The sequence below is a fragment of the Phodopus roborovskii genome, unplaced genomic scaffold (assembly GCF_943737965.1).
Source record: "Phodopus roborovskii unplaced genomic scaffold, PHOROB, whole genome shotgun sequence".
NCBI classification, from domain to species: domain Eukaryota; kingdom Metazoa; phylum Chordata; class Mammalia; order Rodentia; family Cricetidae; genus Phodopus; species Phodopus roborovskii.
In genome coordinates this window covers 25708286-25775705 of record NW_026126563.1, presented here as the reverse complement: position 1 = coordinate 25775705, position 67420 = coordinate 25708286, and the positions used below count along the sequence as shown (strand labels likewise).

Here is a 67420-nt window from a genome sequence, read left to right as displayed (position 1 = left end):
GGGCTCTTTACTGCTCCTACTCATTTCACGCACATGTTGTTTTATTTCTGCCCTAGTCCTGTACAGTGCTCAAGCACCTAAACAGCTAACACAGGACTTGATGTGAGGGACCCAGGACTAGCCTGCTAGCCCCATCAAAATTTTGCTGCTGTTTTCAAAACACTAACTCTTTAAAGAGAATTATATTAAAGTGCATGGCATATGGCCTCTGTGTGTGTGCATGTAGGCGGAGGGGTGTATCCTGGGGTCTTTCTATTTTATAGTGTTCGCCCTTAAGGCAAACATGCCTCGAGAAAGTACTTTAAGCAAAGATATTCTTATTGTATCTCAATGTTCCAATAATTCAAAGACTTATAGGCTCTTGGAACTCAGACCAGTTGTTTGGGTATCTCTTCAGGAAGTAGTCAATATGTCATAATTTCACTCCTTTAGAATGGTCATTCCTGTCTGCCTTGTCCAAGGTAAGAGAAAAGTCAGTATCAGGCTAAGATTTGCTATCCCTGTTCTCTCTGACCTCTGTGGATAAGTCCTAGGAATCAGTGACCATTCTGGTCTTCCTAAGACATTTTTTTACAAAGAACAGGAGTCATGGGTTAAAGTGACTGAAGGAGAACAAAGAGGAAGTGATTGCAGCAGAGTGAAAATTTTGTGATATCTAGTCTCTGTTATAGGCAGAATTGCATCCGAATTGGTGGTAATCTTGAATCAGTCATGAGATAAACTCTATATATTCTTCAGCATGCCACAATATGTTCTTGTCATTCGGATTCTGCTCTGAGGAGTGGGGGTTCACAAGTCACTGTGAGACTGTCCTTAAAGGCAGATGACACAGAACAGCAAGCATGTTAGCATGTATATCATCTCTCTGCAGGGTATGCAGAACAGCACAGAGCCAGTTGCTTACCTTCTCCGGGGAACTCATTCTATTCTTCACAATAGCTTGCCACTCATTTGTAGGCAGAGTACATTGCTAAGCTGAATGCTGAAGTTTGGGGGAAATGTCAGCTCAATTGTTGACATACTCCAGCTCTTCATGGGTGAGACTTTGAAGTCAGAACTCTCAGAGCTAATACACTTCTATGTGGGTGGGATGTTGATGAAGAGAATATTAGAGAAAGGGGTGAACATTGTGAATTAGGAGGTACTGGGGAGCCATATTTCTTACAATCTAATTGCTCTGTTTTATAGAACCTGATCATTAGGGATCCCAGGCATGATTCCTCAGAGATGTTCTTGGGAAATAAAGCAAGAGGAGGCTATTAAACAGGAAGTTTAAATATAGCTACAGGGAGGCATACTTCTGACAACTTGACAGATGTCTTGGAGTGACGACTCCTTCCTTCATTGCTAATTACAAAATCATTTGTCTTAAGGAAAGGACAAAAGAGAAGTAATTACGGAAAACACGCATTCTTATGATAAAAAGATAACATCACTCTAAAACATGGAAGCAATCATAACCAGTTAGAATCCTTATTAGTTTGGTGGAACCAATGACAGCTTGCTTTTTATAAAACCAGAGGGAACAGAGCTCCTGAAGTCGAGGAAGGAAAACATTCAGTTTCTTGTTATGCTAAACTTATCCCAGACTCCGGAGACTTCTTTGATGAACAGTTCATTAAAATTTCCGACCGCAGATGAATTTGAGCTAAATACACAAATGTTTTAATTATACATTCCTTTTTAATTGCTAATTAATGACTTGTAATGTGTTTATGTTAGTTTAGAGTTTAATTTCTTGCTTTAGATTAGGTAGTTGACTTAAGGACTGTGCTTTTCAGTAAAATAGCATGATTCATCAGTGTTTGATTATAAATTAATGCTCATATGTAAAGAGTTACTGACCTTGAGGAGAAGTATTTGCCCATAAACCACTGGCTTTCTGTTGGTGCCAGGACACAGATCATGCTCTCTTACAGGCTTTCGGTGAGACAGAATTTTGTAGGGAAAAAGCTGTTAATAGTTTACCAGAGCAAACAGTACTGAGGAAGGCATAGGGTGAATAGTTAGAATAGAGAAGACAATCTCCCCTACATTGTAAGATTTTTCCATCTGCTAAAGAGCATGTACCTGTTGATAATAATAAGAACCATAACTAGAACAGAGTCAGACTTACAAGGAGAGAGATAAAAAGTGAAATTTCTCACATAGGCCTGTATGTGCTTGAACATTGGGTACCCAGGACTTTGGGAAATTGGCACCAGGTCCTCTGCCATACAGTATGGCTTCCCCAGTTTATGTATTTAGGGAAATTCTGAGTATGTAAAGGAAGGAGTCACTAATTCTGGTGCTTTCTTTTGGTGATCTTTTCCTATCAAGTTGGTTGTCTTATCTAACATTCACGTGATAGCTTTTTGTCTTATATTTTATTTTGTTATAGTTTAGTATTAATTATTAGAAGCATCTTCTTTACTAATGAAGTGTAAGAAGAGTGATCCAGTTGGGATGGGAGGCAGGGAAACTGGAAGGAGTAGAGGGAGGAATCCATAATCATAATATATTATATAAAAAGTAATCGTTTAATAAAAAGAAATTGAAAAAAATATGCCACTCCACCTTTCCATTGTAATAAATATAGCTTTAGGAAAATTTTTAAAAATTATAAAAATATATTTTTAAAAAATACTCACTAAAGCCGACTTCAAATTTTTAAAATTACACTGTTGTGTTACAAATTGTAGTACTTTGCTATACCCAGGCTTAAATTGCTTGTATTTTACTTGACTCTGTGATGATCCATGCTTGATATGTGGGTGTTTTTCACAAAAAGGAGTTGAATACTGGGCCAATACACCCATTGCTGTCCATTTGCAGAAGCAGCATATATAGGTTCCTTACTTCTTTTATTATAGCTTGCTGTGATCTTATTAGGAGAAACTCCATTCTTCTCTCTTACACACACCGCACAATGTCTTTCATAATAGGAATGTATCACAAAGTTAATTCTTGCCTTCATTTGGTGCTGGCTTATGGATTCAAGTTAGTCATTATTCAAGATACAGAGGCTGCCTGATGGAAGGTACAGAATCAGAAACAAAGTTACTAAGATGAACAAAATAAGGGAAATATTTCCTTTGTGTATTTCTTGGTGTTTTCTTACTCCAGCAACAGACGAGAAAGAGAGCAAAAATAAAGGATGAAAACTTATTTTGACTTTTTGTTTTAAAGATTTCATGGGAAACTGTCTTCCTTGCTGTGGAGTCAACACTCATAAAACAAATATTTAAGGGTATTGTACATACAAATCACACTACAGTAGGTACCTTGTGTAATAGCATGGACTTGTAATAATTGAAAAATTAGCAGTCTTAACATGTTTGAGAAGTGCATTAATTCATGGTTATAAAGTTAAGTACTTATGTAGCAGCATAGTCACCTGTCCATTTGTAAGAAGAACTGTAGGCTCTTCCATGGGGCCCGTGTGCTTCATTTTGCAGAAGACAGTGATTAATACAGAGACTCAAAGCTGGCCAATACACAGAGAATAAAAGACTCTTCAGCATCCATCCCCAAATAGCACACCTGTGTCATATTTCCTCCTCCTCAAGACTCAAGGGTGTTCTCAAATCAGGGCAGAAAGGCAGTAAGAGCTTGAGGTAGTGAATGTGTACAGTGAAACAGCATTTTCCAGATAGGATAGGAACTTTTCCTATATGAATTAATAGAGGCTATGACTATATAACACAAGACATGCAGAGGATCAAGCAAGGCAAATTTCTACCATGGATGATGGGGAAGGGGTTCACAAAATCTTACACTTAGCTGATGAGCTATCAATAATTGATGATTGCTTAAGGAGGGATTCTTTTAAGATTGCTACTTTGCAGTGACTATTCTATGCTACAGTAGTACAGTAGCTACATATAAGTGCCAAGCAGGCTAAAGGTGAATAAAAAAGCAGGAAAACACATTAAGTTGGGGTAAGGTAATGGAAGACATTAGAGGAAGTTAATAGAAAGATTTGTATTATTATAAATTAATTTTATGAGGCACGCTACTAAAGCGTACACTTTGGTAAAGACATATCTTAGATGGGAAATGGAGCTGTATGTTCTGGAATTGACCATGTTTCTGCCATCCATCACACAGGAAGAAGTTGTGCAAGCACTGGAAGGAGAAAGGAACTCAGAAAGTGCTGTGGGAATGGCTAGTGGGATATTCAACCCATTGTCTTCACTCTGAGAAGCACTTAATCTTAAACACCTTTGTCCAGGACATGATGAAGCAGTTTCTTATTTGAAACTGAGTTGTTTTGGTTAGTATATGCAGCTTTTCCCCTTCCAAGTAAAATATGAATGATAAACTGATTTTTCACTTTGACCAGTCTGTAGCACTGTGGATATTTGCATTATTTTCATTGCCATTGCTCCCTTATTAAAATTTTCCTTCATCTGTAGGATGAAATTTGGGTACCATGCTCCCATATTCTCTCTGTCCCCTATTGCAAGAAAACCCCCTGAGCAGAGTAGCGGCCAATATAGATGTCAGCATTTAAGGATGGACAATCTGCAGTCTTATATTTTCTGTTCATTGACCAGCTGTGACTCTCTGTATTAACAACCATCTCCTGATGAATGACGTGCCTCACATGGTTTTAGAAAGAACTTTACTGTAGTTAGTCTGATAAATGCACAAAGTATAAAGCTACCATATAAGTGTTTAGTTTTATAACTATAGATGAATGCATCCACAGCATAGTTAATATCAATATGGGGTAATTAATTTGAATATGGTTACCTCTGCCTGAAATTCTCAGATACTGACCTAGCACAGTTGTGACATCCCCTTCTCTTAGTACATATGTGACCTCACTTCTACTGGTGATGTTTGACATGTTTAAGCAGTTGATAGTAGATGTGTAATAGAGAGTCAAACTGAAAATCAAACATAGTAACTTCCAAGTATGAATGAGTGTACCTCAAGCAACTGCTGTTCCACTGAGCAGAGAGCACAATCAAATAATAAGTGACTCTGCTCTGATGTGGGTTAGTTAGTGAGGGTAAAGAAGTCATGCACTAAATACATCCAGGTGATGCTGTGCCAATTTCTGAAAAAGGTGAAGCGATATGGCACACTGAACACAGTTGGGTGATGCTGTACACTGGACACAGTGGGGTGATGCTGTGTACTTGGCACAATAAGGTGATGCTATACATTAGACACAGCAATGTGATGCTGTATAATAGATGCAGCAGGGTGAAAGTGTACAATTGACACAACCAAGTGATTCTGCACACCAGACACAGCCAAGTGATGCTGTACTCTAGACACAGAAAGATTATGTGATATGCTAGACACAGTGAGGTGATATTGTACACTGTACACAGAGAGGTGATGCTACACACTGGACACAGGGGGTGATGCTACTCATTGGACATAGCCAGGTGATCCTGTACACTGGCAAGTCAGTTGATGCTGTACACTGGATATACTTAGGTAATACTTCACACTGGACATAGCTGCAGGTGACTGTTCTTAAGATTGCCCAGTAGACTAAGACTTCCTTCAAAGTCTGAAAAATATTAGGGCTGCATCCAGAGTCTGATTCACAAGCCTTCATAACCCCTGTTTGGCTATCAGCCTGGGATGGCAGAGCAAATGGAGCAAGAGAGATGCAATGTCATAGCAAAGGCTGGAAGATTAAGCTCCCAGACAGGAATCCAGAGTCCCCCTGATGTCCCAAAACAGGTGGGAGAAAACCTGGTGGGGACTTGCTTCACAAACCACAATGGTTCTTTGAATAGTCCCACATCTTCCAAATGGACTGCCATCCATCTAGTACATGTGTAACTATGTACTGTTCTGGATTTGTGTCTAATTGAAGAACTCCTCTGGCATATGGATAACCATGTCTTCTTTAGCATGCATTTAGTTACGGCTATTCCTGTGGAACAGATAAATGATTTTAAAGATTATTTATTTAAGTGGCTGTCCACTAGCTGTTTTTATAATCCAGGGTATTGCTACAGACAATGGAGAGATAACTACCCTCTAACCATGAGCTGTGTAGTGCAGTATTGTCTTTTAAAAGGTTAAAGATAACTGCTTTTGTATTTCTGATTCTGCTCAATACAGAACCCCCCCGCAATCAATTTTTCTTCCCTACCATACTTTTCCTACAGCTTTCCATAATCCCATACAGATCTCCAGCAGCACAAATGCCAAGTGGTGATTTTGTTCATGGCAATTTGTTTCATTGGTAATCTCAAAAGATGGTGCAAAGGCAACAATCAGGAATTGAATCTGCAGTTTTCCTGATTCTTAGCTCAACGTTCTCTCATGACCATCAGTCTGTGTAAACAAAAATATATCCAGCTAATAATACAGCATGTAAACTTCAGAACACACTGGCATTTCTCCAAAGTCAGCTGTGCATGATTCAAATACATTGGCATCATGTGCCACACCATCTGAGGACTTGGCTTTAACTCACACTTCAAGCTTTTTCTTTATCACACAGGAAGCTTACATATCAGTGCCTCTTCAAAGTAAACATATTTCTCCTACAATTCACCCTCTGCATATGTCTTCTATTAAATATACTGTTCCATCTACAATGCTTCAAATGAGTGGCTTCTTAGACTTATTCTACCTTTCCAAACCTTGCCAGCCAGGAATGTTCTCTAGACACGTTTTTGAAGTTGTAGACACTACTGAAATGGCTCTGTAACATTCCAGGTGCATTGTCAGTGTCTTATCTCATCCATTAGGAGGCAGAGATTCTAACACAGTTGGATCTTGCAACATTCAGCACATCAAAACCAGGTCATCATAAATATCTGATTGATGGTTGAATGTAGGGAATTGAATTCTGGTCACTGGAGTAGAAAGGGAGCAATGAAGTCAAAGCAAAGTAATTACAAAACTCAGGATATCTGAGGTGGCTAGTGAGAACAGAGAGGGTAGTCCAAAACGAGCCTTCAGGGAGAGCATTTAAGAGACTTGTATGGTTATCCTGGTGTAAGCAGATAAACACTCTCAGTCTAGTCAAACTGGGGCAGGAAGGAAGAAACATATTGAAAACCATTTCTACTCATGGCACAGTGCAAGCAGGAGATAAGAAGCAGAGTTCCATGTGGAGTCTGAACATGGTGGCACTATAGACAAAATGGGCAGTCTATCAGCTTGCTAGAGACTGCTCTTCATGTTCCTATAAAGTCTGACCGTTTTATGATAACTGCATATTTTCATTAATTTGCTGAAAGTGTTTGGGCTTCCCAAGCAGGGATATCCAAATATCTAATCTGTATTCCCAAGAACTTATGTTGTCTCTGGTTGCCTCAGAGCTCTCCAAGACTATAGAGAAAGCAAAGTCAGCAAATCCCTAGTACACCCAGAAACTGAACTGCTCAGCCACCCATCTGGACTTATTTTAAATGTGCTTGTTTAGCATTAACATGTCTATCACATGGGCGAGTTTTCTATGCAGTGTATAAGATAGAGTGTCGGGTCTGAGATGCAAACCCATACTGTCATACTGTGACTAAACACCTCAACACACACACACACACACACACACACACACACACACACACAAAACAACAACAATAACAACAACAACAACTTTAAGAGAGAAAAAGTTTCCTTTGGCATTGATTGGAGCCATCTCAGTCAATGGGAATTTGCCCGATTCCTTTCAGGGCCGTTAGGGAAAATTCAAGGGAAGGGGAGGTATAGTGCAGTTCAAGGGGCTATAAATATGACATGCCCTTCATAGGCACACCCTTCTCTTGAGCAACTTTTTCCAGCATCTCTCAAAATGGTGCCAACATCTGGAACCATGATTATCTCATATTCAAACCAAAAATTCAAACCTTGCCATATATGTGTAGTTGTGTTACTATAGTGTAAATATTTTTGTGTTTGCAAGGAACATGTGGTATGTATGTGTGAATGCTTGAAGAAGCTTGTTTACTACCCTTTCTGTTCCTCTGCCTCCTTACTCTTTTGAAATAATGTTTCTCACTGAAGCTAGAGCAGGGATATCCAAAACCTAATCTGTATTCCCAAGGACTGCTAGTATGTAAGGACCTCAAGTTCTTCTGTTTCTACCCGCCTACAGTACTGGTGTCTAGAGGATGGAGGTCACATTCTGGTTTTTAGATAAGTGTAAAGATCAGTATTTCAGGTCCTTGTGCTTGTGCAACAATGACTCTTAGCCAGTGAGTCATCTCCCAAGTCCCATCAACGAATTCTTTTAAGTGAATAAATGAGTAAGTAAAAAGAGAAGCATGTGCAACAAAGGCCTTACTGTTCTGCATTACCCATACCATTTACAATATGCTTTGTAATTGTTGGCTTTATTTTTTGAGTTTATACTACAATATATCATGTCTCCCTTCCTTTCCCCCATCCAAACACTCCCATGTACCTTCCTTGCTCTCTTTCAAATTCATATCCTACTTTTAAATTAATTGTTGTTATATACATATATGCATATGTGCACATATTCCCTAAATACACACTCAGTGTGTAAAATGCTACATATATACATTCACCATGGCTGATCACTTTGTGAGGGATAGCAAACCAATGTGTTCTTCTCCTGGGGAAAGATTACAATTTACCCACTCTTAGCATTCCTTAGCTGCCCATGGTTCTTTGTATAAAGTTCATATCTCCTGAGCTATCTCTGGTGCCTACTATTAGCATATCTGTAGTTGTCCTTGTCCAGTTCATATTTAGGCAATCATGTAGTAAGTATTTATTAGTATCAAGTCTGAAAGACTAGAAGACACATACTCATACTAAACTTACTGATCCTTACACTCTATGTGACCCTTCTGCAATGCTCCATGAGCCTTAGATGTATGAGTGTTTTATAAATGTATTCATTAAGACTGGACACTACAACACTGCATTTTGTTTGGTTGTGGTTTTCTATAATGGCTCTGTCTGGTTACAAAGAGAAGTTTCCTTGGTAAGGGGTGATGACTTCAGTTAACTGTGAATGTAAGGAGAAATGTTGAAAATGTAGTTTGTGGGACTTTGCTGGTTTGGTTTAGTAAGACAGTTGTAGGTTATTCTCCAAGATCTAAACCTACATTATCCATGGATGGTTGACTACTTTCTCTCTTGCTGAGTGGGTCTTTTTTCTAACTAGAAAGGTATTGGTTATAACCAAGATATGTGTGTTGCTATTGCCCCCTTAGGGATACTATGCCATGCTGATCATTGTTGGGGTTTATAGGTGTCATAGCTGAGGAGGACTCTTTGGTTACTTCCCTTCTTTAGAAGCTACCATGACAGCATATGGTTCCATGAATGACAATTCCCTGGGATGAGGTTCTCATGTCAGTGTCAGTTTGGGGGCCTCTGGGGCCTGTATCTGAATTGCATGGTGGCTCCATAAACAGAGAGGAGCTTACCTTGTGCCTCTGTGAGGCAACTGATGGCAATAACAATAGACTGTAATGTTTGGGGAGTCTCTCAGAAAATTCCCACCAACAACTCAAAAGAGGGCTTCTAATTCCTTGTGTTGTGATTTGTTAGACCATTTGATCATTGTGGGGAGCATTGCTAGCACAGGTAAGAAAATTTCACTTAAAATGCATATGCATATTTATACCTAGACTTAGATGTATTATGGTTTCCTTTACGGGTAATTGAGAGAGGAATAGAAGTGCATACAGGTGATCTTGTCAGGGAAATAGAAGGGCACAGCTTTATTTGGAACTGGAAGGGAGATTAAATATAGAAGAGAGAAGGTAAATGGCAGGATAGGTACCTGAAAAAGTCATAGGAATCATGCTATTAAAGATCTACAATATTGTTTTAAAAACAACTTTTCCTAATGAGTACTCAGGCCATGTAACATTGGACAACATGTTAATCCGATCTCCTATATGTTTCTCATTAGCAAGGACTCTTTTCTTACAACAGCCAACAAACACCGAGGCTTGTGTTCGGAGCAGTAGCCAGACCCTCTTCTCCTGCAGTGTTTATAAAATACTTCAGCATTCTAGGCAGGTCTCTTGAAAATATTTATGCAATGAACAACTAATTTTTCAAGATAGTTATGGTTATACATATTGGTCAGGGATATCCTAAACCCAAATAAATCTGTCTTATTTTAGAGATGTGGTATGACTTTCCAATCACTGCAGCCACCTTCTTACTGAGGTACATCAAGATAAATAGAGCAATATCCATATTTTACAGTCTATAAAATTCAAATCCTGCTTAAAAAAGAGAGTTTACACACATTTCATATACCAGCTACCAAGTTTATTTATCAAAATATATTTATACAATATGTGCATTGTAAACTTTGGAAATAAGTGTTAGGGTCTGACAAATATTTATTATCAATATTCAAGCAGGAGTGAGCACCTATCAAAATATTTTGTGACAGCAATTTTAGTTCATGGGACAGTGCCACATAGTGCAACCCCTGCCCAACTTTAAGAAGGTGTTGTATCCTTGGGAGTCAAGCTTTCATTTCCTTCTTCTGAGTGATTTTTCTGAGCTCTATCCAAGAGTTACATCTCATTCTTTTAGCCTTAACACCCCAAACTTTGAGATGTACTTTAAAATAATGTCTAAATGTGAATTTTTCACTTATAAAGAAGTATGCATATTTGATATCACATGAAATTTACAGTTTTGAAGGTTGTGTTCACTATAAAATCAACCAGAACCTTCAGTCAAGGCACAAGGGAGGAACATAAAAACAAAGCTTTAGGAATATAGTCGGTGAGGGGCTAGAGGAATGGCTTAGTGGCTGAGAGTGGCTGCTTTTCCTGAAGAGAACTGGGTTATTGTTCCCAGCATTGCTTGGGATTCCAGCAGAGGACTGGAATTTTGTTCCTAGCATTCCCATAATACAATTCAGAGCCATCTGTAACTCCAGCTCCAGGGCACCCAAGAGTCATGTAAACATTCTAATATTTAAAAACAAAACCACAAATACAATAAATTGGTTTAAAGTATTACTTATTTTGAGATAAAGTCATATGATTGTGTTAAGATTTTCCCAACATTCGTTGGTCCTTTGTGAGGTTCTTAGCATGTGGCTGGAGTTTGAAACCACTTCTAGTATCTAAGACTGGGAGTAAGCTACATGACAGGAAAACAGGTGATATCCACATCTGCCCCATATCAAGAAGTGCAGAATAGTACTCAGTTCAAAAACTGGAGCAAGGAAGTAGAGTCTAGATACAAAGAATATGTGTGGAGATTGGGGCTGCTGTAGAGGGAAGCAAGTTAGCAAGTGTGAGGAATGGATGAGTCCTGATGCATGAAGTGTGCAGTCGTAGTTCATCTCAGTCTCCTCAGGACCTGTTGGTGAAGAAAGCGTTGTCCAAGTAAAACCCCCCAGTGCTTTCCTCTATGATTTCATCTCCACAAGACAGAGTTAGGGTTCTCCACTTTCACCGAACCACCTGAGGCAGGTTGGAAGAGAATAGCAAGCTCCAGGCACTTGGTCACTAGCTATTTGCTTCTTGATATACTTCTTGTGAGCCATAAAAATAATTTAAGCATGGAAATAGCAATAGCCTAGTCTGTCATATGATGCCAGGCATGTACAAATCTCAGACATGACCACAACCAGACAATGACAGAAGTCACATCAGGATAAATGAGAGTAACACTCCAGCTAAGAAGCAGATGTTGGACGCATTATGCAATTCTTTGAGATGCAAATAAATCCATTCACATTTTTATTTTTTTTAGTGTTTGTTAATGTTATGTTGTTTAATCTAGAAGAATGTTATCAAGGTAATCAAAGCAAAAATATTAAAATAATATAATCACACAATAAATGAGATTAATCCCAAGTTATTTGACAACTTAATAGACAAAGGTTTTTCTGGAATAGAGCTGCCATTAGCATTGTATGGATTTTACCCATGAGCCTGGAATTCCACTCCTGGGCTCCTTACCATCTATTTTCTAGAACTTGTCAAGGGATGCTAATACTATAACAGACAGTTTAAAACAGCCAAGCTGGAGGATCATAGCAAGTTAGATAAAAGGATGAAAATAGGAAGTGTCCAGAGTGAGCTCACCTGTCTTATGTGGTACCATTATTAATATGCTCAGGACTGCATGGAAGTGCTCCTCTTAGACCACAGGAAAAAGTGAGGTTATGGGTCATATGATTTAGTCTCATGACTGTGTCATATTTGGTTCAGAAAGCTGGTTTACTTCTGGGAACCCTCAGGCTTAGCCAAACCTGAGGATACCTTGACACCAGTAGAGAAGGTAGTATGTATCAGCTGGGGCTCCATGCTGTTGTATTGTATTCTGGACCATTGCAGATATGAAACAATTAGACCCATATAGAAAGATCTTAATTTTAATGAATACCAATAAGACTATAAACGATGTACATTTTATTATATACACCATGATTTATTTCATTTAATAATCATGTTCATCAATGAAGTATGACATATAAATACTATTTTTAAATAAGAAAGCTGAGACTCCAGTAACTACTTTTTTTAATTGATCATCAAACCAAAAATAAAGAGTAAGAGTTGAGATGTGGCTCAGTTTGAAGTATGAAGATTTGTGTTAAGATCCCTAGCACTATGTAAAAGCTAGGCACACCTAAAATGCCAGTGCTACTGGTGTGGAGATAGATATTCTAGGGGCTAGACTGCTAACCAGTCTAGCCAACATGTTTTATTCTAGGTTCAGCAAGATACACTGTCTCTAAAAGTAAGGTTGAGATAAAAAGAATAATATCTCTGGCCTCTACATGGAAACAGAGAGATGGACATGCAAGCACAATACCCCCCACACACACACACAATCACACATAATAGACACAGGGAACGACAGATAGATGGGCAGATGGGAAAGAAGGAAGAAAGGAAAGGAAGGAAAGGAAAGAGGAAGGGAAGAAATAATGAAGGAAGAAAGCAGAAAGCAACGCAGGCCAGAGGAAAGTGCCCATCAACCAGCAAGAAAGTGCACAGCGATTCTCTGTAGTAGTGATCCCTAATTTTTAATGAACTAGAAGAAGATCCACCATAGACCTATAATATCTCTTTAGGACAATCAGCTTGATCCCAATTTTATTTCATTCTTATAAATAAACTTATAGCCATGGCAGGCTCAGGCCTACCCTGTTTGTAAATTGCTTAAACATCCAAAGTTGGTGATTACCAAACTGGCTTTCTATGTTTCATTTGACTGATAATATACTTCCTTGCTTACACATTTTCTTTGTTAGAATGAAGAACCCTGACATATCCACTGTTTTTGCTGCACTATTTGACTGGACTCCCTAAAACAAAGTGGATACATATTGCTCCTTTTAATTTTCTGTTAGGAGCTGCCAATCAGCTGCTGTTTAGGGTGAACAGTCATTAGGTAGAAAGATACTAGCTTCATAAAGCTATATGAGAAAGACATATTATTTCAACTGAGAGGTTGGCTTAATAGTGTCAGAACCATCAAAGTTACCTTTATTTCTTCATGGTTTTGTTGCTGCTATTGTGTACAAATAAAGTTCAAACTAGAATTTCCAAAACTGACTCAGCCTCTGGATAAAACCTATGACTAGCCTTAATCCTCAACAGTCCTCCAAGCCTCCAAAGTGGAAATACCTTCAGAAAGTAGATGTTTAGAAATATTTAGGCAAAAGTGTAATATCCATTTGGCTATAGAGCTACGATAGTTTTTCCACTTCTTCATTTGATCTGCTTTACATAAAATAGACAGCTCTGAAACATTATTTTCTGCACAATGCATTTTTCTAAATCGACCAATATTACATCAGAATTTTTTTTGACATTTGTCTAGCTGTCTCAGTGCAACAACAGTGATAGCTTGTGTTCTACTTAAATGCTATGAGAACACTTCTCAGTGCAATATACCCATGCAGGTACTTAGAGTAAGATGTGCTGTTGGCACTGGTTGGGCAGATGATTTTCCATGGAAAGAGATGTTATTTGCAATATGCTAAATATTTCCAAATTATATCACTTCAAGCTGTAGCATGCTTTGTGGTCCTTGCAATCAGTCTTCATGTTGAACTCATAGCTCAGCAACTGAGAATAACTGAAATAGAAGTCTTTCGTGAATGGAAGTTCTAAAATACATGGAAGGACTTCCCTAGTAACTCAGAATGACAGTTCATAAACTTCTTTTCTGCACTGTAAATAGAAGCAAAATTATTACTAAAGATAAATATTACTTAGAAAACAGAAATATAGAAGAGCTATGAAAGTCAAGGTAAAATTTACCCTAGCACGGAGGGATTCAGAGGAAAAAGATAAAATAGGCAGCTTTCTCAGGTGCCACACCCTTCTTCTCTTCTCCCATTCTTGTAGTAGTTCTTCAACCTCTCTCTCACTACTCACCTATTTGTCTCTTTATCTCTTCTCTCTCTTGCTTTGCTCATTCTATCTCTTTCTTATCTCGCTCCCTGCTCTCATCACATTCTTCTCTTGTCTCTCTTCTTGCCCACCCACTTTCTGTTGATCTGCTTACTTTCCTCTCTGTATTTTTAAGGCTCTTCTATTCTCTGTGTGTCACTCACATATTTGAAGAGTATGTGGGGGTGTTTCATTTGTTGATCAATAGACGTACTGCATAAATGGAAGTCACATATTCTTCCTATTCTTTTAATTTTTCTGTTATTTTGTTTTATGTTGTGAATATTTTGCTTACATGTGAGTCTTGTGGATCATTTGTGTGCCTGTTGCCCACTTAAATCAGAAATGTTCATCAACTCCCCTGTATCGGGAGTCATGAACACAGTTGTGATCCACTATTCAGATGACAAGAATTGAATCAGAGTCCTCTGCCATAACAAGTGGTCATAATCCCTGAGCAGTCCCTACAGCTTTTTTTTTTTAATTTAATAAGTAGAACCACAAATCTCCATTATCAACACCACTTGGCGAGTAAGTGCCAGATCTACTTATTCACTTGCCTATGCATTTACTCAAGCAATTATTTTGCTCATGTAAGACAATATACACCTGTTTTCTTAGCTGGAGCTACATAGGGGAGACCCTGAATCAAGAAACCAACAATAAAACACAATAACAACAAGAAAGCAAAATTCTTTTGTATACTTACAAGGAGATCGTGTTGAACACAATGCCACAAATCCTGCCCCTGGGGAGATGACATGTGTCAGGGAGAAGTGAGACAGCAAACACATAGTACATCACAGGGTGTGTTGAATAATAGGGTAGACAGAGTGGAAGGGGACACAGATGATCACTAAAGCTATGCAAGTCCTTCCTATGGAAGTGGCAGCAAAGACCAGAGAAAAAGGAGAAATGGGACTGGAAACAAGAAGACCTAATTCTGAGGAGACACCCACCGCGCCACAATTGCCTTCAATCCCTTCACTCTGTTTATGAACAGAATGCTTGTTTGCTCTTTTTCTTTCTTTTTATGATTTTCTTTTTCCCTTAAGAAATCCCGTGCCTCTTGAAATGTGAAATAGGTGAAGGAAAATACAGTTCGGGACCATTAATTGTGCTTTCTTATTGAGTATATAAATTTGATGTCAAACGGGCCTGGTGGAATGGTATATATTTATTTCAAAAAATATCATTTCTTTTGAGGCATTGCCGCATCATCCTATTGATTTAGGGATTGGGGTGATTGTGCCTCATGCTTTATGAAAGGCAGGCTATTAACAAACTAAATTGAAAAACTAGTGAGTCTGACTTTCGGGGCCCAATCCAGCATGCTGCCTGTGCAAGGCTTAAATGGGAAAATACTGTAAAAAGACTTATTTTAATGCTGCAGACTATTCATTGCAATCCATAAACCCTTATTTAGCTACGGAGAGGGAAATTCTACAAGATAGAATTCTCATGCTTGGGCAACAGTCTCCCCTTTGCTTTCTCTTCCATCCATTGCAACATTAATCTTCTGAGTTTAGAAGCTGACCCTCTTTGACCTTGTTGGACAGTAGGATTAAAATCCTGGGTAAGCCAGAATAGCTTGAGATACCCAAAGGAACCAGGTTGCTGATGTAGACAGGTCCTAGAATGATCCAGAATTGAAGTTCTTGATGTGAAACTAAAAGATTAAACATAGATTGTGGAGGTTGAATATCCTTAGACGTTTTAACAAGTTCAAACTCTTGTTTCACAGAAAAAAACCAAGGCACAGACAAGGGATGACAAGGTGACATTTGCCCTCTATCATTGTGCCTACTGAGGTCCCAGAGCTATTTTCCATCTACCTTGTTAACTCCTTTCAACCCTGACTCCCCTATGACCCAAGCACCATGGAGGATGGCCCAGGTGAACACTTGAGACAAATCTGGAAACTTTAGTACAGCAAAATAGCTCAATGCAATGAACTCACAAGGAATGTACCAGGCTTTTCATCAGAAAGGAAGGAATTCTAACTGTTTCTCCTACCTGCTGTGCTGGTGGAGCTCATTTGATGACTTTGTTCCTCTAGTAGCAAGTGCCTTGATACCATCTATGGTACCCATATACCTGAAAGCAGGTATTCCCAAGGCAGGTATTCGCATGAAAGGCTCTTTGACACAGGGTACTTTTCAATTGTGCAAAGGATTCAACAGTGTAATGTTTCTTCTGATGACAGAGTAAAACCTTAGCTACTGCATTATGCTTTAAACTCTGTATTGTTACAAATAGGCATTGAAACCAGTTCTATGCTCATACAGATCTTGTTACCAAGCATGTGGAAGGCAGACAACAGTGGCCAGGATCCTGATTTCCAGTCCTTGTTTTCTACTGAGAGCAGCCCTGATGAGGGAGAACAGGTGAGGCCAGCTATGGGCTTTAGAAACTAGGAGCTAGAAGAAAGGAAGCAAGGCTGAAAAGCCAATATACTGGTTGAGCTTATGTAACATTTTGTGTAGGTACTATTTCCAGGCCTTCTTATAACTTAAAAGATAAGCAGCAGGTCCAGTAGAGCCGCTTGAGCCAAAATTACTCCTTCCAAAGAGCTTGATTAGAAGAGAGTCTTCAACCCATGTGGCTGTGATTGGGTCTGTAAGCAGTAGGACACTGGAAGAAACAGAGCCTCATGTGATAAATAGTATAATGGGATCTTGAAAGGAAGAGAAAGCCTTCCCATTAAATACCCAGAACAAAGACATTTTCTGACTCTTACAGGATTTTAGAGGCCTGCATCAGCCTGATTCCTTGTGATCTCAACTTGCCTGGCTTACATACTAAGGGATAGAGAAACTGGCTTTAAGTAGGGACTCCTATGTACTTTGTAATAGAGCATGAGGGCCGGCAAGCCCACATACCACATCAGATTTTCTTGGCAGCTTTCTGTCTCAGAGACATAGTCGCAGCAGCAGGGTGTGCCCTGACTTCTTCAACAGAATGAGAGACACCTAAAGGGCTTGAGGTAAGAATCAAAGTAAGATTACCAGGTGTTAAAACATATGGGTCAATATCATTAAAACATTAAAACACCTCTCCCTTCACTTTCTCCATTCCCCCTTCCATTTCTTTACTTCCTTATCTCCAGTTCCTTTAGCATTTTCTCTGTTTTTCCTATATTGACTGACACATTACCTAGTCACTCAGGAAACAGGCCTCTGTGAAAAGAGCTCCCAAGGCAGCCAGGACACTTCTGCATTCTATAAGGAGAATGTCATTCCTAAGAAGGGTACAGAGATGGCAGAGTCTTCCTTCCTTAAGGAAACTCACTCTGAGGGTGCCCCTCTCTGCTTCCCTACTCCCTGGACCATGGTTGACTTTGGGCTTTGATGCTGTATGAGACATGAGTCCCTTCTGTACTTCTCGTGTTCTGTCATTAAAAAAAAAAAAAAAAAAGCAGGTTATCCCATTACCCTGCTTTTTCAGTCACATCCTCTTAAGGGAGAAAGCCCTTTCAATTCCTCATTTTCCCACATGGAATTTTTATCTTATTGCTTCACCCCTCTTCCTGTCTGTTCTACGTTTTCCTTTCTTCCTGCTAAAACTCACACTCCTTTTCTCATTGCTGGAATTTAAAATGACTGTTCCAACTAGACAAAAAGAAATCCAGTTTCTATGCACAGACAGCCTTCAGACTGATGGTCCCATTACATTAGCATACAATAAAAGCCAGCAGGGGGTGCATTGGCACGCTGTTATCCTGGGTCTCTGTGCCCCAGGGATGCTGAGAAGGTTCCCAGTGCACAGCTCTTCTCTCTGGTAATGAGGCAATTGTACATGCTGGTGACAGCTTCTTGGCCTCAATGAGAGCTGCAGCTTTTGTGGCAGGGGAATGCAGTGAAGGTAGGTGTCACATGATCCCAGGCAGGGTTGTTGGTTTCCTTAGTTGCATTTTTATTCTCCAATTGGCCTAAAGGGTTCATGAAACTCCTCAGCCTTTGCTCTTTGTCTAAAGTGGAATATGTTGTGCTAGAAGGAATGGTTTCCAGACCTGTCTTATTAAAATGTGGAAGCAGTTCTTCAGACATATGCAGAACCCCACCTGTTGGTCGATCATGTATGAGGAAATGGAGTGCAGTTTCTCTAGGAGGGCATTTCCTCTTCTTGTAGTAAGAACATACAGTACCAGATCTTCATGGCTTACATACCAACTGTTGAGGGTCATAACATGATCTCCTCCTCCCCAGTGGAATCACCAGGGCCTATAGCCTGAACTCTGCCATCACCTCCAAAATGTATCATGTTTAATCTTTCATGCTAGCCCTGTATGTCACTAGAGTCTCCAGACTGTAAGTTTGTTTTCTTGGTAGCGATGGTAGTAGATTAGTAATGGTTTTTTTTTTTTTTTTTTTTAGTTTGCTTTTATTTATTTATTTATTTTTGTCAAATATGTGATAAAAGAATGAAGGAGTTCTAATTCCTGAAACACACAATCATGCACAAACACACACACACACACACACACACACACACACACAGAGGGACACACATACATGCATGCATGCATGCAAACATATGCAATACAGAGACAACTCCTGTACCTGGGCCTTGAGTTCTTGCTCCATTTACACAGCTGAAGCCTCGAGAAGAGAGAGCAAAGGGCCTGGATATGGGATATCATGGTCCCTTTTAGTATGGAATGTCCTCACTCTCATAAGAGGGAATGAACAGGAGTAAGTAGATTAGGAGTTTATGAAAACAGAATGAGGCTGTAACCCTCATATCTTGAGGACAGTTGATAAGTGGGTACCCCTGTGACACAGTGACCCAGCTGGAGAGTACTCCTCATTTGGCACTGTTCTCTCCCCCTTCCTCCTTATTCTGCTGGACCCTCCCCCCCAACACACAGAAGCAAGTTCCCTGAAAAGCAAATAGTGTCTCACAGCCTCTTCTTCCCAAGAGCTTTCTGGAAGCTAGATTACCAAACACTACCTAATGTGGTCTTAAAACTCCCCAGTGGGTCAGCTCTTAACAAATAGAAAGGAATGTTTAAGAGCTGTGAAGCTATGGTTAGAGGTCAGATATCCCCTGTCACAGATGTGGACCAGGTCTCCAGTGGCTTGTTGGAGGAAAGGATGGTGGTTACTGTTCTCAGATGTCCTCAAAAAATAATGTTGTGTTTGCCTAGCTGTTTTGTTTCTTCTTCCAAAAGGATCAAATAAAATGTCTTGCAACTCCTGTGAGCCCAAATTCTCAAGATTCCTCTTTTCTGGAGATTGTGGTTCCTTATAGTCATAAATTCTTCAATATAATTTTAAAAATCTTCTCCTGTGACTCTCTTCTTGCCATATTAGCTTCCAGGTTTGTCCAAGACCATATCAGGGACAATGGTCTTCTCTCAGTATTCATATTCTCCATAGTGATATTCTACAATATTGCTGGATCAATAACCCCTGGAGCTATCTAATGTTAAAACCTCCATGCCCAAATGCTAGTCTTTCAAGTCCAATTCATGCCCAGTCACAACTTCCAGTTTAAATCTATCTATTCTTCCCCAGGTCCTTTGTAAAGCATATCTGGTGTGCTTCATAAACCATACTGTGCACTTTGTATCTGACAGCTCTTATTTTAATACAACATTTCAGCATTTGTTTGTATACTTAATAAAAATCAGAAGGTATTGGACAGACAAGTTTAAATGTTCATTTGGTATATTATGTTATCTAATAATTTATTTCTGAGCACTCTCGTATCAGCTTTAGGTGAGGATGGTAATCCCTTCATTCTTCTGTTATGTATATTTAGGGAAAAACATATGAAATGGTGCAATGTAGCTCTCCATAGCAGTAAGAGCTTAAAATTTAACTTGGATTGTCATGCTTCCCTTTGATGTAGCTAATGTTAATATGTACTGACTACAAGGGGCTCTCTGATGATAATAAATTTTATAGTCCTTAATATGTTCTTTAAAAAAATATTTTGTTTTTAATGAGTGTATGTGCTTTGCCTGTATATATGTCTGTATAACTCCTACATGGCTGGAACTATTACAGGCCAGAGGAGGGGGCATAGGGAACCCTAAAACTGGAGTAACAGAAGATTCTGAGCTGTCATGTGGGTTCTGGGAATCTAACCCAGGTCTTTTTAATGAGCAACGGATGCTTTTAACTCAATAAGCAATCTCTCCAACCCCTTTTGAAATAGTCTAATTCACTTAAAATTATTTCCCAGTCCCTCATGTTCTCCCTCTCCACTACTGACTATGCATCTCAGTTAGAAGTCCTGGGCAGTCTAAGAGACCTCTGACAGTGGAACCAGGATGTATTCCTGGCGCATGTAAGGACTTTTCCCATGGAGGGATTTCCTTAACCTAGAGAAAGGAGGGAGGGCCTAGTCCCTATGCCAAATGACTTGACAACTTTTGATCATGCCCCCCTCAAAGGCCTCACCCACCCTGTGGAGTGGGTGGGGAATGGGATGGGAGGGGGGTGTCTGGAGCATGGGAGGATGTGAGGGAGAGGGAACTGGGATTGATATGTAAAGTAAGAAAAAGAATAAAAAAGAATATGAAAAAAGTGTTTCCCCATGTAATTACTTCACAGTGTTGCTTAGTTTTCATGGACACAGGGCCTGTACATCTAACAGGACTGAGAGTGGTACCCACTTCTCTATCTTCCTTTCCCTAACCTTTCTTGTCTGAAAGTATGAAGAAGCCCTTAGAAATTAGAGGAAAACTTCAAATTCCCCTGACTCTCCAAGCAATAATTACTTTCCCTCATGACTAGCTCCAAGAGATTTTGTAGACACCATTTTGTTATAGCCAAGACTCAGACCTTAGGAGTTGGTGGGGGGGGGTGTTTGGTATTGTGAACAAGGCTTTCATCTCTTTCTCTAGCGTTGCAGAGAGTGGGAGACTGGATCAGTCTCACACTATGGGTTAGAGCAGATGGTCTTCATTCTCTTAACTTCATTCCTACAGACTCTGTTTTAAATTTATTTGTACTTGTATTTTCAACCGTAACTGCAATTCTTCTAGTTATATTTTAGTGGAAGTTTTCTTCTGAGTGTGATTCTGAGTACTCCTCTGATATCACAGAGGGTGACCAGAATTGAGCTCTATTGTGTGTGTAGACGGTTAATTATTTGCATTTTGCTTCTCCAGAAATCACTCCTTGCATGTGCTACCTGAATGTACAAACCTCAGTAGTCATGCCAAACCTTCCCATGCTGTCCTGAGGTCCTGATGCTGCCATTTGCCGAAAAGGGAGCACGTAGCCACTGTGAATATGGAGCTGTCCATATTCACAGAATATGTCAGTCTGTCCTTGTGCTTTTTCTGAACAGATCTAGTTACAGATGCAGAACAAACTTGCTTTTTTCTTCTTGGAAAAGTGGACCTTGTGAACATAGTATCCACACTGGAGCTACAAGGTGGTTATTGGATATAGTGACATACCAGCCTCCCCCTGTGAACATTTGTTTCTAGCTATAGACAGGGCTGTTCAAAACAGAGATGTCTGATCATTTGACTTGGAAGGTGAAGACACTGAACAGAAGAACCAAAGATGCGATCAAACTCCCCACAGATGTGGAAGTTTGGGCAATGTCAAGGAAGGCATTTTGGAGGGAAAGCAGAAGACAGTCTCAGGACTTTGGATAAGAGTGAGGAACTCAGAGTGCTTGCCTGCCCCTGACATTCACTTTTCTGTGACCTTGGGAAAGTCACTTACCCTTGTGAGGATTAATGACTTAATCTCAGGGAAAAGTACTTTGAGATCATTGGCTGACAGGTGCTGTATAAGTACAAAGTATTATTATTAAAATGTCACTGTGCCGGCTGCATTTGCTCTTGAGGGTAAGAGGCAGAAATGACAGCCCAGGAGGAGTGGATAAAGATTATGTAAGACAAGGAAATAGAGAAGTCTGTCATGAAGAGTTCTGTCCCATAACTCTCCTCTCTATCAATGCTCACACCCTCCAGAAATCTTCTGATTTTCTGAGACAGAGGCAGCTCTTGTTTTCCTTCACTGAACTGGGAGAAACTGTTTCAGAAAGTGTGTTTATGTGTGTGAATTTGTGTAATCTGGATGGCCAGGAAATAAGAAGGAATCTCTTCTTAACCCATTTCACTAGTACTAAGATTAAAGGCACTCACCATCATGCCCAAAATTTTTTATGGATGTTGAGTTGAGTCTCAGGCTCTTATGTTTGTGAGTCACTTTATTGATAGAGTCATCTCCACAGCCAGAGTTCTAAAGACAAAGGTCCTTCTGCTCCTCAGCTAGGCTTTGAAAATAGAGATTATAAAAACTCATTTTAATATCTACAAAAGATAACTTCCTTCAGTATCCACAGAAATTTTCTTCATGTAAACAGAAATCAAAACTCAGAGAATTTGTATGCTTGATGTCACAGTTCATCAAGGCAGAATCTAATATTTCTACTGTTAGCAAATCACTCAACTTTGGGTTGTATCTGGTTTTAGTTTAATTGACTGTTTGTTGCTGACTCAAAGACATTTTAAGTAAACAGTTTATTGCTTGTATAAATCCCAAACCAACTCCCCCAGTCCATACCTGTAATCACAGCTCAGGCTGACACAGAAAAATCCGGGGAGGTCACTGAGCATCCAGTCTCAACAAATTGTTGAGCTCCGAGTTCCCCTGAGAAAACCTCTCAGAAAACAAGGATATTGATCTCTAGTTCTCACAAGCAAGCAAACACACACACACACACACAAACACACACACACACACACACACACACCACCACCACCACCACATATGCACATGCATACACACATACACACACATACACCTACATATACATACATGCACATACATACATATATACATACACATGCCTACACATATATACACATACATACACATGTACACACATGACAGAAAAACTCCCAACATTCAATAGATTCTCAGTCTAAAATATTGACAAATTAGTAACTCATATCCAAGTTTAAATCCAAATTCTGAGGCATATCAGAAGTCAGCAAAGATCTTTGGGGCACTGGATCCTTTAAGAAGCCCAGTTGTTCCCCTTAAAGTCTACTCCATATTTGGAAGATTATAGGCCTGTGTGCCATCACATCTGTTTTTGTTTGTTTGTTTGTTTGTTTTTAATGTGGAGCTGAAGCCTGAACATAAGGCTTCATGCATGATAACAAGCACTCTAAAAAACTCAGCCACAACTCCAGCTCCATTTAGTTATTTTTAAAAGTATTGTTCCCTCTTAAAATGAGTGCACTGCAAGTTGTATTAAATCATCTCTTCAAGACTTCAGGGAAACAGTTCCTGCCTGAAAACAAACTCAGGTTCCAAAGCGCGGAATGTAGCCTTCTTACCACATGCAATATTTCACAACAGGATCACCTTGTGCAAGATCAAGACTGTCTGTGCAGAGAGATAGAAAGGGCAGGCAGCTCAGTCCTGAAGAACATGGAGGTTGACCTCCACAGTTTTACACAGAGTCATTATACTGCCAGAGCAAGCTCCAGGCAGCACAGACAAATAGTCCTCTATTAAGACCCGTGTGTTGAAATGATCTGTCTGATTTTTAGATTACTTAAGCACCAATGTCATTCAGCATGTAACTTTTGGGGGAATACTTTGAGGCTTTTTTCATAGGGACAGAAACCTTGCATGTGTGAATGGAAGACACGAAGAAACACTCTTGATGTGAGGTGGAATGTGCCATGTCCATGCTTCTCCCTGCTTTTCTTCTTTTTTATCACCTGAGCATTCACTGTTGGCTGTGAATCCACCAAACATGCTTTTTCTTCCACTTTGGAGCAACCCTTTCTCCTTAACTGTTTGTTTGAGCCTCCAGGTTGTATACAAGATTAATCATCTAGGAAAACATTTGGGGGGTCTTTGCTACCACTCACCTCTTACATTCTTTGCAGTAAATTTGCTCTAACAATCGGTTTTGTTATATTTTTCTGAAGTGGAATGGTTTGTGGGAATCTATGAAGTTGATGCCTATGTTCACTAGGATTTCAATGTATACCTTGCTTTTAGTTGTGGCTTCTAAGCAACTGTCACTAGTCAAGACAGAAAACTCTATGAGAACATGAATGAAAGACTTTTCAGAAATAACTCCTCAGTCTATAGACAGTGGAATGAGTCCTGGATAGTTGACATTTCGAGCCACACTTTTGACTCCTGACAGAAGAAGGATTATAGCTCAGGATTTGCATTCCAGCTGCAACAGTGTTCACAATACCAAGCTGCTCTTTTTGCCACACCCTGCACCTGCCTGTCCATTGGATCTTCTGATGGTAACACCTTACCTGTGTGTGTCTGTTTCGTACCCAGTAGCACAGGTTGTTGATTGATGGGTCTTTAAAAGCAGGACAGGCTGAGCTTTTCTTGTATTCTAGTACTGTGTATGTGAAACTACTCATACATATTTTACATTCTTCTGTGTGTAAAGAGTCTCTGGATGGGACATCATTTCTTCAAGGCTTCCTCTGCTGTGATGCTCTGCTCCTGGGATAATGGTCTTTAACATGTCAATGATTCAAGTGCAAGGCTATTTTCTATGCCCTTCATTGTTTCAGAGTGAAATTGAAAGAGGGAATCCAGCTGTTTATATGCAATATGAAGCAATTATGAAGTTCATTTCCAGAAGCCACTGTAACCATGGCAACTTGTAAATCTGGAAGAACAGAGACAGAGTATAGAGGGACTTCCAGTGGGGCCAACTTGCAACCAGAAAATGGCTCAGGCCAAGCTGGTGAGCAACCAAGCTGTTTACTTTGAGTTGGAAGCAGTTTTTTTTTTTTTTTCCTTCTTCTTCTTCTTTTTGCAACTCAGACTTCCTTAATCCGTAACCTCGAGTCTTTTAAAGTTCAGTTATCAGTGAAACTTGAATTTCTAGATTTGCCAGAATCTGCCCTAGAGGGATAAGTAGTTCAAATGAAACAAGAGCCAGCATTGTATTGATGTTTATTTCATAGCTCCTTAAACGCCAAACTCAAAGTCATCACATCAAACTGACTGAACTGGAAGCCTGTGTTGCTGGAACCTCACACAGTTCAAATGAGGACCATGGAACCCAGACACTTGATATGCTGTGCTTCTGAGAGCATGCTGAATTCTTTGATATTTTAGGGAAAAAAATAGATAGGACTTTTGTTAGAATAGATTTTTGTTGTACTTAGACCTCATCAGGTTAGAATGGAAACCGGAGTTGCTGAAGGGGCAAGACAAGGTGAAGACAGCAAAGGGACAGAGAAAAGGTAATTTTGAATCTGAAATAATTTAAAACAATTTGGCTAGGGTACAGAGTTGATTGCCATGTTCTCGGTCACCCACATGTGTCTCTTTGACTGATAGTGTACATCTCTACATGCTCCAGAGGAAAGTAAGACAACAGGCAGGGAAGGGTCAAGCTTTCAATGCAGCCAGCGGCAGCGTGCACTCTGGGAAACTCATGGAGATGAAATGTTAAATGACTGGCAGCTGCAAAGGCATCAGAATTGGATTTTTGCTCTTTCTGCCTCTTTTGACTCTCTCTTTGATCCCTGCTGGCAGCATGCTGGGCATGTGTGAAAAACACAGCTCATAGATACCATCCCTATTGGGAAAGTGAAAGAAAAGCTAGCCCAATGGGCAGTAGGTTTTCCACTCTGAAATGTCCAGGGGAGCTAAAGTCAGGGGATGCTCCAAAAGACAAGGGCAGACCCCTTCTCCATGGGGCCATTTTTGGTTTGTGTGCTCTTTTGGTCAAAAGGTAAGCAGATAATCTCACATAAAATAGGGGCTCATTGGCAGTTTCCAGAGTTAATTTTACTGTCCTTCTGAGCAGAAATTAGATCATGGGTCCACTGAATGCAGATTAAAGAAGGTGCTAAAGCTGGGATTAGCAGAATATAAGCCTAAAAGTCCTAGGAAGTGATAAAAAAAAGAGAGAGATTTAGGCATAAAAATGTTCAAGATAGGAAGTAAATGCTCAGAGGGGAAAACACATGAAAGGATTTCAAGTGAGCTATTTCAAGTGAACTTGCAGATGTCACTGGAGGCCATGGAAAATGTGTAATGACTTCCACTATTGTCTTCATATGGATTCCCATGATCTCTGATTGTGTTTACCAAGGGTATTTATCAAGCAACCTACTGTTGCTCTTTATTCTAGATCTTGATTCCGAGGCTGAGGCTTGTTCTTCCCTAAGGAAAATCAAGGAAGAAAGCTTCTGCCTTTGCCATGTTATTAGTTTGCAGTACAATTATTAAGACCCATAGATGGGGTGGTTTAATAAAAGCAAGGAGTTTTTGCTTGAGGATCCTAGCAAACATGGTTCTTTTAGGGTTCCCTTTTGAGTTGTAGGTTGTCCATATAGCCTTGTACCCTTTTATGAATCATTAAGACAGTAATCCCTTTATTGAGAACTTTCACCTCATTCTTGTAATTGTCTCCTACTGAACTAACTACCAAACACCTTAGGTTGATATTGAACTTTCAATCTAAGAATTCAGAAACAGAAACATTGAGTCTATTGCAACCACTATTCTTCCTCTTATCTCTCCTTGCCATAATGAGCAAATGGCTCACAGGAAACCTTGCTTTCATGTTACTTGTATGTGATATGTTTACCATGCTGCCCAGCAGGGGGCAAGCTGTCACCAATAGCAGTGAACATCACTAATTCCTATCTAAAATTCACAGGAACAGCAACAGTTGCCTTCAGTATAGAGCTGACAAAATAAAAGGTCAGGTGCTCAGGCAAGTAGGCAACAGGAAAAGTCCAGAGATAGGGTAAGAGCAGTTTCTTAAGGGTAAGAAGAATCCTTTGTCATTCTTTCCTACTACAAAAAGTAAATGAGGGTGAAATTAAAAAGAATGGGGGGATGCATGTGATTTCAGAAGATTAGAATTAAATTGGATTGGGAGACTAAGGATAAGGTTACCACCCAATACTCTCAGAGATATCCCAGTGGCCAAAGAAATGTTCTTTGCATACATGCTGGAATTTAATGAATGAGTACTGTAGCTATTGGTCTGTACTGTTGGTAGAGACAGATATTAAAGCAAGACAAAACCATGCAGGAAACATTTGGTGAACCAAGTGAAACCTGGCAAAGGCTTCAGAGGAATAGCTGAAAGTGTTGGATAATTCCCCTGTGTGTGTGTGGATGTCAAGTCTAAGATGTTTCCAGGAGGAAAGTCCAGATGACTGGGAAGGATAGGTGTTATGACTGGCATTCCTAAAAGCTCCTGTGTTGAGGCTTGATATCCAATGTTCAGATATGAGGCTTTGGGGGAGTGATTAGATCCCAAGGGATTAGATCTTTTGAGTTGATTAATATGTTGATTACTAGGCACACATTTTTAATGCCAAAACTTCTCTTTTTACTTCTTTCTTCTATAAGTAATTATTTCCTCTGTTTTAGACTTTTACCATGATGTTCTGACTCTCCCAGACTGGTCTCTGAAACCAAGAGCTAAAATGAATATTTTCTTGTCTCAGTTGTTTACATCAGGTGTTTTATCAAAGTGATGGAAAGCCTGCTTAACATAGTAGGTGTGGTTGGGATAGAAATACTTTTTACAGAGGATGGTACTAAGTTAGGTCAAGAAATCAGACTGAAGGCATCTGACAGGGTCTAACTACTTATTAGTTTGTAAACGAAGAGGACTCAATGATATGACATAAAATAGGTGCTTTATTTATCTTTCCTATTGATTTATATAAGAACTCATTCTTTACCTAAAGCAAATCATGTAAACACCTTTCAAGATGCCCCATCTGTTTTTTTATATTCATGGAAAGGTTTTGTGTGCATCTAAAAATAATTATGCAAAATTGGAACTAATGCACAATTAAATTGGAATATATTTATAGTATAGGCCCTACCTGAACATTTCTGTGATTTCCTCTATCCCTTCTCATACTGATAATATATTATTTAATCTTAGATATTTATCAAAATCTTATTTCCATTACCTATATTTTCCTTGACAATTTTCATGAAAAATTTTTATTTTTCTGCTGGGCTATCCATCTTGCTTTTGTCAGAAAATCATGTAATTTAGTGACATTATCCTGGTCATGAATTCCTGTATATAGAAATAAAGGTGGAGATATTAGGAAAATTATGGGATGATGGAAGATTCCCATGACTCTATTGTTTGACAAAGTAAAGCGTTGGCTGGCTAATATTTTGGAAAAGATAAAAAAAAATGAAGGAATTAATTGCTTAGTTGTGGCTGCTGCTAGAAAGGTCAAGGGCAGAATGGGGTCACTGTGGTTGAGCAAGTCAGAGGATTGAAAATCACATGCTGTATTTTAGAAAAAGGGAATTCTGAGGGAGGAAGAGCAGGATTGTAGGAAAGATGAGTGTGGTTTGCAAATGAAATGAGTATTGAGTAACTGTGAGTTTTGATTATTAAACTATGGAACTGGGATTTAGGTTAAGGATCACAGATATTTAAAATCTGTGTGAGAAAGAATGAAGAGTGGGAGAAATACAGCAAAGGCTAAATTTTGCTTAGTAATGAGCCAGAGAATTAAATACCCAATGTATCTGAAAATATTCCAAACCAGTTGGGTCATAGAAGGAAGCTTAACAGATAACAGCCGGGAGAGAGAAATGTGACTTTTAGAGTAGGACTCTCGATTTGGCAAATAAATATACAAGAGTCCCAGTTAAATTTGAAATTCAAAATAAGTAATGAATAAGCTTTGACTTTAAATATGTCTCCTTGAATATTTGAGATATACTTAACATTTAAAAATACCCAACATTGGGGGCACACTTACCTAAAAACTATATGGCTTGTAAGTACTTCCTCATTGAAATATTCCTTGTTTATGTGAAATGTAAAGCTAATTGGTATCAGAATTCCATATGACAATCTGACTTTGTAGCTGAAAACATTAGGCACATAGTTTCAGCCTGCCTGCCCTTAGCTCTGTGAGGATATTCTTGTCACCAGCTCCAGACATGAGGTATTCTTTAGGATGGAAAGGGCTATATTTTACTATTCAAAGTATGGAGATATCTGGCCTTCTCTTTAGATGTACATTATCCACCTACAATGATCTGCTGATTGTTGATATCAGCCATATCTATTGACTCTGTGAAGAAATAATTATTGTGCACACATCATGTACATAGATGGTATTTGGTGAAATGTTAGCAATCTTCATCCTGAAATAGTGTGGCCTTCACAAAGTAGCTGCCAAAGGTTTATCTGGCTCAAGTGATCTTAATTGTTTACATTTGTTTTATCATTTTTCAGTTTGAAAATCACTCTCCCATGAACTTATAAAGGTTCTATTAAGTCTAATGGTAATGCCAGACTTGAAAGGAGTAATTAATAAGGTTCATTTTGAGAATATTTCTTGCTAATAAATAATGCACTATTTATTATCCTTAACTAGGTCATGTTCTTCACAAATCATGAAGGTGTTCTTTTTGTGTAATCACTGAGCAAGGGTGCCCTTCCTGCTTTCTGAACTGCCATTACCAACATTCATAAACTACCTTCCCATATCCAATATTTTTATTCAGGCTTCACATCCCTCTTTTAAAGGTTGCATTATGAAGAAAGACACAGAATCACTTAGTAAACTCCTCAGTTTCCTGCAGAGTTCAATCCCTGCTGTCATTGTTTTAGTATTTTTATTCATAATCACAGCTCTTGTCTTCATATCTTAAGGCAAGACCAGTATATTGGAGTAATTGGAGACATTCCGAGTGTCCACCTTTCACCTGGATCTGAAGGAGGACCATGACCATGGAGGGGAAGTAAAAAAAAAAAAAAAAAAAAACAACCTGCAGTCGTATCAGAATCAAGTACAATGAACTTTACTTTTAAGTCTCTTTAAAGGAGTCTGGTAGGAGATATTGGTGACAAAGGGTAGGTATTTCTGGTATACATATAGGACTGAGATATGCAGAGCTGGCCTTAAGGTCCAGCACATGGCTGCCATTAAACTTTGAAGGAATATAAGTCACAAAGGGGCATCTTTTTAGAGGACTGAAGCTGCAGTGCATAGGAAGACTGTCTATTTTTACAAACCCAGTGATGTGCCAGAGGCTCTGTATTATGTCCCCACCCTTAAGGAAGCACATTAGTATCTCAGAAGCAAGCTCAATGGAAAGGCAGAGAGAGCTGGCACATCATCAGGAACTAAGATATACATGTATGCCATAAACTATAATTAAGACAGAAAAATATAAAGTATCCCTGACTATTCTTAAATAAAACTCTACATTATTCTGTTTCAAACAGAACTAAAAGCAACAACGGGATCAATGGAATCTAATAAAAAATACAGCTTAAATACACACACCCATGGACACCTGATTTTCAACAAAGAAACCAACATTGTACAATACGAAATAAAAGAATGCATCTTCAATAAATGGTGCTGGTCTAACCGAGTGTAGAAGAATTCAAGTATATTCATATCTATCACCTTGCACAAAACTAAGGTTCAAGTAAGTCAAACATATCAACAGGAAACCAGATACACTGAAAGTAATAAAAGAAAAGAGTGAAGAATAGCCATGAACACATTGGCACAGGAGACAAGTTCCTGAACAGAATACCAATTGCACAGATACTATGATCAAAAATTAATAATAGGACTTCATGAATCTAAAATGCTTCTGTAAGGAAAAGGGCATTGTCAATAGGACAATATAGAAGCCTACAGAATGGGAAAAGATTTTCCCCAACCCCACATCAGACAAAGGGTTAATTTCCAAAATATATAAAGAACTCAAAAAACTGGACATCAAAAAAAAAAAAAAAACCAAAACAAAACAAAAAAATAAAAAACAAATAAGCCAATAAAACTGGGGTACATGTCTAAACAAAGGCATCTCAAATGGCACTTAAAGAAATGGTTAACATCCTTAGCCTTCATGGAAATGTATATCAAAACAACTCTGGGATCCTACTTCTTAGAGTTTCTATTGCTGTGAAGAGACACCATGGCCATGAACACTCTTATAAAGACAACATTTACTTGGGCCTCACAGCTACAGAAGCTCAGACCATTCTTACCAAAGAAGGGACAATGGCATCTTTCAGGAGACATGGTGCTTGAGCAGACAGTGATACATACATCTTGCTGGCAAAAGGAAGTCAATGGTATCACTAGGTGGTATCCTGAACATAGGAAAACTCAAAGCCTGCTCCCACAGTAAAACACTTCCTCTAACAAGGCCATACCAACTTTAACAAAGATACACTTCCTAATAGTGCCACTCCCTATGAGATTATGTGGGCCAATTACATTTAAACTACCACACCATCCCACATCTGTCAGAATGGCCAAGATTAAGATTAAAAACACAAGAAACAGTTCATGCTGGAGAGTATCACTCCTGCATTGCTGGTGGAAATGCAAATTTGTACAGTCACTTTGGAAATCAATATGGCAGTTTCTCAGAAAATTGGTAATCAATCTACTTCACCACCCATTTATACCACTACTGGGCATATACCCACAGGATGATCCATTATACCACAAGGACACTCATTTAGCTATATTAAGAGAAGCTTTATTTATAATAGCTGGAAACAACCTAGTTGTATTTTAGCCAAAGAATGAATAGAGAAACTATGGTACCTTTCTATAGTGGAATATTCCTCAGCTGTTAAAAATAGTAACATTACAAAATTTGCTGGCGGGTCTTCTGGGAAGTCAGGGGACAGTAGGACGGCAGTCTGCATGATCTGTTTGGATCACGCCAAATACCACTGCCCGGCCGGCAGCTTGCCCTACTGCTCAGTCACTTGTTTCCAGACGCACAAAGTGCAACCCAGAAACCTGGCCTGTTGAGACGAGAACAGTAGCTCCAGTAAATACAGGGTCTGAGGAAAATAAAGATGATGACTTCTATAGCTGACTTCCTCAACAGCGATGAGGAAGAAGACAGAGTGTCTCTGCAGAATTTAAAGAATTTAGGTGAATCTGCAACTTTAAGAAGTTTACTGCTCAACCCACACCTGAGAGAGCTGATGGTTAACCTGGATCAGGGTGAAAACAAAGCAAAGCTGATGAAAGCCTGCACACAGGAGCCTTTGTTTGTGGAGTTTGCAGACTGCTGTTTAAGAATCGTGCAACCATCCCACAACAGGGATTCTTAAAACTGGATGTGCTCATTGCTCAAGCTGCCCACTGCTCCTCCTAGGAGGAGGATTTTTCCAAGGCTGCTGTAGAACATGTAGATCCTCCTTCACTTGGCTTGCTTCAGACAAGTGGAGGATATTCAAGGTGCAGAGCCTGTATGAAGAGGAAGCCTGGAGTGATGGCTCAGCTCTTCCAGAGGACCAATCTTCAGCACCCACATGACTGCTAACATTTGTAATTACAGTTCCAGGGGATCTGACACCCTCATCTGGCCTCTGAAGGTACTGTAAGCATGTGGTCCACAGCCATACATGCAGGTAAACTCACATAACCTTTTTTAAAAAAGGGAAAAGGCTATGTATATTTACACAGTGGTCTTAAATTTATTTCTGGTACAGTTCAGAGTTACATCATAAATACCGAGTTTATGCATTAGGATTAAAAACTGATAGTGTTACTACATGTTCTTGATGACATTAAATAAATTTATTAAATATTAAAAAAAATTTGTTGGCAAATTAATGGAGCAAGAAAAAAAAACATCCTAAGTGAGATAACCCAGAACCTGAAATACAATGATAAGTACTCACTTAGAAGTGCATATTTAGTGTAAATTAAAGGATAACCATGCTACAATCCACAGACCCAGAGAGGCTTAGTAAAAAAGGAAAACACAACAGGGGAAACATATGAATTTCCCTTGGGAGGGTAAACAGAATGAACATCTCAGCTGGAGGAGGGGTAAGGAAGATGTGAACAGGAGCAGTCAAGTATGAGAAGGATGAAGGCCAACAATACTGGGAGAGACAATAATTGGAGATCATCTCCGGGATGTACTACAAACATAGAACAATGGAAATTCCTAGGAAACTGTGAAGCTGAATCTAGCTAATATTCCTGGGGGGGAACTAGCTTTGTCCTACAACCAGGCAAGACTTCCACTGGAGAATTGGGACACCAACCCAGCCAAATAACTTTTAATCTGTATTTTACCATGACTACAAGAAGAACTGGGGAAGAGAAGCTCAGAAATTGTGGGAATGACCAAGCAATGACTGGTGCAGGTTGACACCTATACCATGAGAGGGGAGCTTACCCCTGTCACTACCTAGAGAGTTGGGACCCAGATGCTAGACATCCCAGGGACTTAGGAAAAAACCAAACAGAACTGGCAAAAAAAGTCAATGAAATGAAATGATTCCTCATGATATTCTTCTATATTCATAGATTGATGACAATGGTTTTCAGAGAGGCTTCACCCAGCAAGTGATGGAAACAGAAGCAGGGATACATTCAAACATTAGAAGGATCTCAAGGAATCCTACAGAAGATGGGACAGAGGATTGAAGCAGTCAGAGGGGTTAAGGACTCCATAAGACAACTCACAGTATCAACTAACCTTGGCTCATAGAGGCTCACAGAGACTCAACTGACAATCAGGGAGCTTGTATGGACTGACTTAGGTTCTCTATACCTATGCCACATTTGTGTAGCTTGGTATGCTTGTGGGATTTCTAACAGTGGGAGCAGGGTCTATCACTGACTCTGTTACTGCCTTTGGGGGCCCTTAAACTCATACTGGGTTATATTGTACAGCCTTCAGCTTGATATAACATGTCTGGTTGATATCTGTGGTCTGCCCTCTTTGAATGGAAACAGAGGAGGAATAAATATGGAGACTAAGGGAAATGGAGGACAAGAACAGAAACGAGGGGAAAGGAAGGTAAACAGAGGTCAGGTTCTATAAATAAATAATTTTAGAACATTCCAAACAAAATTAAGGATATATATATGTATATATACATATATATATATATATGTGTGTGTGTGTGTGTGTGTGTGTGTGTGTGTGTGTAATTTGAGGAAAATGTACACATTGCATTGCATTTGCAAATATTCAGTTTTTTTGTTTTTGTCTTTTCAGTTCTGTAAGGTTTATTTAGAACATTCTTTGTAGATCTTAGGCAATCACTCTTCCTTGAACCATATCCAACCCCATCCTGTATCCACAATGTTTGTGTTGTTTGAAGAGAGATTGAACTCTGATGGGAGATGCCATTATGTATATATATGTTTCTCATACTGGTTAATGAATAAAGCACTGTTGGCCAATAGGAAAGGAAGATAGGAGGGACTAGGAGACAAGGAAGAAATAGGAAGCAGTAAGTAAGGAGTCAAGAAGGATAATCTGGAGAGAATAGAACTGCCAGCCACCTCTCGCTGGTAAGACCATGTGGAAATACATAGAAATGGGTTAATAATTAAGACAGAGCTAGCCAATAAGAAACAAGTACCTGGCCAACAGAATTATATCAAATACAGAGTCTCAATGTGTTATTTGTGGTTGGCGTGGCAGCGGGACAAGACCAGGCAGCAGGTGGAAAAACTCTACACCTTACAGAACTCTCCAATTTTGTTCCTCTTATTGACTTCCTATTCTTTATATTTCTTTCTCACATTTTGTCTTTCTAGACAAAGTCACCATGTCTTCAGGATGAGTTATAAAATAATGTAGAAAAAAGCATAACTTTCCTGAACTTCTCCTTATACTTTCCTAAAGTTAGTTTGCTTTCTGTCCTACTCTGTGCCAATATGATGGTTCATAATAATCAACTGTCCATCAGGCTATGGTTTCATAGGCTGCTTAATTCATGAAAGTTTCTTAGCTTAGCAGGCACAGGTTAAGGAGAAACCGCTACTCTATTATAACTGATAGGATATCACTCAGCAGCCATGGATAGTTTACAGCAGTCCACCCCTCACAGAGGACATCAGCTGACAGGAGACCAATGTCAGAGACCTGTGAACAGGATGGTCTGTGAATCCAGCGGAAGTGCCCTGATATGTTACTTACACTTTTTTCTTTTTCTTTCTTTATAGACATGACTAAGTCATAGATTTCATTCAGCCAAATTTTTGGAACCCCTTATAGCTTTCAGATACATTCTAGGAGCTGAGTATACGTAAACAGAACAGAAAATAGCCTCTGCCCACATAGAGTGTTTATCTTAAATATATTTGGACTTTGGTTTCTACATCAAAATTTTCTTTAGAAACAACAGATTATGGAAAAATAATTTATAGAAAAAGCATCTATATGGGTACATATATAGGATGACTCCAAAACACTACTCCAAAGAGAAACAGTGTCTTCCGATTTATAGTCATAAAGAGAAACCAAGAAGGAAAGAAAGCAATTACAAAATTATTCACCTGTATGTGAATAACATATGTGCATATATTTCCATATATATATGTACACATGGATTCATGCTCTTGGTCTTCTGAATGTTTGAAAAATATCATACTTCATCCTACACTATATTGGTGTTTGAATATGAAAAGTCATCATGGTCTTTCTCTCTTTGAACAGATAAGAAACAACAATCATGGATAGGAGCTGTGCTATCTTTGAAAAGAAAGTACCCATGGAAATGTTGAAATAAGAGCTGATAGGTGACTTACATCTCCTTGTAACTTCCTCCTTTTATAGACAAGGAAACTGAGACTGAAGCAGTAGCCATGATGACTTGAGTTGCCACAGATGCAATTCACAGCACCTTTGGGAGCAAAGCAGTCTCTTTTGAATGGCAGTCCAAGACTTCAATTATACCAGTCTCCGACCTATTAAAAAGAGATCACCTGTAAATCATTCTCATGTTAGCCATGTTTTTGAGATGAGGCAGGAAGCCAAAACATGCATAGCATATCTTGCTAACTTCAGGAGATGATTAAGATATCAACCGCGGGGCCATTTGCCCCAAGTGATTATTTATAAAGGCTCTAAATCACCACTATAAATGTAGCCAACGGAGAAATTTATTTTTATCAGAGAAGAGGCTGAAGGTGTTTCTATAACATAAGTTGACAAACAGCCTGAGAATGTGCAGACAAGTGCTTACCCTCATGGGTCATGCTGTCTTGCTGACAAGTACTGGGCTGCTTTCTGAAAGGCTGCCTCTGAATAACCACAGGAACGTATTTGGCTAATAGAGTCACAACTCAGGGTCTTCCCAAGAAGATCCTGTACATGCTTTGCCTGCTGCACCACTCGTAATCTTTAAATTAAAAATGTCAATGTATGTAAACTCTGCCCTTTTAAGAATGGCCACTGTTTCCATTTGCCTTCGTCACCACATGATAGGTGACAAGTTTGCTGAGTACCTGCTTTACAAGCCTGAGGAAATGGACATCAAGAAAGATGGCCTGCACTTAGTATTCCTGTCTTGAAGCCAATCCAATGTCTTTTCATATCTTCCACATATTTGTGCCAGTTCTCAGGTGCCCAACAGAAAAAGTCAGTTCCCAAAGTGGGCAATAAAACCTGTCTGGAGATGCTTGAAACAATGCCTGTATGGTAATAGCTGTGAGACAGAGTAGGTTAATGGTTGCACTCTCATGAATACATATTTTCAATGAACTAGTAAATATGGGCCTTAGAAGGCTTTGTTATCTCATACTTTATGTAGTCTCAGAATACCTGTGCTTTTTTTTTTTCTGCCTTCTATGTGGCATTCTCTGAGCTGTCTTTCCTTTTTTATATAATAAACTATATCTTCTTGTAACTAAATACACCAATGTATATGCTGGGATGTGTGTGTTTAGTAGATATAGCCTGATAATTTATTGTTGATAAAGTATAAAATAAATAAACTAATATCATCTTTGCCCCACATATCCAACAACTCTCTATTGAATCGTTAAATTTAATATAAAATAAATAGGAAAACATTTTCAAAGTAGAAGTATCCTACGTTGGCATGAATACACCCTCACTAATGACTAGACTTCACGGTAACAGGCATTTCCATGCATGTATCCATCCAAAGGAGTAAAGCAATCAACAATCTTACCCAGCTATATGCTTATGTACCACAACAGTGACCACCATGTCACAATAAACTTAAGGATCCAGTAGATGCACACACACCTTAGCAGTTACCAAAAGCTCTCTAATTAGACCTGAAACTCACCCAACAAAATGATACTATGCCTGTGGTATGGGAGACCGAGCTGATTATTTATTGCTAATGTAGTCATGGTTACTGGAGGAGAATCTACAACCTCTAGTTTATTAAACCAGCATATTCCATAACTTTAATATATAAACATACATAAATGTTTAACATCAAAGGATTAAATACTCTGGGCATATTGAAATATGCTTATAATGCCAGAAGTCTAAAATATCACAACTTTGAGCCCACCTAAGCTTACGTAGTGAATTGCAGGTCTGGCTATATACAGAGTAAGATTGTGTTTCTGAAATTTATACATGCACATGGATATGTATATAGTCTATGTCTATATTAAAACATTCCTAAGGAAAACCCCAAATTCTTTACATTTTAGTTTGATTTAAGTATTTTCAATTATTTAAAGAGGAATTTGGTCAATGGTACTGTTTTGTTGTAACACCAGCATTGATTGATGGCAGTCATTCCCATGCTCTTTGAGATAGTATCTGCTTAAAGAATGAATGAAGGATTGACACAAAATGTACAACTTTGATGAAGCTCTCATGTCTTCCTATTTCTATTCCTCATCTGCATCCTAAGTGGCCCCAGGTCACATGATGTGATGATGAATTTAAATCACCCATGATATTTAAACTTTTACCCTTGAGGAATCTTCTTAAAGATGGACACTTATGATTGAGCATGATTATATAGGCTTACAGGACAATGCACGGAAAACTGTAAACTTCAGAATTTTCTGCCAATCCTATCATGGACTTGCTGTCTATGTTTAATTCTGGTTTACTTATTGTTGACTGAAGGCTCTGAACCCTCCCTTCATACCATTGAGTCAGTGTCAGAGCAGAAAGGACTTGAAAGGGGATGGAAACCAGCATTTTATAAACTTTTATCAGGAATCACAGTCACTTCAATGGTGGTTACAAGTAAGATTCTATGGGCTCCATTTGGAAAGATGCACATTGAGTACTTTCTTGGGGCTGGAAATGTTTTAGATATAGCACTGAAAGGTTGTTTTTCTTAAATATGTAATTCATCCATAATATGCCCATAGATATTTATATGATGATTTTTCATAAATTTTCTAACAGAACAAATCAACAAAAATAAAATATTATAGTGATGAAAACTTTGTGCATTCACCATAAGCCTAGAAGTTCTGTATTTTAAAAACACCTAAAATGTATGCTAAAATTCATTAAACATCTTCACAAATTTAGAAATGGTTGCAGTCATCATTTATTCTCATGTTTTTGACAAAATTTCCTTTTTATGTTGTCTTTGTCAGATCTTTAATCAGGAATCAAGGATTTTCATGTCTAACATTTTATTGCTTAAATTATAATAAGGTGGAGTATTGAGGGATATGTTTTACCATGTACACAGGAGGTTAGCACACTATCAAACATTAATGAAAAATGTTTAAAGAACACAGCAAATAGAAGGACATTTTATGTTAATGGATTACAAGGGCTAATATTGTCAGAATGTGCATGTGAATCAATATTAGGTATCAAGATGTCAATATAATTATTTGTGGAAATAGAGAAAACAATCTTAAAATTTGTAGTATAAAAAGAAATACAAAAGGAAATAAACAAAAAGCTTCCATACCTGAAGTAATTATTAGGAAAGGCAAGACAAAGCCAATGAGGGGCCTGAGAAGAAATGAAGACAATACAATTTCTGACTTCAAATATATTGGAAAAATTATAGGTATTTAAACATCATGCTAATAATTTCAACATAAGTTCACAGACCTATGAAACACAAAAGAAATTTCAATTATCAATTTTTAGTTAATTGTTCTCTCTCTCTCTCTCTCTCTCTCTCTCTCTCTCTCTCTCTCTCTCTCTCTCTCTCTCTCTCCAAAACTTCCAGGAGCATGAAATGAAGAAGGAATTGTGATTTGTATAAATAGTCCTGAACAAACTACTGTATACAGAAGATGTTGCATGGAATTTGTCCTGCCAAGACTTGTTTTTGGATTGTACCTCTAAAGCACCAGAGAAGAAGAAAGACAGGTAAGCAGAATTGCATTAAATAATAAAATCTTCATGACAAAGAAAACAACAGAGTGCAGAAACAGTCCCTCAAATGGGAAAAATATTTTCAAGATGTTCATGTGATAAGACACTTATTGTCAGAATATGTGAAAAACTCAAAAAGCTCATCACCCAAGAACAAATAATATGATTTTAAAATAGAGGGGAAAATGCAAGCAGATATTTCTGAAGAGGACAAAAAGTGGCCACATGTTCATGGAGAATGCTCAGGCTCATTAGCCATCAGGAGAATGAACACCAAAGAGATATCAGATATCACCTTACCCAACTTAAGTGACTATTATCTAAAATATGGAAAACCTAATTTTTAAAAATAATTATGTTATGTATCTGGCAATAGAAACTAGACCATTGCTGGGAATACAGTAGTTCCTCAAAATAATGCCTCATAAAGAACATATGATCTTGTATCACTTACTCCTGAGTATATACCCAAAAGGTGAACACTGCGTGTCTAGAGAACATTTGTACTTCTGTGTTTCACAGAACTTGTATAGCAGATGGCATGAAAGATCACCAACTGCCTGGCAATGCATGTGTGGATGACTATGGAACAAACCTGTGCATATGTGCACATAATTTCTCTCTCTTCCTCCTTGCCTCTCTCTCTCATCTCCCTCTCCTTCCCTTTCTCCCTTCAACTCTCTCTCCATTCTCCCACCTTCCCTCCATCTCTCTATTTCTCTCCCTCTCATGCACACACACACACACACACACACACACACACACACACACACACACACACTCACACACTGGAATTCTGCTAAGACAGAGAATAAAATTGCATCAGTGGTCCATAGGACATCATTTTAAATGAAAATTTAGATGCAGAACACCATATCATATCACACACATGAAGAGTCTATGAAGTTAACCTCACAAGTGTGGAGAAAAGAGTGGTTTCCAGAAGTTAAGGCATAGAACCAGAGGAACATTGGACAATGGGTGCATTATTATACAGTGGATTAACAATAACACATAAAGCTTTATAACAATTTGATAGTATGATGACTAGCAGAGACAGATTCTGCACTGAATATATATATATATATATATATATATATATATATATATATATATATATACATACATGGGAGAAATGCTAAATGGACTCATCAAATTTATACATATACGTGAGTGTGTGTATGTGTGTTTGTGTGTGTGTTTGTGTAACAATATTGATTAAAGGAGAGACCACAAAGTTTACAGAGAGTGGAGAGGGACAGGGGAAAAGCTAAAAAAAAAAGGACAGTATGAGATGGAAATTATATAAATATAATATCCATGTACAAAATTCTCAAAAAGTAATACTAAATGTTTAACATGTAAAATGTAATGTCATATTGAATTCAATATGTACTTATATATTTTGTGTTTATATGCATAAAAGTGTGGGAATGCATGAGTACATGTCATTTAATACCTGTGGAAGTTGAAAGACAACTTTCAGTAGTAGGGTCTTCCCTCTAACTTTATTGACTCAGGGTCTCTATTATGCAGTAACTGTTGGGCCTGCTAGTCTAAGTGCTTCTATACTATTATTGTTATTTATTTTTCTTCTTGTTTTTACATCCTAACCACAGTTTTCCCTCCCTCCTCTTCACCCTTCCTCCATACCCCCTCTCCCCTGTTTACTTCTCTTCCTTTTCTCTTCAGAAAAGGGCAGGCCTCCCCTGGAGCTCAACAAGCCATGGAATATCAAGTTACAGTGGCAACTTGATGATATATTAAGGCACCTCCTCTCCTATTAAAGCTGGACAAGGCAATCAAGTAGGAGGAAAGGGTCCCTAAATCAGGCCAGAGAGTCAGGGACAGACTCTGCCCCCACTATTAGAAATTTCACAAGAATACAAAACTACACAATTATAACATATATGCAGAGGACCTATGTCCCTGGTTGTCTGTTTAGTCTCTGTAAAGTGCTATGATCCCAGGTTACTTGATTCTGTGGGTTTTCTTATGGTGTATGAGCTCTTTGGCTCCTATAATCTTTCTTACCTCTCTTCTGCAGGATAACCTGAGGTCCTCCTAATGTATGACTGTAGGTATCTGTTTCTGTTCCATCAATTGTTGGGTAAAGCCCTTCTGATGATCATTGAGCTAGGCACCAATCTATGAGTATAGCAGAATACCATTAAGAATCATTTCATTGACATTTTTTTCCAATTGTATTTGGTTCTATCCTAGGTTTCTGGCATATGCTGCCTCTGGGTTCACTAGTCAGTGTCTGGAGTATGCTTCCTCTTGTGGCATGGGTCTCAAGCTGGACCACTGACTTGTTGGCTATTCCCACAATTTCTGAGCCTCCCATACCACAACATATCTTGTTTATAGGAAAAATTGTAGGCTGAAGGTTGTGTGTGTGATTGGGTTGGTATCTTAATAATTCTACTGGAAGGCTTCTCTGGTTAGAGGAGAAGGCCAGTTCATGCTCCTCATCCTCCATTGCTAGGAGTCTTACAAGGGTCACCCTAATAGATTCCTGAGTTTCCATTGCAGTAGGTTTCTAGCTCACCTCAGAGAGGCCTCCCCCCAAACCTAGGTGTCTATTCCAGTACACTCTCCCTTCAACCTCCCTCACTTGATCCCTCTTGTGTTAATATTGTTCTTATTTCTAATGTCTTATCACTGTAGCAATGCTGTGATTTTAGCTAGGCATCATTTCATTGGGCCTCAGGTAATCAGGCTTGTGCTCAAGTGCATTAACCTGTTGAACCATATTCCTAACCCCTCCGTTGAATATTTAAAAATTGGCAGAAGAAAGGATTTTATTCCTTACATCAAATACATGGTAGTTATATGTGATTATGGGTAAAACAATTAACCTGATTTGATTAAAATACCTTTGCACAAATCAATATATCATGGAATATAGTACATTTAATACGCACAATTACTTTGTGATTTCAATATTAATTTGCAAGATAGTTTTCAGAAGATCAAATAGGATTATTTAATATAATCTCCAAGTTGCTCCTATCCCTAAATTTTAGATATTGATCTTGTTGTTTTGCTATAGCTTTAGTAAGAACCAAAACCAAACTTGACAGCTTACATTAACGAAGATTCACACTTGTTTGAAGGTCCTTAGGGTCAAGTTAAGAAATAGACATGCAAGCTTTCTCAATTTGCTGGAAAAGAAGCTGTTGCTTGACTTTTTCAGATTCAGCTGTCTTTGAGTAATCATTGTTTTATTGCTCTATCATTCTGATATCTCTCTGCTTTCATGGTCACTTGACCTCCTCTTTTGTAATTCTCTTATAAGGATATTTGTCATTGGATTTAAGGATCACCAAGGTAATCCCAAATGATCTCCTTAAGATCCTTATCCTAATTAGATCTACACGGACTGCTCTTCTAAATCATAGTTAGCACATACTGGTCTCAGGACTAAGGAAGGACTGTGCCTATCTTTTGTGTGGACTGATCAACTCACACTAAGAATTTTGTTTGTTTTTTCCTCTATAATCTAAGTATGGTTTGACTAAACAATGATATTAAAGCCTTCCCTTAGAATGGGGATTGAATCTGTGAAGAAATGTGGCAAGGATGTACACACTGAAAGAAATGAGCCTATTTCGCTGTCTACAGAAGAGTGAAGAGGACCTTTATAAAACTGCTCATACCGTGACAATCTCAGAAACTTATATAAAGTATTTTGATTACATTCACTCTTCTGTCTCCTCTGTTATCCTCCCCAAATGCCTACTCAATGCTTCTCAAAATGTCTTCCTCTTGCTTTCATGTTTGTTGTTAGATGACCCACTGCGTTCAACTGAAATTGCCCACATAGATGTGGCATCATTTACATGAATGTGGTCACCTAACTAGTAGCTATAACTCTGAAGAAAATGATTCTTCCTGCCCCAATAGAATATCTGTTCACTGCCAATGACTTCTAAAGGTAGAACGTAACTTTCCAAAGATGGAAGATAAGAAGAAAAAGCTTAATAACTAAACTGGATTTGAACATGATAAACTATACACAAACTATTTCAAATATTTGAAGAGGAAAGTATATTCACTACTCACATTACTTGGAAAACAAAACTGGACAGAGATGTAACAGCAAAACCAGAAAAATAGAAGTACATACATTTAGTAAAAGTGAAATGAATAGCATATTAGCATGATCATTCACTATGATGAAGTGGGACTTGTCCTGGGGATGTAATAGTATTATAGTATATGAAAATCAATAAACAAGATACTGCACAGCCATAGAGTGAAAAGCAAAACTGATATGGTCATTTCAATAGATTCAGAGGAATACTTGATAATCTTCCAAGCCATATTAGAAAAAAACAATGTACAAACTAGATACAGAAGCACAAGGTCACATATGATAAACCCATACCTAAAACCTTAAAGAACAGGGGGACATTGAAAAGTTTGTACATGACTTTGGAGAAAATGCTATTCAACATGGCATTGGAAGTCCAAGCCACAAAATATAAGGCATTAAAAGCAGAAAGGAAGTAAACTATTTTGACTCATGGACATCATAAACACACACACACACACACACACACACACACACACACACACATATATATATATATATGTATATATATGAAGCTAAAATACTAATAGCACTAAAATATTTCAGAAGAATTTGCAGAAACAAAAATCAACATTTGCAAATAGTTATCATTTCCACAGACTAATGAACCTCTGAAAAATAACAAAGCAGCCACAGTGAAAAGTACCACACAGTAAAACTATCCAAGACATTTTTATTATCAGAGCACACAATACTTTAATCCAAGGGCCAATACAAGGTCCCTGTACTCCAAATACAAAACTTATGGAATTTTTTAACCAGTCATTTATTAGTGTTGATTTTATAGAAACATAAATGTTTGATACAGTTCTCTAAAAAGGTGACAGACTCAACAATCTTAGAAAAGATTTGATTCTTGAGAGCCAACATTGTATAAGTTGGGGAGTTTCCCAAGTAATGTCAATAGTGAATATAATTTCCACTTCAAAATTTTGAGCTAGTTTGTGTATAATTTATGATGTTCAAATCCAGTTTATTTATTAAGATTTTTTTTCCTTATCTTCCATCTTTGGAAAGCTATGTTCTACCTGTAGAAGTCATTGGCAGTAAACATCCATTTGTCTCTGAATTTCAAGATTCTTTTGGATTTTTGCTTCGTTTTGTTTGGTTTGGTTTTTTTATTTTTTTAAGCTGAGTAGTACTCCATTGTGTAATTGTATCATAATTTTTAACATCCATTCTTCAGTTCAGGGGCATTTAGGTTGCTTCCAATTTTGGCTATTACAAATATTGCTGCTATGAACATAGTTGAACAGAAGTCCTGTTTGTATGAATGTGCATCTTTTGGGTATATGCCTAAGAGTAGAATTGCTGGATCTTAAGTTAGACTGATTCCCATTTTCCTGAGGAACCACCATACTGATTGCCAAAGTGGCTATACGAGTTTGCACTCCCACCACCATGAAGGAGTGTATCCCTTTCTCCAAATCCTCTCCAGCATAAACTGTCATTGGTGTTTTTTGATTATAGACATTCTGACAGGAGTAAGAGGGTATCTCAGAGTTGCCTTGATTTGCATTTCCCTGATGGCTAAGGATGTTAAACACTATCACATGTGCTGTTCAGCCATATCAGATTCCTCTATTGAGATTTCTCTGTTTAGTTCCACACCCCACTTTTTCATTGGATTATTTGGTGCTTCGGTGACTAGCTTCTGGAGTTCTTTGTTTATTTTGGTAATCAGCCCTCTGTCAGATGTGGGGTTGGTGAAGAACTTTTTCCATTTTGTGGACTGCAGCTTTGTCTTTGTTGATTGTTTGGGAGATGTCAGTCTGTAAATATGTTTCTCATACTGGTTAATGAATAAAGCATTGCTGGCCAATAGGAAAGCAAGATAGGCAGGACTACGAGACAAGGAGGATTCCAGGAAGTAGTAGGGAGGAGTCAACATGGAGAAATTGGAGAGAGCAGAACTGCCAGACCCCTCTCTCCAGTAAGTTAAGACCATGTGGAAGTACTTATATTAATAGAAATGGGTTAATATTTAAGACAGAGCTAGCTGATAAGAAACTAGTAAAGGTCAACAGAATTATATCTAATACAGCATCTCTGTGTGTTAATTGGGGCTGGCATGGCAGTGGGACAAGACTGGCGATGGGGAAACCTACTTGTAACAATTGTGTCTTTCACTTTTTGGGTTAGCATGACACCAAGATATTTTATGTTGTTTGTGGCTATTATAAAAGATAATGTTTCTCTGATTTCTTTCTCAGCCCATTTGTCATCTATATATAGTAGTGCTACTGATTTTCTGAGTTAATCTTGCATCCTGCCAATTTGTTGAAGGTGTTTATCAGCTGTAGGAGTTTCCTGGTAGAATTCTTCAGGTCACTTATAAAAATTAACATATCATCTGCAAACAGTGATAGTTTTACTTATTCCTTTCCAATTTGTACCCCCTTGTTTTCTTATTGCTTTAGCTAGAACTTCAAGTATAATATTGAGGAGATATGGAGAGAGTGGACAGCCTTGTCTTGTTCCTGATTGTAGTAATCACATTGAGTTTCTTTCCTTTTAGTTTGATTTTAGCTAGTGGTTTTCTATATATTGCTTTTATTAAGTTATGTATGTTCCTGTTATCGCTGGTCTCTCCAATACCTTAATTATGAAGGGGTGTTGGATTTTTGTCAAAGGCTTTAGTAGCAACTAGTGAAATGATCATGTGGTTTTCCTTTTTCAGTTTGTTTATATGGTGGATTTCATTGATGGACTTTAGTATGTTGAACCATTCCTGCATTCTTGGGATGAAGCATATTGGTCATGGTGAATGATTTCTCTGATTTGTTCTTGGATTTGATTTGGCAGTATTTTATTGAGTAATTTAGCATCAATGTTAATGAGGGATATTGGTTTGTAGTTCTTGTTCTTAGTTGAATCTTTGTGTGGCTTGGGTATCAAGGTAATTGTAGCCTCATAAAAAGTTTGGTAATGATCGTCTACTCCTATTGTGTGGAACAATTTGAGGAGTATTGGCATTAGCTCTTTTTTAATTTCTGGTAGATAGAATTCTTCACTGAAAAAAATCTAGTCCTGGGTTTTTTTTCTTTTGATTGGGAGATTCCTGATGACTGCTTCTATTTCATTAGGGATTATATGTATATTTTAATTGCTTATCTGTTCTTGACTTAATTTTGGTAAGTAATACCTATCCAGAAAATTGTCTGTTTCCATTAAATTTTTGAATTTTGCATAATATAGGTTTTCAAAGTATTACCTGAAGATTATCTGAATTTCCTTAGTGTTCATTGGTCTGTCCCATTTTCATTTCTGATTTTATTAATTTGCATGTTCTCTCTCTGTCTTTTGGTTAGTTTGAATATGGGTTTATCTATCTTGTTGATTTTCTTGAAGAACCAACTGTTTGTTACATTGATTCTTTGTGATGTTTTCCTAGTTTATATTTTATTGATTTCAGTCCTCAATTTGAATATTTCCTGGCATCTATTTCTCCATGGTGACTTTGCTTCTTTTTGTTCTAGAGATTTCAGTTGTGCTGTTAGTTCTCTAATGTGACTATTCTCCAGTTCCTTCATGTGGGCACTTAGTTCTTTGAACTTTCCTCTTAGTTCAGCTTTCAAGTTTAGCTTAGTGCAGTTTTCAAAGTGTTCCATAAATTTTGGTATGTTGTGTCTTCCTACTTATTGAATTCTAGGATGACTTTAATTTCTTTCTTTATTTCTCCCTTGACCTATGAATGATGTGATTGCTCATTGTTCAATTTCCATGAGCTTGTAGGGTTTCTTCAATATGTGTTGTTGAATTCTAACTTTAATGAAAGGTTGTCTGATAAGATACATGGGGTTATTCCAATTTTGTTTTGTACCTATTGAGGTTTGCTATATTGCTGAATATGTGGTTGGTTTTAGGTAAGGTTGCATGGGGCACTGAGAAGAAGGTATATACTTTTGTTTTTGGATGGAATGTACTATAAATATCTCTTAAACCAAATTGGGTCATAAATTCTGTTAGTTTTTATTTTATTTTATTTATTTATTTATTTTTGTTTCTAGGTTAAGAGTCTGTCTGGTGGAAATGTCTAGCATTGAGAGTGGGGTGTTGAAATCTCCCACTATAAGTGTGTGAGGTTTTATGTGCAATTTGAGTTTTAGTAATTTTTCTTTTACGAATGTTGGTGCCTTTGTCTTGGGTACATAGATGTTCAGAATTGAGACTTCATCTTGATGGATTTTTCCTGTGATGAATAAGAGATAAACTTCTTCATTCCTTTTGATTGATTTTAGTTTAAAAATCTAATTTGTTAGATATTAGGATTGCTGTATACCTCCTTGTTTCTTGTTTTTGTTTGAATGGAAAATCTTTTCCCAACCCTCAACTCTGAGGTATTATCTGTCTTCCAAGTTGAGGTATGTTTCTTGTATAAAGCAGACAGATGGATTCTGAATGTCTGAATGGACTCTTGGTACAAAAGAGATGTCTTGATTAAAAGACTATCATGGGAAAGGTTGAGAAGTAACCAGTGTCAGCCCTGGGCCTTCATACATATATGCACACTAGTGCATAAGTACCTAAATACACATGCATGGACCTACACTCACATTGACGTAATACATAGACATGCATACACCATACATATACACGCAGAATATGAGTTTCAAAAGAAAATATAACATAAATTGAAAGGTGTTTCAGGACATTAACCAGATAGGGTCTGTAATAATTTATTTCACTTACACAGTCTTTTTACTGTGATGATGCTTTGTTTTTCAGTGTATATGTTGAGTCTCCAATGTGCTTCAGAAGCACGAGGAGGTTAAGACCTGACTGTTTAGCACAAAATGGACAGATCAGAATGTTTAGCCATTTCTATTTGAAGAATATTATCAAATTTGGAAAATTCCTCTTAAAAGAACAGAGCCAGGGGTTCAAAGCTGGTAGGTAAACTAGGTTGAGAATAATAGAAATGATGTTAATCTGGAGAGGAAAGACAAAAAAAGGAGGTTGAGAAAGGCACTGAGTTGATTATTCTTTAACCAAGAGCTTTGTTAATCCTTAAATAAGCAGTGTATAGGGTTACAAAGAATAGCAAATGTGCTAATCATAAATGTATAGGGAAACAAAGCCAACAAAGTAAGTTACCTGCACAGAAAAGTTTCTGTGGGAGGGGATATTCTATACTATGACGAAGCAGACTTAGTTAACAAACAGTCTATCGCACATGAAAAAAAAAAAATGTAGTAAAAGCAGGACACAGGTGATGTTGGTGTCTCTGAGCTATGTGGATGTGTTCTTCTTCCTTTCAGTGAAGAAGTGAGGCCAAGTTAATATGTAACATGGAATCAGGCTGCATCTACATCCTAGAAGCAAGAAATGGCTGTTTCCTATCCTTCTTACCATATTCTCTTCTTAGGGCCCAAAAGACCTAGGTACATATATATTCAAAATGCTAATTATGATTCAGAAAAGACATGTGAAAGACCTGGAGGTGCCAGTCACTGGAGAGGTGCTTTTTCTTTTCAAGCGTGAAAATCTAAGTTCCATTCTCCAGACTGCAAGTAAAAAGCTTAAAATTGATACATGTGCCTGTAACCACAGTATTGAGGAGTAGGTACAGGTATTTCCTAAATATTTACTGGCTACCATATCTAGCTTAAACAGTGAATTTCTGGTTCAGTGAGAGAACCAATTTCAAGGCAATAAAAAACAAAATAATAAAAGAACAAAAGAGAAGGCATTTGATGGTCTGTCTTTTTTGGTTTCTATATGTGTGAGAATGAGCTGGTACATACTCATATTCACATGCATGTAGAATAGACACATATACACACACAAAGGCACATGGGTAAATAAAATAACCAGTATACACACATCTGGAAGACTAAAAGTGGAGGAGTAATTAGATATAACTTGTGATTCAAAAATAAATGAATTCAACTGATTGGCAAAAATTTAAGGGAAACACATAAATAGAATTCTAAAAAAAAAATACCACAGTGTGGCAAATTCTGAGTCAGGTGTTTTGTTTTGTTGCTTTTTGTTTTTGTTTTGTTTTGTTTTTTGTTATTTTGGTTTTTTGGTTTTGTTTGTTTGTTTTGTAAAGATTGGTGTCAATTATCTGTTGACATTATATGGGAAGACTCCTTATTGTGTGGGAAACTGGATTAGGTAATTTGTAGGTTTCCTTTCCAACCATTAGATTCAATATTGCCATGTTTATTTTTCTGTAGGCATGCTGAGAAGTTGACAAGACAGTCAATGAACATTCTTACTTGAATAAGCAGTTCAGAGGGAAGCCCGTATTTCTAAGAATTGCCATTATGTCACCTTTCTCTACCACTTTCCAAATGTTGATCTCAAAATTAAGTGAAATCCACAAGTGTAATTTCTTTATAATTGCATAATTGCTGCATTTTGGTAGTACTAGTGGGGAAAAATGTGTTGACATCTTGAAATTTCAATAAAGAATTACTTAATAAAGACTCTGGACTGAAAGAATTATTTACTTAAAACTGGAATTTACAGAAAGAAAACTCAAATACTATTTCCTCCTTCCTACTGCCACATAATTAAATAATTTCACAATTAATTAATTTCAGGAGAGATAATTTGTTTTCATTAAAATATGTAAATATGCATCCCTTGCTGTGTATTTTGTTTTTTCTTAATATTTTCTCACCCACTGTTGTGCTGATGTTCAATGATAAAAGTTCCATTCACAGGCTTTAAATCATAGCTCCTGCCCGCTACCTCATAGCTTAAGAGAGGGAGAGAACTTTACTCTTACAAAACTGAGAACCTCAACATTAATTTTTCAAACACCTTCAAGTTTAATTACCACTGTCTCTTCCTGTCTGCTTCCCACAGCTCAAGTTTGAGGACCCAACTCATCATGCTGCATGACGATCAAAGCAAATATTGAATTCAAGGATATTTAAACAATCAGTCTAGTGAGGGGGAGGGCAGAGAGTGCTCACATTTCAGAGGATCTAAATATGATTTAAATGAATTGGCTTGTGTGAGAGACCCTGTGGAATAAGTCCCTTTGCAGGATTATTATTATTATTATTATTATTATTATTGTTATTATTATTATTATTAAAAGTAAGATAGATAATACTTGCTGGCATTTCTTTCCTTGTGACATCAATACAAGGCATTGCTATCTACAAAATAAATACCTGAGAACCACAATCAAGTTACAAAAACATTCTCAAAATGCCTCAACTTTTCAAGTGATTCCTGCATTTTGTAAAGTATTACTTTCTTTTTTTTGACATATGTAAATGCAAATATTTTTATTGATTTTACATACCAACCATAATTCCCTCTCCCCTCCTCCTGTTCCTTCTCCACATCACACCCAACCCACAACCCCTACCAACTCCTCAGAAAAGGTAAAGCCTCCCATGGCAAATCAATAAAACCTGGTACATTAGGTATGACCAAGCCCATGCATCAAGGTTGATCAAGGCATGCCATCATTAGGAATGGGCTTCAAAAAGCCAGTTCATGCACCAGGAAGAGTTCCAAGTTCAGTTCCAAGAAGACTCCACAGCTGTTGACCTAGAACCCCTGAATTCCCAAGAACTTGGTTCAGCTGTCTCTGTAGATTTCCCTATCAAGATCTTGACAATTCCCTTTGCTCACATAATCCCCCTCTCACTCTCTTGCACTGGATTCCTGAAGCTTGGCCTAGTACTTGGCTGTGGATCTCTGCATCTGCCCCTCAACCAAAGGGTCAGTAAAGAAAATGTGATACATTTTCAAAATGGAATATTACTCAGGTATAAAAATTAATGACATCATGTAATTTGCAGACAAATGGATGGAACTAGAAAAAAAAAATCATTCTGAGTGAGGTAATCCAGATCCAGAAGGACAAACATGATACATACTCACTCATAAGTGCTACTATATGTAACACAATGGATACCTAGACTATAATCCACAGCTTTAGAGAATCTAGGTCACAAGGATAACCCTAACAAGGATTCAAGGATCACCCTGGGAAAGGGAAGTAGATGGGATCCCATCAGAAACCTGGGTTGGGGTTGGTAGACAGGAGGGAATGGAGGATGAGAATATGAGGGAATAAGAGGTGGAGTTGGAGCAGAGATTAAGTAGGAGAGCAATGAAAGAGATATCATGATAGAGGAAGCCATTATGACTTTAGGGAGAAACCTGGTGCTAGGGAAATTCCCAGGAATCCATAAGAATGACCCCCAGATGAGACTCCTAGCAATAGTGGCATGGGTGACTAAACTGGCATTCTCCTTTAATAAGATTGGTGACTACTCTAACTGTCTTTATAAAACCTTCATCGAGTCACTGATGGAAATAGTATTACTTTCATGGCTATCAGACTGCATACGAGACTCAGGCTTGTGGACACGTCAGCAGAGGAATGTCCATTTAGGGAACTTCAATGAGGTGAGTCACCTTTCACTCTATGTTTAAACATTATTGTCTTAATATTCATTGTGTTTCTTGAAGCAAAAATGGAAGAAAATGTAATGAAGGAAAATACAACTTTTTCTCTTGGATCATTCAGGATCATTGAGTTCCTGAAATTCTACCACTCATTAAACTGCACCAAGAAGGAAATAAACATGAAAAGTGCAAGTATGTGACACAGCTAATGACTAGATACCTCATGGAGAACCTACCACTATTATTCTGATAGTAGAACATAGCAATGAAGTGACTCCTAAAGATACATAGCTATACCCATAGATCAACCTTTATCAGAGAAGGTTCTTTTTGTAATACATGCTACTTAACACATAGCCATACAAAAGATACCATTATCAAAACTCTTTCCTCAAGTCTCAGGGATATGAGGAATAGGACCAACTGTCAGAGTCATATATGTTAGGTGACTTTGTGGAAACAGCACTTTCCAGAGAACTGGTACAAATAAACATATATAGGCTGTGATAACATGCACAAGGCCTACACAAGTCCAAATCAGATAAACTCCTAGCACTAAGAAGGGGAAATGGACCAGTAGTAGTTCCACCTCTAATTAAGAAGCTATTTGCAATTGTTACATGCTAGAAATGGGGAAAATCAGTGCTCTTTAATTTAATGTCACGGGGAATATCAACTACACTCTAGGAAAGACCACATGCCCAGGAGTATTTGACAAACACAATACAATCCATTCTATCTTATGCACTTTTTGTTTTATTTTGTTTAGATATTTTTTGTCTTTTTTGATTTTTGTTTATCTTTTTTTCTTTTTTTATATATTCAGTTCCTGTTTATTTTTTTTTAATTTTTTTTTTGAGAAGGATAATGAAAGAACTTAAATTTTAGTAAGTAGAGGAGGATCTGGAAGGTGTTGGATGATGAAAGGGAATGTTATCAAATATATTCTATGAAAAATTCAATAAAACTTACAATGATTATCAAGTTCATAAATAACTTTGGGTAAAAAAATCTGATTTCTTAAGTAGGAAGAAAGAAAGCAAATGACTTCTAGCATCTAAGAAATCATTTTTTTTTCTTTTTAAAGTTTATAGATCAAATTCCATTTGAATGGGCAACATCACTATTGACATGATATAGTTTTTATGAACCTATATATTTGAATAAAAGGTTTTCTTCTATGGAATATGTCTCACAAGAAAGGAAGGAAAGAAGAGATAAGAATGTTATAGAACAGAATTAAAAAAGAAAGGGAGGAAGGAGGGAACAAACAAATGAATGAAGGAATGAGTGGAGGAAGGGGAAGGGAGGAAAAGGGAAGGAAGGAAGGATGAATGGATAGGAAACAAAATAATTTGTAGACCTTCTTTTTAGGCTTTTAAGGTGACATACAGTAAAACACACTCAAAGATTTGAGAAGTTCCAGACAGGGAAGTGGTGGCCACTGAAGATGGTTGGTGTTTGTATGGCAGCTTAGGGCTGTCCTTTGGCACACTGTACTTCTAATAAGAGATGTAGGCTCTGACTTGGGAACATTGCTCTCATCTGACTTTTATTATAAAAGAAAAAATACTCAGACTTTAGTGGAGTGTGACTTCCACTTTTAACACACATATGAAAGTGGCTGTAGGAAAAACATTTCTCTAGGAATTGAAACAATCAAAGCTTTTTAATTTTTTTTTTTTAAGTTTTCTTCTGAGGAGAGCTGCTTAGCTATTGGGATTCTGTAATGTCATTTCCTTGGTCTTTAATTCTCTTTGTATCCACTATAACCACTTTTTAAAATTACACAAAAAGGTAAAGAAAAATAAGCATGCAATAAAATGTTATTTGATGAATTCAGGGGAAACTGTATATATATTGTTAAGTATGAAAATGTCTGTGTGTCACTCAAGCTAATTTCTTTTAATGACTTTTTAAATTTTTTGACCATATCTCATATCAGAGAGAAAGGAAATTGCAGCATTTGCACCAGCCAGCCTTTCTAAAAGCATACATGGTGTAAATTAAGACCTTTAGCTGTTGTTGCATTTTTTTCTGCTGTACACAGAACAAATTTTAAGGAGCCCAATCATTTGGTAGTTTCTAATCTGTTTTCCAAGGACCCTTTCACAGGTTATGGCCTCTATCCCCAGGCCTTTAAAATGAAATGCTAACAGACCATTAACTGTAGTGATACTGAAGGTCCTCGGTACCAGGCTTCTGCTTTGTTAATTAAAGAGATGCCATCAAGGCAGCAAGGGTCTGAGGCCTGACCTACCTTGGGAGACCAGCTTGCAAATGTCTTTTGACTATTTTGTGTGCAACATAACTTTTAAATAAACCCAAGATAGGATAAAATTTCTTCTCTTTCTTCATCATCACTAAGAGTACGTGGTGTATCTCAAAATGGAATTGAGAGAGCCCTCATTTATTTCATTTCAATGAGGAAGATAGTGCCATAGGTAAAACAGTAACAATCAAAAGAACGAAGCTTTTTCCATTAATGATTTGAGAAGTAATATTACATACTATCACTATACTTTTTACTTGTCTTTTTGTCATGAAATAAAATAAATATGCATAAAATAAAATTATAAAACTTAACAAATTAAGTATATCTTGTAAATTTCCTCCCATAGCAAATCAGAATATGGAGAAGTGCATCAAATTGTTTCAACTGATTCTCACCTTGATTCTTTGGTAATCAATATTTGTCTTGGGGCAAAGATAGAATCCTTGAAGCATATTAGTTTCTGCATATAGCCAAATTGATGAGAATTAGATTCAGTGACCATCTCAAAAAAGTAATAGTAACAAAATAAAAAAATGAGGAAGTAAACAAGAAAAGACACTTTAAATAAACCTCTGATCCACATGTGTGCATGTGCATGTGAATGCGCGCACATACACACACACACACACACACAAGTGCATATGAAGATGTAAACATAAATAACATACATGTACACACATGTGCACTCAAGCTCATATAAATTCATAGGTACACACACATGTGAACACACACACATGCATGAGTACAGTGTCTCTTAACCATTTATTTAAAAGCAAATGCAAAAGTATATATGTTTGATATATGTTTTCTGTCATCTTAGCTTTCCTGGAATATTTGCCATTTAATATTTTTTATTTAGTAAACTTTATTTTATGTGCATTGGTGTGAAGGTATCAGATCCCCTGGAATTGGAGTTACAGACAGTTCTAAGATGCCATGTGGGTGCTGAGAATAGAACCTATGTCTTCTGGAATAATAGTCAGTGCTCGTAACCACTGAGTCATTTCCCCAGCCTCTTAAATCACTCTTCGGTCTTTTTTTTTTTCCAAGACTGTGTTTCTCTGAAACAACTCTGGTTATTCTAGAACTCATTTTGTAGACCAGTCAGGCCTCAAACTTATAGAAACCTGCCTGCCTCTGCCTCCCAAGTGCTGGGATTAAAGGATGTGCCGATACCTTCCATCATTTATCTTTTTAAAAATTAATTTTTAAAGTTTGACACAATATTTTGGGTCATTATTTACCTTCTCCCAAATCTTTCCAGATCCTCCCCACCTAACTTCAGGCTCTCAATCTCTATATCTCTTTGTCTACATATCTGTCTCTGTCTGTCTGTCTATCTCTCTCTATCTCTATCTCTCTCTCTCTCTCTCTGTGTATGTGTTAATAAAAAAAGACAATGAATTTTAAACCAAAACAAATAAAGGCACATAAAAGAACAAAGAGTCTGTTTTTGTGCTGGTCAACTACTCCTGAGCATAACGTCTACCCTAGAAGGTCATTGATATAACAATTGTTAATACATTGGGGAAAAAACTGATTTTCTCTCCCCAGCAGGTATCAGTTACAGAGAACTTCTTGGTTAAGTGTGGGACTTTGTGTCTGCTTCCCTTTCTCTGTGCTTGGATGTTATCTGGCTTGGACTTGCACCGGCCTTTTGCATGTTGTCAAAATCCATGTTCATATATTCATGAACCCTGTGGTGCCCAGAAGATGCTATTTCCTTGGAGTTATCCACGATCTCTGGCTCTTACATTGTTTTCACCTACTCTTCCAAATAGGTGCCTGAGCACTGAGGGGAGAAATTTCATAAAGACACCATTCTACCAGGGCCCAGTGATCCAAGGCCTTTCACTATCTGCACAGTGTCCAGTTGTACTCAAGGTATCAGCAGCATACATATGTTCTTACAACAGTAAGAAAAAAGATTCTCTGATGAAGTTTGAATGATGAACTTATCTGTCAGTAACATAGCAATATAGGGATGATTTTACTTCAATGTTCATTCAGCAGGGCCCATGGCATATCTAGTCTCAGGTTCTTGGCCACATTAAAAGTTTTAGTTTGGGTTGCATTTCATTGAATGGGTCTTAAGTCTAATTTTAAAAAGTGGTTTGTTACTCCCACAACATTGTGTCTGCTATTACACCAGTATAGGCAGCTTACTGTTAAAGGTTCCAACATTTGAAACTGGGTGACTTTTCTATTTCAGAAGAATGAATAATACCTTCCAGCATTATTAGTGCTAACTAGTGAGGGGGAAGCTTCTTGGTTGGTATTATCTTGGTTTGTTCACTGTAGAGAATATAAGTAATTTGTATCAACAACAATTGAATTTTAATATAAGATTGTATAATGTAACCAATAGTTTTTGAAATAGCCTGTAATATTTGAGACACTTTGGATAAGTACTCCACTGGGCACATTTCATTCATTTTCAAAGAATGGACTTTTTGTTAAACTTAATTTTTGTGATGCTTTTATTGTCCATAAAAATGCTACCTGTTTTAATTTTATTATGCTCAAAAAATTTTAAAATGCTTTGTTTTTCTTTCCCTAACCTTGAGGTAGATGCTTAGCTTGTTAGGTTTTCCTTTTTCCCACTTTTTTCTTTTAAATCAATGGCAACAGTACCTAAGTGCACCCTGCCACAGTCATATGACAGACCAGTCAGCACAGAAATGAATGTGCTACAGAATTTTGAGTGTCATGGGTAAACACACTTATGGAAAGAAGCTGGTCAAGAGAACAGATAGTAGAACATCCATTCTTCTAACATTCAATAACAAGCTAAAATAAGTTAAGGTGATAGCATCAAAGTGATGGCTGCCATTATGAAAATATCCAGTTATTTTGATCATGGTCGTAGTTGCCGGGATTTATGCACTTTTCAAATCTTATTAAATGGTATACTTAAAATCAGTGCATGGTAGTCAAGGTGAAATTTTACTTCAGTGTGAAATATGATTAAATGAGAATATAAATTACATGGTGTGCTATAGCAATTGTCACACATTGTTACCTAGGTATTTTTTTGTTGTTGATATTAATGTGCTGGTTTGTATTTTAATCTCTTGTTCTTTGTCTGTAGTGGTGTGGTAATGTAGAAACTGAGCATGAGAATTTAGGGAAATGAGAGTCAGCCTCTAAGTGGCTCTCAAGCATAAAATTCGTCTATTTTAGTAAATGAACTTTTTCATGTATTGCGTGAACAATAGTACTTACTTGCTAATATGCAGATGCCTCACTATGATACAAAATGGTTTATCTGCTTGAAATGGTAGAGAACAGTCAATTCACATCTGCATATTTCAACTGTGTCAATGCACATGAATCTGATAGGATGAACAACAATAAAATAGAAATAAGGATAAGCCTCTTGTATCTAAGATATAATGAAAGTATTTCATAGCATGAAAGACTTGGTTTTATGGTGTACCTAACATTTTCAGCATTTTTACTAGTATCTTTTGGGGCAAAGTTATTCAGTAATTCATTGTCCAATTCCCTTGAATTTAAATGTAAAGTTTATTTCTCATTCCAAGTTACTATCAAAGATGAATATATATGAATATGTGTATATATATATATATATATAATATATGTACACCATATATATATATATATGCATATATATATATATGGTTGTCTTCATTAGGCACTAAAATATAAGATGTAAATTGCTTAAGACACTCTGCAAGAGTATCTCTCTGTGAGTATTCTTTGTTTTCTTTTATGTCATCACTGATTGCTGTCAAGATAAGGTTATTGTGATTTCTGGTTGTCCAGTATAGAGTAGTAAGATCTGGATTTAAGAAATTGCTGTCAGATTTTCATTTTCTGTACACATCTGGAGTAAAATGTATTTGTATTAATTCCATATTCCAGTTGTCACATTCCATACAGGATCCCACAAAGTTCCCTGTACAAGTTGTAAGCAAGTTCTTTCTATCATTTCCCCAAAGGTGACAAAACCATGTTGCTTTACTTTGATCACTGAAGACTTCCAAGTGGCAAAACTGAGCAAGATAATTGGCATGATGATTTTCCCTCAAGGATTTTCTTTGCCCTTGAACATTATTGCAGGTAACTTGGGAACATTAGAAGGTGCACCTACCCAGACCTAGCTTCATGTTATACCTGAGTCAAACTGACTAGAAATTAGATTCATTTATTGGAAAGAAATCTTCACATGTCAGCTTTTTCTATTACTTTGTCATTGACTTCTAATGCAGTCCCTGGATATTTTTTATAGGGCAAGGAAGAAAAATGAAAATATGAATAAAAAACCTTTTGATATTCATTATTATGCAGCTTTTGCTCAGAAAATCATAATTTATAGCCCAAAGTCTCTTTTTTTGTGTATTATGTGCCATTCAGATGTCCAATACTAAATAGAAAATGCTATAAAAATGTCTGTCCTGGATCAGAAAGACCCAGATGCTTGACAGTAAAGTGAGAAACTGTTCCACAAGTAGCCTTGTTGCCACGTTTATGGAATATTTATTTGGCATTGATACTAGCTTAGGCCAGTTTTGTGGTTGTGTTATTTTCAGTCATGAGTTCTTTGACCCTGGTATCGGTACCTCCCTGGAGACACTTTCTGTTAACTGTTCTCTTGGACCCACTTTACCTTCCTTCAATAAAATGAAGATGTGGTCACAGGTAAATATTCCTCACATGATGATACAGGAGAAATTAGACTGATACAGAATAACAACCCCAGAAGATAATATAAGGCAAACTACATACTAACATGAATTATGTATCTTAAAGAGAGTGAAAGGAGAGGAAAAGTTGTGTAGCAAGGCCAGAGATATCAAGAAGAGGAAGAAATCAGTTGTGCTTCCTAGGGACAGAGGTACTCCTGCTGACACTTTCTTCCTGGAGACCCACAGTTGCTATTGTACCCTTTGGACCACACTCTGCCCTTCTATCCCATGGTCCACAATGTGTCACTCTGCCCCATGGCCCATATTTTTCATCTTTATTATGATTCATCTGCCTGTACTTACTCAAAATATTGGCCAGTGATTTACATAATTTCTCACAAATGTTTATTAGTTCATCAACAACCAACAAAAATGCCCACATTCTTATTTCTACAATCCAACACATTTACAGTTCAAACTCTCTTCTGCATGAATCCCAAACTGTCTTTTTACCAACTCAGGAGTCCTCCATTGATACATGTTCTATGCTTTTTCTTTCCCTCTTTTACCCATATCATTTTTCTATCTAAAATTACTCTTATTTGACCACTGTTAGAAAAATATTCATTATTTTAATGCCTCAAATTATATGCTAACCTAGTTTACTCACACATTTTTCTATCTGTTCAGACAAAGACTTTCTCCTGTGACAGGGGCTTAAGAAAGCACATGCACATTCATGATCAAGTACTAGGGATTTTTGATCTCAAACAATACATGCTTATTTTCATCACACTATTATAATATAAATTGAGAAATATCTTTCCTTTCACCACATGTTTGTTACATACTTCAATGAATATTATATTTTATATTGTGAAGTTTTCTTCTCTGCTTTCTCTGACTTTCTTTTTATATGAATATATTATACTTTACATTTAGTATTCATTTATGTTGGATAAAATCTTTCTTCAGATGTATGTTAAACTATAAATAACTATAAGAAGGTATTGATAATTCAAGAAAGATAAGAAAAAATATCTGGAAAGTAGTGTTTTGGACTTTTAGCTCCATCTCAAAGAAACCCATAAGCAATGTGTCCATTGTATTTAAGGATTCACAAGTAGTGGCATCCGTGTTTGTCTCTTCAAAAGGAAATACATAAGTTTATATCAGCTATAATGTGGTAATAATGGTTCCAAGTGCTCTGAAATCTAAACAGAAAAAGAAAGAATAAAGTTGGTTCTGCAGTGAACTGGGATTTTAGCCCTTTACACAGTTCCCAACTAGTGTCTAACTGGCAGCCACCAATCTGTATCAAACCAATTTTCCATCTTCACGTCCTTCATCATTTTGGCTTTCATAAGTTTTTATCAATATTGATTCATTTGATTTCACTGTTTTTTTTTAGCAAGGAAAACATGTTCAAATTAAGATTTTTAATTCAGAAAAAAATTCACTTCAAATTTCATTTAATTTGAGCATTCTGATTACTTCTTATAACTATGAACATAAATGTTAATATTTAATCATATCCATAGCAAATATTTAACTGTAATCTAATCAAGATTTTGTAATCCTAATGTTACTCCAGTGCTTAAGAATTAGAAACAAAATATTAAAGACTGGTAACATATAAAACAATGGATGACACTGGAAAACTCGAAGAATTTGATGTATGAAAGGAATAGTAAAAATCATACCATTTAGTATGTTTGGAAACTTTCATATTTGGTTATATTGGATTTTGTAAGTCACCTTTGTAAATATTTTTATTGTGGAAACCAGATATTTTGGAATACATACAAAGGGATGAGGTTCACAATAACAGGTGAAATTCAGTATATAAATGGAAAGTGGGCTACTAGGAGTAGAATGTGAGAGAATGTAAGTCTAGACACTGGTGTTATCTGTGAGTCAAGACTGAACTTCAGCGAGGTGATATAGGAAGTCCTGACCCCACTTAGAGAACAAGACAACAAACTTGGGCCACATTTCTGAATCTTATGCAATCGTATGCTGATCTACTACTTACTGATACAGTTTTGGACCATTTACTCAACAAAGAAACATATGATCAATGCCTACAACACACAGGCCCAGGAACTAGATAGGATCCATTATCTAAACTTACTGTGATGAAGCCTGATCAGTGCAGAAGTAAGTCAGACATTAGCTCTGTCTTAGACTCTATAACAGGTAGAATTTTGTCCATTAATTTAGAAATGATATAAAATAGAATATTTTTTTGTATTTTGTGGTAGTATATTACTCTTTATGATGCATTATAACTATCTTTTATAGTTATTTAAATATAAGAACTGCTTTAGTCATCTAACTTGTACATGGGAAGGAAGCTTTATTGGGAGAAGGGAAGGAAGAAAGGAGAGAAAGAGAGAGAGGAGAGAGATCTCTCAGAAATCTTAGAAAAAAATGGCAAAAAGAGAGCTATTAATCTTCTTAACACATATTCATATGCATACATGTACACAAAGTGTTGGTCATTATTTGAATTGCTCTGACCTAGGAAGTGGCATCCCCTCAGCATGGGCTAATCTAAGAAGTATTTTCCCTCCATTATTGATGGTAGCTTCATGGCTGCAGTGAGATAATTGGAGGTCCTTTTACCATCAATATCAGTATTTTTCAAAGAAACTCTATGGGTGAGGGTCTGAGTCCTGCCACATTTGCAACCCCAAGTTGACCTAACCCACCCCATGTTATATTGAGAGGAAAACATTAATTAGTCCTTGTGATTCTGGGTCCTATTCTGATTCATTTGTTGTAGAAGACAGTGACGTTTGAACATGTGATAGTCAACTCAAGTCTGTAAACACATTTACAAGCCTAGAATGCTTTAAGCAAAGTTATTAGTGCTCAGTTGTATATGATTCATGAAAAAAGTGCTAGATTATTTATGTTACTTAAAATAGAGGCATTCAGTCAATTAGAAGAAATATTTCAGGTACAAGGCACTATAAACCAATTCCTAGAGGCAGAAACAAGAGCTCATACATGAATGAGTGACATTTATATGGACAGATGAGCAATTGATTATTCCTTAACAAAACTTTATTCAAAATTACAAATAAAACATACCCACATAAATTTGACAGAGTGTATTTCACTGGGAATTAAATTTAAATGTGCTTTTCTGTGAGACATTCTCCATCATTTGAACATAACTGTAAATCCATATAATGTGAGTTCTATAAATGTATCAAGAAATTTTAAAAAGTATCAAATGATATGGGGTAGCAAAAGGTTACACTATTTTGATTTTTCTAGATTTAGTTCAAATTTCTAGGCTTCTCAAGTGCATTCTGAATTCTAGCATTCTTAGATTTTTTTTTTTTTGAGATGTTTCAAGTTTTCTCATTTCAGTCTATTTGTTGTATGTTCAGTTGCCATTTTTCTTCTCAGCCTGAAGACGTCCCCTTAACAGTTTATCTCAATTCTTTAAATTCGCTTTTAAGATGTATTTTTAAGTGATTTTCTTGCCATTTCTCTTTCCCTTCTTCTTCATCCTACCCAAGTGCCATTCCACCCTGGGAAGAATCAGAGGCTTGGCTGGTGTGCTGTGCATCTATCACTGGCACTGCAGCCTCCAGCAACTTTTTATTAAAGCCAGTGATGTAGTAGGCACATTGGCCAAAGCTGTCCACATGATGGATAGGAGCACGTCTCCAGGGGCCTCTCCCTTGCAATGAGATGAGATTGGCTGATGTTGGGAGATGAAGCCTTTCCCCTCTAGGTCAGCCTCTGCAATCCATCCCAAGTCAGAGGGGAGAGGAAGTTATTACCCGCCAGTGCCTGTTTCCTGGTCACTGGGAATTCTGTGACTGGGAGAGCCTCATCCCTCTTCCTTTCTATAGGACTGCAGCATCTATAAGCTGATGCAAGCCACCATAGCATCCATCTCAGAGAAGATGCCCTGGGCCAAATGAACCACAGTCAATTAACTAAATCTTGACCTAGAGTGGAAAGTGAGTCAGATGATTATATCCTTCTGTCTCCCTCCCTGTAAGATATAGTAACAACATCTCCCTACAATATGACTAACAGTCACCTAATCTGTAGAAATTTAACTCTGAATGAAGAATAAGTGAAGATAATCTCATGGCAGGAAAAGAAATATTCACAAGCCATGCATATTCTTGTAGAAAAAAATCAAAGGTAAGTTTTTAAATGGTACTCAAGGGGGGAGCATAAAAAGGAAGAAATATTTAATGAACATTATTCTACACCAAGAGGTCTATGGTTTTATCCATCTCCATAGTGGTGATAATATTAACTTTTCCTTCTGAGTATTTGGCAGGTGCAGTTATCTTCAGATAATTTGCATTTATAACCACATTTTATTCTCCTGTGTGTGTTGTGATATAAGGATTTGTTTTATAATTATCTATACTCAAGAGATTTTTCTCAAAAAGATACTTATGAAAAGGGACAGGAAAAATGCAAATAAAATGTGAAAAGTAAAGAGCAGAGAGTTCAAATGTGATGTTCATAGCAGCCATGCTGCCAACACCAAAACTCATTTTTTATTATTATTAATTTATTTTTTTACATACCAATCCAAGTTCCCACTCCCTCCTCTCGTCCTGCTCTCCCTACTTCCCATTTGCTCCTCAGAGAGGGTAAGGCCTCCCTTAGAAAGTCTACTAAGTCTGTCCTTTCATGTCAATGACTCAGGACTAAGGTGACTCTCCACCCCCCCCCAACAATCCTGTGTATAGACTGAGCAAGGTCTCTCTCCATATAGAATGGGCTCCAATAAGTGAGTTTGTGCATTAGTGTTAGATCTCATACCCCCTGCCAGTGGTCTCATATATTTCTTGGTCTCACACTTGTCATTTAATATTTGCAGGCAAATGGACCGAAAAAGAAACAACATCCCAAGTGAGGTAATGCAAAACCAGAAAGATAAATATAGTATATCCTTAGTCATAAGCAGATACAAGACATAAAGCAAAAGATACCCAGCCTACAATCCATAACTCAAGTTTTAACATAACCAAAAGCTGGCAGTAAATAGGAGTTACAATTCATAGACATGCTAGACGGAAAGAACAGATGTACCAAAACAAAAAATAAATATAAACAGATAATAGAGATGAAGATTAACAGCAATTGTGAAAGAGATGGATGTAGAGATGGATAACTGCAGCTTTCCACTAGGAATAACGTAGTTCTCCATGCAGAGTTCTACTGCAGAATACTAGGGAAATTGATATTCATAAAAAAAAAAAAAACCTCAAGGATCCAGAAATGATTGAATGAGTTTCAATGCAAAATTAGTTAAAAATTGAGATAAAACATACAAACAAAATTTATGTACACTAATTATTTATACTATATATTGTTAGAAGTAAAATGCATATGTTGAAGAATTTTTTGAAGAAGGGATATTTGAAGAGAATCATAATCAAAAAAAAAAAAATAAGGTTTACAGAAAACTCAGGCATTGTTCAATTGAGTGATTCATACAAGTGACCTTTAAGGAAAGTTTGGATTCTAGTTCTAGGAACTACACATCTTATTGATAATTCTGTTATATACTTATTTCCTCTTAACTAATATGCTACTGATTTTGAATAGGAGGCAGTGGCTCATATTGTAGAAATTGTTCTGTAACCATGCAAAATGATTGGATTCTATGCTTAGAACCATGTAAAACCAGGTATTGTGGTAAACAAGTATATTTCTGATACTAAGTAAGTGGAAGTAAGAGGATCAGCAGTTCAACATTATCACCACAAGTTTGAGGACAGCCTTGATTTCATAAGACCCAATCTCATAAAATAGATAGAAAGTGACTGTATTAGAAATTAAAATTATTCAGTCTTTTCTCATAATTAGTCTTTATATGTAAAAGTACCCATTACTAACCCACCATGGGGCTCTTCCTAATTTTCTCCATTATTAAATTTATGGCTTCATTGTTAAATATAAAGCATGGATTACTTGAAACTGATAGGCAGTTAAGAAATGCTTGTTGAACAAATTCATTAATGGCTAGTGTACACACAGTCACATTTTGCCTTCCTTGTTACTGAGAGTTCTCTTTGGCTGAAAAGATGACCAGGGGCCAGGGGGCAGCTGCAATGATTGTGAAGGCCACAGCAAGGTCTCATTAGCCATGCGTCCTCAGTAGGAAAGAAATGTCACTGACGACAATGTTGTAGCGATCCATGCTGTCATGGATATCCACATCTAGAAAAGCAAAGGCACAAAAAATAGCCCACAACATCTCAGATATCTAAAAACTCCATCATTGTATAAAATATCCATGCAAACAAAGCACAGATATTTGAGCTAATGGTTAGTAAAGTCATTCTACAGTTTATAAAATAACACTTTTGGCATGCCAATAACAGTGTTATTTTGTGAGAAGATACATAGTTTTCATGATAGTTCACATTTTAATTAACATGTTTCTAGCTAGTTTATTAGATAAAATTTATGCTATAGTTGTTATATGGTTTCCATACAGACATTTAAGTAGTGTTTATATAAATGTGCTAAATATGCAATAGATAGCTGAGGATATGGCCCAGTGAGAAAAAGTCCTTTTTGCGTAGCATGATGTCTTGAATGCAGATCCTGAGTGACCATGTAAAATGCTGGGCATGGACAATTGTGCACCTGACTTCAGTGCTTTAGAAAGCTGAAGACAGAAGGGTCATATAACCTTGCTGACCAGTTAACCTAGCCAAGCTTAGCCAAGTTAAAGTGCAGCATGAAACCTTGTCATGAGTCCCTGTCATGGGAATAAGGCAATGAGTGATAACACAGGGCATACAAAATTATCTGTGAAAGTGTGAATGGCACAGGTACCTTCACATATGTGCACACATACTACATACACACACACACACACACACACACACACACACACACACACACACTGAAATGGAATACTATAGGGTATGTAAAATAAAACAAATAGGCCATTCGTTGGTGCTAAACTAATAAAGTAGTTCTGAGCAGACCAGTGTGAAATCCAAAATGGAATTTGAGGGTGTGGTGGTTTGAAAGAAAATGGCCCCAAAAGGGAGCACCACTGTTAGGAGGTGTGCCCTTGCTGGAGGAAGTATGGCCCTTTGGGTGTGACCTTTTATGTCCCTTTTGCTTAAGCTTGCCTCAGTGTGACAGACAATTCGACTTCTTGTTACCTGCTAGATATAGCAATCTCAGCCCTGTCACCACATTGGCTTGTACATCTCTATGCTTGTCACTATGATGATAACAGACTGGACCTATGAAACTCCAAATAAGCCACTCCAATTAGATGTTCTTCTTATAAGAGCTGCCATGGTCATGGTGTCTCTTCACAACCCTAATAACCCTAAGACAGAGTGTGTGGAAATGCAATGCAACTAATATGAAAATAATTGTATATGTGACTCTTTCATGAAATCAGGGATAACATAAAGAAAATTTGCCCTGGTATTAGAAGACTTTGACAGGTTACAAAGGCTAGTTTGGTCATTGACTTTAAAAAATAACCTAATCTGGACACTTTTCTAAAAGAGTGTAACTCCTTACTATGTTCTAAATCCTGTCCTTATACCACAGATAAGTGTAGTTACCACCCCTCATCAAAAAGCCTTTCTATTCCACAAATGAAGACTGTCACAGAAAACTAAAACTGAATACAATGCAGAGATGTTGGATCATAGGAAGCCCAGGCCCAACAGATACATCTCTACCACAGCTCCTCTGAAAGAGGAGTAGAGAGGTGGTAAAAGCAAAAATACCAGAAATTACTCATGGTAGTTGAAGACTTAATTACTGTCTCTAGCTAGTCAAAACTAGTTTTTAGAGAAAAGTTATACTGAAGTTGTTATACAATTTCCATACATACAAGTAAGTAGTGCTTTCAAGGAGGTATTTGATATACAGCAGTCATGACAAGATGTTTTATTGGGTAGGAGTCCTTGCTGCATGATCTGAGAACTTGAGTGCACACCCTAAGTGCCCATATAAAGTACTGGATATGGACCTTATGAAAACCGAAAAAATAAGCCCAAAGTGGAGCAACCATTCAACATCACTGTCCTGTGAGACAGCAATGGGGACAGAAGAGTAGGGAAATGGCTGAATGGTTAATGTCAAGTTACATATTACCTTCAGTGCATGGATTAAGGCAAACAGGATACTTCATTATTGTTCTTCTTCCAACTGGGTTTGTGGAGAGATTTACCTCTATTACTAATCACAATTTCTTTAAAAGTGCTTATAATTTAAATTTTGTTGCTTCCTTTGGGTATTTGCTGTCTATGAAATCAATGTCTTTGCTTTGTTCCTCCTGTAAAACTTAATCTGTTTTACAGAATGAACTGGCACCTGCTTCTAAATTGTGATAATTTTGTCTTTTGATATATTTCATCTATTTTTCAGTGCTTCAAATGAGTTTGTTTCAACTCCTGGAGTCTGTGCTTCAGACAATCTTGGTTAAATGTTTAAAGAAGTCTTATTTAAAGTTCATAAATTATTTTAGATTTCAGTTATAGGAACGTCCTTGCTGAGCCTTTACTGCAAAGACACAGACTGGAATGGCAGGCCAGGAAAATCCCGGGGATTTGGTATAC

General features: G+C 37.4%; 1 pseudogene; it reads left to right on the top strand.

Annotated features, from left to right (window-relative positions):
* Positions 1-16283: 16283 nt before the first annotated feature.
* Positions 16284-32719, top strand: LOC127235028 (zinc finger HIT domain-containing protein 3-like; annotated as a pseudogene).
* Positions 32720-67420: the final 34701 nt, after the last annotated feature.